Source organism: Sus scrofa, chromosome 15, assembly GCF_000003025.6.
Source record: "Sus scrofa isolate TJ Tabasco breed Duroc chromosome 15, Sscrofa11.1, whole genome shotgun sequence".
NCBI lineage: Eukaryota > Metazoa > Chordata > Mammalia > Artiodactyla > Suidae > Sus > Sus scrofa.
Window position 1 is genome coordinate 104,267,574 of NC_010457.5, and position 62,030 is coordinate 104,329,603.

At 42.1% G+C, this 62,030-nt stretch overlaps 1 long non-coding RNA gene across 2 annotated transcripts; it reads right to left on the reverse strand.

Moving 5' to 3' along the window:
* On the reverse strand, positions 3,035-57,663 carry LOC102162816. 2 transcript variants are annotated; one of them, XR_002339325.1, is made up of 3 exons: positions 57,523-57,663; positions 51,192-51,453; positions 3,035-4,044 (listed from the first exon to the last, which is right to left on the reverse strand). It is a non-coding gene; the product is annotated as an uncharacterized LOC102162816 (long non-coding RNA). The 2 variants fall into 2 exon arrangements; XR_308173.3 differs by lacking the exon at positions 3,035-4,044 and adding an exon at positions 7,459-10,131.

The following is a 62,030-nucleotide window of genomic DNA, read 5'->3' on the forward strand; positions in this document are numbered from 1 at the left end:
CGTATATATTTCTAATCTTTAACAGTTCAGGAAAAAAAAAGAGTTTAGGGTATCTTATTATTTTGATTAGCATTACTTTATCAGTGAAGCTATACCTTTTTCAGATGTTGATTGGCTATTTAAAGCTCTGTTATGTTTTTATGCTAATGAAATCTCATAAAAATGAATACTAAAGACATATCTAAAGGACAAAAATACAATAAAAGGCAGCAGGAAGCCCGAGGGAAATGTAGGGGGAAAGGATTTTGTGACTGCCCCCTGAGGCTGGCAGCAGAAAGACTCATGGTGGTGGGCACATATGACATACAGTCCATGTACATGGTCCTCAGGACCCCAGCCTAACCCACTGCTGTACACCCAGGACCACCGGGGAAGAGAGGGCAAAGCAGTGGTCGAACTCCTGGTTCTCCCACTAGCCATGTCTGATCTGCTGTGGCTGGATTAGTTGTTGGTTCACATGGGTCTACCAGATGGCACAAAAGAATCTGTCATTTGGAGATCTGCCTGGTGCTCATCTGCAGGGACACTGGAAGACATCTGCAAGGGACAGGAGTACTCCCTGTGTAACTCCAGTTACATGGAATCACAGAATGTAAGAACTGACACTCCCTGAATATCTTTCATATGTTGCCCCGTTGGCTTGAATGGAATGTTATCTTCATTTCACCTCCAAATTCAGAGTCCCAGGACAACTGAAAATTCTCTTCTCTAGGTTTACAGGTTCAAAACATTTTGTTTTGTTTTGTTTGTTTTTGCTTTTTTTTTTTTTAGGGCCGCACCTGCGGCATATGAAGTTCCCAGGCTAGGGGTCAAATTGAAGCTACAGCTGCTGGCATACGCCACAGCCACAGCAATGCAGGATCTGAGCTGTGTCTGCAACCTACCTCACTGCTCATGGCAACACCAGATCCTTAACCCACTGAGTGAGGCCAGGGATCGAACCTGCAGCCTCATGGTTACTAGTTGGATTTGTTTCTGCTGTGCCACAACAGGAACTCTCCAAAACATTTTTTAGTGAAAAGCATGGATCTAATCTTGCATCTTTTGCAGGTTCAGAAACTGAAACCCCAAAGAACTTAAAGCAAACAAGCAAACAAAAACTCCTTCCCAAAATTAACATGGCAGAACTAGAGCTAGAACTCATACGTCCATTTCCTGTCCGACCCTTGTCTGATCAGCACTGCCCAACTAGAGAGAGACACCACGCAGGCTGGCCACACAACTCCCAAAGTTGTCAGATGACACTGACCAGAGCCCATGAACTTCCACTTGCCAATACTGGAGATTTTTACCTCAAATGGTCTTTCACAAAGATCTGTTCTATGAAACATACATATTTTCTCAGAAAAGCAGTTTCCCATATGCTAGCTGTCCCCAGATCCATCTTCTCTCATGGTCCATTCCCCACCCCCACTCAGCTCCACTCACACCTACCCTCTTAGCATCACACTGATAGACAATAAGGAAGAAGAAAAATCCAGTTTAAGCTGAACAGACGAGTTTGGAAAGACCTTCCTCACAGAGAGGAGGGAAGGGTCTACCCATTTCTTAGTGGAGGATTCTATCTCATAAACTCCTGCTTTGTCAGTTTGCTTTGTCACTGGTTTTGTTTTTTAAACATAGAGTGTAGACCCCCCAGTAGCCCCTTCAAGACCCAGGTAGATGCTTCATCATGCACCAGTCAGGTATTAAAGATAACTCAAGAGAGGCTGCATTTTGTGATGACACACCTATCTTAGCAGAACTCTTCCTGGCTATGTAACCAGCACCAGGCCACATGCTAAAATCATGTAAGCAAATAAGGACAGAGTTGGAAGGCCAGAGATACCTAGCAGGTATTATAAAAGCATAGTTATGGATTAACAATCTATCCAACTCAATACATTAAAGTATATCACAAAAAAGCAGTCCCAGGAGTTCCCTAGTGGCCTAGAAGTTAAGGATCTGGTGTTATCATTGCCGTAGCTTGGGTCATTGTTGTGGAGTGGGTTCAATCCCTGGTTCAGGAACTACCATGTGCTGCAGGTGCAGCCAAAAAAGAAAAAAAAAAAAAAAAAAGCAATCCCAGCCTTTACCTTGACAAAAGAAAAATTTTAAAGAAGAAAACTGGATTTAGGAGTGGGTAAAAGAATAAACTCCTGCCAGGACAGGGAAGTGGTATGTGAAGCGCTGGCCATGACTACCTGAGAACATAAAGGACGGAAACAACTTCCTCGGCTCAAAAGATCCCTAAGAGCTATAATTCTCTCAGCTATTTTTCTGTATGTCCATCTTCAGAGGAGCCTGAGTTCCCAGAAGTGCCACCAGTTGAGCACTGGTTTAGGAAACTTCAAGGACATGCCTTCGGTGGGAGGGGAGAATAACACATGCCCCCCTGAGGATGCCCTTATTGTCACCCTCAGCATCCAGTGAAACCAGTGTTTTCCACTTCCATGGTGTCACCGTAGAGTCGTTTCTGTTACGGCCTTGCCTGCTGGTGCTCCTGTGAATTACCGTGGGGTTCTTGGGATTCTGTTCACACCTAAGAGGGTCTCATCATCCCATGTAAGAACTGGCACCTTCGTGGTTCTGTTTTCTTCCCAGGCCCACTGATGCCTCTGATGCCCTGGCACTGCCTGGTGTGGGCCATGTAATGATGGCTCAGGACATCCCCATGACAATGGCACCAAGAAAGAAAGACCGTCTGCACAAGTCAAGGTGGTATAACCAGTGTCTCAGATTCTCAAAATGGTTTTGTCTTTTTGTTTTTGGCCTTTTCTAGGGCCACTCCCGCGGCATATGGAGGTTCCCAGGCTAGGGGTCTAATCAGAGCTGTAGCCACCAGCCTTTGCCACAGCCACAGCGGGATCTGAGCAGCGTCTGCGACCTACACCCAGCTCACGGCAACGCTGGATCCTTTACCCACTGAGTGAGGCCAGGAATCGAACCCCAAACCTCATCGTTCCTAGTCAGATTCGTTAACCACTGAGTCACGACGGGAACTCCTCGAAATGTTTTCACAGTGGCAGCTGCTATTTTCCAAGGGCCCAAAGTTCCCAAACACAGGACCACATGTAGACCTCATAATAACCTTATTTATTTATATTAAACCTTATTTCAGAATCAATCTAGGGCAGCTACAAACCTTGTTAGGTCAGCATTTTAAGATGAAGACGTCGATGCTTACAGAGTTCTAGTAAATTGCCTGAGGTCACAGAACTAGCAGTAGCAAAGGTGGTCTTCAAACCCTGTGCTCTGCCCTACAAGAGACTCCACACATCACCCAGGGCATGTCATCCTGGCTGACAGGGACCCTGCTGCTGTCCACTTGCATTCCCTTCTGGCATTTACTCAAGAGGGGGTGAGACTCTTCATCAAATACATTTTGATTCTGTTTGACTTACGTTGTCTAATTTTGAAAAATAAATTTTAAAAGTAACTCAAATTTTAAAAATCCCTTGAATGTCCATAAAGTCCTGAACACAAGGTTTTATACACAGGATCCTGTTCAGTAAAGTTTATGCAAACTAAAGACAGCACAGCACAACTTGAGGAACAAAGGTGAAGTTTCCGCGCAGATGTCTGAGTACTGGAATCATTCTCCTTTAACCTTCCCATCAAACTCCTGGCTGGGGGTGAGTGGAAAATTCTAAAGAGCACCTGCTCCCCTGTGAGCATTAGACTAATTCACTATGAAGCCTCCAGAACGTTTGCGGATATGAGGATTAAAGGAGACAGAAGAGCCCCAGCTTCAGGGAAGGCGCAAGTTCACAGGTAAGTCTGCACATGATGGGATTCCATTACATGATGGTCATGTTTTCTGGACTGTCCCAGGTCAGGATACAAGGTTTGAGAAGTGCTATACCCACGGAGGCATTAGGACTCTAGTCTGAAATCTGTACTGTCCTAGGGGATTCTTGCAGTGATGGCTAACATCTCATTTGGTTTTCAGTGTGAGGGATGGGAGGTGACCAGAGCCAGAAATTTGGAACTGCACTGCATTGGTAATAGTGTTTGTCTGTTACCTCCCACAGGATGTGATACAACACTTGTCATTCATCGGGCCTGAAAAAAACCAAGAACAAGGAAACATGGAGGAGGCATGTCAATAGTTGATCAAATCACCGAAGGGCAATTCTTAAGTCCCTTTTCATCACAAAAGCTTTAAAAATACTGATGTGATTTTAATGACAATGCTGCTTCTGTAGAACCTGGGTGCAATCAAGTCATCTTAATTCTTCTCGTGGAAGTTGGTAAAGAGCTGGGCCACCTAGAACCTAGCAGAGAGGAGGCGAGGTTTAATGAAGGACCTTGATTCCTTGGCCAAAAAAATTACTACTGGTTCCACAGGCTATGGAAGACATTTGATATTTTACATAGGAAGGTGATAGGATCAAAATTTCCCTTTAGTGAATCTGGCAGTGCAGTTTAGATGGAAGTGGGAAAGAGTGACCACTGGAAACAAGGTCAAAAGTCATAACCGTATGCCAAGGGAGAGATGATGGCTGGTACCTTGGAGGAGAGAGGAAACTACAGATACAAGTCACTGACTAGGTGTGAAGAGAAAGAAGAATCAAAGAAAACCTTGACATGACAGATCAGCAGAAGATGAGTGTTCAGGGGGCTAGCAGACCCTTCAGAGGTACTGTCCACAGGCAGAAGGAAATTCTGGTGTTTTGACAAATGCTGCGGGTAAAGATTTGGGTCTGGGAGAAACCATGAGAGTGAATGAAGTCGCCAAAGGAGAGAATAATATCTGAAAATCAAATTTAAAATACATGTCTCCCCTGGTTCCTCACAGATTTCCAAACAAAAAGACAAATATGTTACAACTAGATTCTGAAGTAAAGGACCAATGCTTTACTTCAGAATTGGTCCTATGATTTATTAATGAAAATGATAGCCACTGAACTCATGGCAGAAGCTGGGGGGAGAAGAGCTGGAGAGAGAGAGAGAAAGAGGCCTGAAAACAGTCTTTAGCAACAACTTTTGCTGGAGTTATTATTAAATTCTCAGACTTCCATCACATAGAGAACTAAAATTAGATGAGCCCAATAACTCTGGGATACTCACCCTGGGCATTCACGGGTATGAATTCAAGGGCTGTCCATACGAACGTGTTTTTTGATACCAAGTCAACTTAAAGTTTATGTTGATGGAGTGTCACTAAATGCTTCTGTACATCTTTCCGATTGCCCTGATATTTTCTGCACCATCTCCAGCTTCTTGAAAGCAAGCAAGCTGCTTTTCTAATACCCATGATTAATTACACATTTCTGAAGTTTTTACTTCCCACTTCGGTAAAAATTAGAAAAAAAAGGTTTTTTTCCTCCATTCCTTCCCTCCCACTTCCCTTCACATACAATCATTTATTCTTCACAGCTGAGGTCCCTGTGGGTTTTAATGAGGCCTCTTTCAATGGGTGCTGGTAGTGGTGTGGGGTTTAATATTTCTAGTAAATAGATGGAAGACAAATGGCTGGCTGGGTGTGACCGCTGAAGTACAAGTTTCCATACACTGGTAAAGCCGTCCCTGCCCTGAGCGGTTTCATTGCAGAAGTGGATTCACCCTTAGGTAAGAATATCTCATTCTTTATTCTTACCTGATGACTGACTTGTTGCTCAAGTCAATAATAATTTCTGGTTCTTGAGAACACACCAGTAGAAGCTGCCAGGGAAATGAGGCCAAGCCCATGGAAGGTTTTTTTAATTGCACGTAATTGCTCATATATCGTGTATATAATAATAAGCACCTATAAAAACTCTGCCAAATTAAAATGATTTTTTTTTTTTGTAATCAAGACAAGAAACCAGGGAGTTTTCCCATCATGGCTCAGTGGTTAACGAACCCGACTAAAATCCACAAGGATGCGGGTTCAATCCCTGGCCTCACTCAGTGGGTTAAGGATCTGGTGTTGCCGTGAGCTGTGGTGTAGGTCGCAGACATGGCTCGGATCCTGCGTTGCTGTGGCTGTGGTGTAGGCTGGCAGCTATAGCTCCATTTTGACCCCTAGCCTAGGAATCTCCATAGGCCACGGGTACAGCCCTAAAAAGACAAAAGACAAGAAAGTCAGAAAGACAGGAAGGAAGGAAGGAAGGAAGGAAAGAAGGAAGGAAGGAAGGAAGGAAGAAAGAAAGAAAGACAGACAGACCAAATGTTACTCCTATGACCTGGAAGAAAAGAACATCAACACTTTTAATGCACTACTTTCGGTTTTGAATATATTTAAATTAAGAATCTCTAGAAATAAAACCCTCATCTGCTTTGCTTAGCAGGGGAAACACGTTTTGGAGAATGGGAATCTTTTTATTGTGGGGCCAAAGGCAGAAGATAAAGAAGTGGACATATACCTGTCAAGCAAGGATGCAGCATTTACACAGGCGGGTACCTTTCTAGTCATGATTTTGGGGTCACAACTGATGGTTTCTTTCCTTTTTTTTTTTTTGTCTTTTCTAGGGCCGGCATATGGAGGTTCTCAGGCTAGGGGTCCAATGGGAGCTACAGCTGCCGGCCGCCGCCACAGCCACACAACACCAGATCCGAGTGGCATCTTCGACCTACACCACAGCTCATGGCAAAGCCGGATCCTTGACCCACTGAGCAAGGCCAGGGATTGAACCTGCAACCTCACGGTTCCCAGTCAGATTCGTTAACCACTGAGCCACGACAGGAACTCTGACAACTGATGATTAATAATGAGGTGCTGTCATCTTCTTGATTTTTAGCTGCAGAACCCAGCTATAAGAGCTAATGCTTAGGCAAACATTGAGCATGAAGATAAAGGCAAAGCCCAGCACTGATTTGTATCAGTCTCTCCAAAAGTCCTCCTTCCCTTCTTCTCAAATCATAGCTGCTTCCTACTTCATAAAAAAGTAATAATAATATGGGAGTTCCCATCATGGCACAGCAGAAACAAATCTGACTAGGAACCATGAGGTTGCAGGTTCGATCCCTGGCCTTGCTCAGTGGGTTAAGGATCCGGCGTTGCCGTGAGCTGTGGTGTAGGTCGCAGATGTGGCTTGGATCTGGTATTGCTGTGGCTGTGGCGTGGGCCAGCAGCTGTAGCTCCCATTGGACCCCTAGCCTGGGAACCTCCATATGCCAGGGGTTCGGCCCTAAAAAGCAAATAAAATAAAATAAAACAAAAAGTAACAATAATACAAATAGAGGCCATGAGGTACGAACTGCCCCAATCCCCCCTCCCTCTCCACCGCCCCCCCTACACAGTTGCAGATGGAGAGGGGTCCTCCCTCCTTTCCTGGGTCAGTGTTTACACGGGCTCCTCTGTTCCGCTCAGTCTCCACAGTTATCCTTTCTATGATCCATACCTTCACTTTCCATCTCTTTACTGCCTCATTCCAATAAACTCAAGTCTGTCCCATCCTTAAAAGTGACCCTCTTTTGCTTCTGCTTCCTCCTCTAGCTGTTCCTTCTTTCTCCTTCCCACTGGAAACAAGTGCAGGGTTTTTTTTTTTTTTTTTCTACTTTTTCATTTTTTTAAGTTTTATTGAAGTATAGTTGATTTACAATTTGTGATAATTTCTGCTTATGGAGACAAGTTTTTATAGTAATTTCCTACCCTCTCTATTTCCTTACTCCCCATTTACGGCTCAACTTACTGCTTCTGCCAAGGTCAAGAATGACCCACTAGTTCTCCAGTCTAAGAGACACTCCTCAGCGCTTTCTGGACGTCGCCGCCACCTTCCATGCTGCAGACCACTTGGTCCTTGCAACTCTGCTTACCCGGGTTCTCTGACATTAATCTCTTGAGTTTCTCCTTATGCCTCTTTGCTCCTTCTTTAATTTCTCTCTGGATCCTCCATCTGTGCCTGTCCTGTTATTTCTTCTGGAAACTCAGACTCCTTAGAAAATAAAGGAGCCTTTCTCCCAGATTAAAAAGACCTTTCTCCCAGAGAAACTATGTCCTTTATAAGGAATTCCATCAGCTTCAAGAAACAACAAGCAACCCCCAAATCTTAATGGACTGGCACAACCAAGGCTGATTTCCTGATTGGGCAAATTCCAATACCAATGTTCTCCTAGGGAGCTCTCCTCCAAGCATGATTCAGGGATCCCCCTTCTACCATCACGTGGCTCAACAGTCTCAAAGTCTTCAGCTTCCAGCTGCGTAGATGGGAAATCAGGATGAGTGAGCGAGCTTGGTCATGTGCTGTCACCTAGAGACAGGAGAGGCTTCCTGCCTCCATTCCATTGGCCCATTGGCCAGAGCTTGGTCATATGATTTCACCCAGAGCTGGGAGAAGCTGAGAAACACAGTTAGCTACCTACTCAGAAAGGAAGTGAATTAGATACTGGGAAATGCTAGGGTCTCCCAGACTCCTTGATGCCTAGATTAAGAACTGCTTTAAACATCAGAATTCCCTTGAATCCCATAGCTCATTGCTCTTCTCTTTCTTTAAGGTCTCATTGATGCTGCATCTTTACCCTTTCCATGCTGATAATTTAGCTCTGCCTGCTTTAGCTCTGACCTTTCCCCTAAGGTCTGACTTCCATATCTGTATTTCATTTGGTTGGGCCATGAACACTTCAAAGTCAACAAGATCAAAACTCAGCTAATCATCCTGCTCCTTAAATTAAATTCTTATTCTGTTTTTGACCTTAAATAATGACCTTATCATTCACCCACTCATGTAAGGCAGAAAACTAAGTGGCATGCTCAATCTCTCATCCTCACTCTGCAGAAAATCCTCCCAATTACCTCTTCAATGTTTTTTTTTAAACTATTCAACATATTTCTATCATGTTTTACTCTTGAAAAATTTTTTGAAAAGTTTGTCATTTAGAAAAATGAACACTTACATGCTCTTCCCTTAGATTCACCAATTATAATTTTCCCACATTTTCACTCTCTCTCTCTCTCTCTACCCTGCCTCTCCACCCCCTAACCCTACCCTCCTCCATCAGTGTTCATTCTTCTAAATGGCTGACATTTTTCAAAGTAAAAAATTTAAATAGTAAAACATCATAAGGAAATAAAATGTCAAATACACACATGTATTCCTACAGCATTTTCCTCCATAATTACAAAACAATCATTCTTGGGTACTTTAACACTGATATAGCACTATTTCTTTCATACTGAGTCATATTCAAATTTCTACAATTGACTCAATAATGTCCTGGGATTCTGTCTTTTTCTCGTCCAGCACTGAATTCAGGATCATACACTACATGTCTCTTTTATTCTAAACAGTCTCATTTTTTTCATGGCATAGATATTTTTGAAGAGCCAGGAGAGTTGTTCAGCAGAATATCCCTTTTTTGGGTTTGAAAGTTGTTCCCTCCTATTGGATGCAGGATAAGCATTTTTTTTTGCAGGAACATCAGGAATGTATTTTGAGCACATCACATCCAGAAGCTCGTGACCCTAGTGTGGCCCATTACCAGTGTTACATTTGGTCATTTGGTTAACCTGGTACTGCCAGGTTTACCCTATGCAAAGGTACATTTTCGCTTTTGTAATGAATAAGCTATTCATGGAGTGCTAGTTTGAGACTGAATGACTATTCTGTTCCCCCAAAATTTTTCATCCATTGGTTTTAATATCACTGATGAGTCCTGCCTGGTGATTTCTTCTAAATTTACTATACATTTTACATTTACCTCTTAACATTCTTCTGTAAAGAGCTTTAAAATTCTTGCATCAACAAGGAATTTTTTAAAAATTAATGTGTCAAAAGCCATTCCAGCCATGATGATTTTTGATATTCAAATCTTCACAAATTTGGCCAAATTCAAGCTGGTTCCTGTAGCCTTTTGACATAAATCCATCAGCTTTTGTGCACTTTCTTACTTTCTCTCTCAATAAGACATTTCAGGCTTACTTTGTCCTTTCTTGGCCCCAAACCTGGAACTGATCTTTTCTCCAAGGAGCCCTGGTTACTTTTAATGGGAAATGGTATTTAGAAAGCAGATCTGGTTTTAGGTGTGTTCATTGCTACTGGGGCATCTTTGCTCTTAGGCTCTTTCAGTGGACAGTGACGAAATACATATTTTTAAAAGAAAAGAGTTCACATTCTTTTAATATTGTAGTTCCAATCCAACACCACAGGAGTCTTCCTCACTCTCCCCATTTCATACACGGTGAGAACTCTGGTTCCCAACAAAATACATGTATTCATTTGCTCAATCCTGCAAACACACACAAAATAGTTTCAGAATCACTATACTCAATACTACCAACCACAAACTTCCTAAGTAAAATTTAAGCTTTCTTTTTATTCTAACAATCTCTCCTAGTGAGAGTGTATGGCCTGAATATCGATTTCGAAGTCTACTTGGATTAATGTTTTCTGGTAACAGCTTCAGTTTTATATACAGTGAAATTCATTTGTTTCTGTTTATATATTCAATTTTAGAGAAATTTCCTGTCCCCATTTATGTAATCTTTATTATGTAACACATCCTCGTAACTACTAATGACTGAATACAATGCCTTGGTTGTTGCTATTTTACTAGCAGGGTGTTTAGACTTAACTTCAGATTTTATGAAGATTTCTTCAAGGAATTCAGAAGAGTTCTCACAAATATAATTAGCAATTTGCTCTTCCCTGGTGTCCTTGCACACCTAAGAGTATGACATACCATCTCCTGCCAACCTGCCTGCCATGATTATAGGGTGTGACCCCTTGGGATATGAGCAACAAGTTGGGACTCATCGTGTTATCTTCATGTCTATTCCTCGTACCCCAGCCATGGTGCCTGGGTGCTGCTGGTGCTCACGTCACCCTAGGCAGAAATGACTCAGCAAAGACTATTCTTTTGAGCAGTGGTTTTAATCCTTGGTGAAATTACAATTACCTGGAGAGATCTTTGAATGCTGACAGTTATCTCCCTTCCCAGACCAATTAGATCAAAATCCCTGGGGATGGGATTTTGTCAATCAAGTATTTTTTTGTTTTTTCTTTCCTTTCATGAATTGCTTCATAAGGAACAGCTTCTCAGGCTTGCAAACTCTGGGCACAAGATTCTTGAAATGCCACCCAATCCAAATATCTATTGATAACAATCCATGGATGGGTTCTTTATTCCCAAAAAATGTATTAAGAATTAACTGTGCATCCCTGAACCTTTAGAAAGCATTTAAAGTCTTAGTTACAGCTAAAGACTATCCTTGGTCTTTCTCTGCCCCAATTTTACAGTAAGTCTATGGTTCTAGTATCTTCCTTATCCCACACAGCTCTCTGGATATCTGATCCAGGACCCTTCTTGCATCACCCAGATGATTCTCAGTTCCTAGTCTACTTGTTATTGTGCTTCCACCATCACTCACTGCAAAGAATGCCTCCAGTTCTTCCAGTGGCGCCTCTTGTCCAGAGGCTCACCAGCTCTACCTTCTGCCTGTCTATTCCCAGAAAGACCCAGCCATACTATTCTGTGCTGGTGGGCTGTATTCTACACAGCAAGGCAGCAGAAATTATTTCTTGACTGATGTCTGAGTAAACATGGATCCTGTACTGAGTGGGCACAGGATAAAGAGACAGAGGCGCCCTTCTTTTTTTTTTTTTTTTGGTCTTTTTGCCTTTCTAGGGCTGCTCCCGCAGCATATGGAGGTTCCCAGGCTAGGGGTCTAATCAGAGCCATAGCCACCAGCCCATGCCAGAGCCACAGCAACTCGGGATCCGAGCTGCGTCTGCAACCTACACCACAGCTCACGGCAACACCAGATCCTTAACCCACTGAGCAAGGCCAGGATCGAACCTGCAACCTCATGGTTCCTAGTTGGATTCGTTAACCACTGCGCCACGATGGGAATTCCAAGAAAGGAGCCCTTCTTTAAACTTCCTCCCACCTGCTGCTGCTGCTGCAGAGCAGAGCTACCATCACCATCACCTCACCTGCCTCAGAGGGGCCACCACCAGCCTCAGACCTAGGTTTATCTTTGTGGCACATGGGCAGCTGCTCAGCCCTGCTCACCTGACTCAGGATCATTTTTATTTTTATTATTTCCCTCTGGATGGGGTGGAGCTCCCTGACTGTCCTTCCCGCCAGATGGCTGACAGGAGGCTTCAGTGCTAACAACTGAGAGAAAGGAATCTCAGTGACACTTTGCAGGACTCTAGGTGCTGCTGAGCTGAGGATCACAATGACGAGAGTTCATTGTGATTCGCTTAGTTACGTTTTACAATGGGAAAAGCAATACCAATTGATTCCTTCAACTGAGGCTTTGCAGGCATTTATAGTATTTTCTCTAGTCTTTCTCCCAAAATAAATAAATTCCTCTAGTCTTTCCCACTAAAAAAGAAATGTATTTTGATTCATTTAATAATAATAAGGAATTTTCTTTTTCATAATAAGCTCTTGCTTATTATGTGTCTTCTGTGTAACCTTCTGAAGATCTGTAACCAAGTCCTGGCTCACTGGTGGGTGAGGTGGCTTGTCCCATAGGCATTCCAAAGAACATTCGACCACTCTGTGGAAAGGGTTGCAGGAGCCATCAGAGGCAAACTGAGCAAGGCTGCTCTCCTGGCAAGGGTGGCATCCATGGCAGCAAGCAAGTGTCAGAGAGTCACGTACTCACACAGCCTTGGGGTCTCCTACATCCAAGTCTTATTAGCTCTCCAGTCCTACTGCCTCCAAGAGGGCTCTTAAAGGGCACTCCAGGTTAACGGCCAAAGGACTGTCCCCATCAGCCCTAATTAATGAGGGCCAGTGGTATGTGGCACAGAGTTGGCCATTCTTCCTTTTGTGCTCTGTACCCAAGTCAGCAGTCATGGCTGCGTGCTACTTCAATATTTTTACTGCTTTCACCTTAAAGCCCTTCCTATTTCTCAACAGCAAAGGAGTTAAGCATAAGTGGAACAGGCGGTTTGATTAGTGAATAGAATTTATTGAGGCACAGGTATAAGAAAGAACATTTAGATCTTACCCATGGGAGTTTATTGTTTCTTAAATGAGAGAACACCTTATAGTACAGGAAAACTTTAATGTATTTAGGAGACTAAAAACATTGCAGAAAATTGTGCTTTCTATATGGCTGTGGGACAGGAGAGACACTACCCTGAATACCTTTGGAAATCTTTGAATTGTGTAATACATCCATGTACGACCTGTTCAAAAAAAGGTATTTTAAAAATAAATATGTAATTATTACTGATGCACAGATAGTAAAAGAATGTTGGTATAATGTGGTGGGATCAGATCATAAATGTTTCTTCTTTAAGCAGACCAGACATGTTCCTATGGAGCCAAGCTTCAAGTTAGTGTGTCTAGAGGTCATGAAACACTACACACACACACACACACACACCATTTTCCAGCAAAGAACGTAATTAAAAAGGCATGAGTTGGAGTTCCCGTCGTGGCTCAGTGGTTAACGAATCCGATTAGGAACCATGAGGTTGCGAGTTCAATCCCTGGATTTGCTCAGTGGGTTAAGGATCTGGCGTTGCCACAAGCTGTGGTGGAGGTCGCAGACTTGGCTCAGATCCCGTGTTGCTGTGGCTCTGACATAGGCCGGCAGCTACAGCACTGATTAGACCCCTAGCCTGGGAACCTCCACATGCCGCAGGAGTGGCCCTAGACAAAGGCAAAAAGACCAAAAAAAAAAAAAAAAAAAGGCATGAGGCATATGTTCAGTTTTAGTCGTCCAATCAAAATTAGATAGGCTGTGATCTTAAGAGCTTCATAAAGGAGGTGGTAATAAGTGACTTATTGAAAGATGGGTTGGGTTCAGTAAACTGAAGGAAAACCACCAGGTTTCTATTATGGAGTCACAAGTGATGTTTTCTCGGAAGGTGGCTTCTGCTATTTTTATGGGTAGATTTAAAATGGAAAATGATCACAGAAGATTCTGGGATTTGAACTTCATAGTCTGGATGTAGGAGAATTAAGACTTAGACAAAGGCGTAGCTAAGAGGAGAAGAGAAGCCTAGAAATGACGTGAGAGAAGAAATAAATGACAAGTTTGAACGAGGATTGGTATTGGATGAAGAATATGAGAAATGAAGGCTTAAAACAAAATTTTTCAGAACAGTTAATCATTGATGCTAATAATACAAATAAAGGCTCTAATCAAAGGTAATAATAAAGGGACCAAAAAAATCTCAAACTCTAAGAGGAAATCTGCCAGAGGCCAGCTCCGGCGGCCAGGCAGTGTACACTTTCCCAAAGAAGATGGATGGACGTTGGCTTTTGCATCGGAGACAGCCTCTTTGTCCCTTCTTTCAGGGCGCTGGACTGCTCAAATTTTATTGGCATAAGTGGTTGATTGTATAGACAGTTTTTGCTACAAATTACATCACAGCGTTAAAAGTACACTGGTTAACTATTACATGGTATAGCAGCTATACACCATGTTTTAAGATCTTTGTTTTAACTAAACTTAGTGGGTACGATTTAGGGGCAATCAGGTACAATACATCATGTTTTAAGATCTCTATCTTAACTAAACTTAGTGAGTACTTTGAAGAAGCCATAGACACCAGAATTTGGCATTCACAAACCTTGTTTATAGATTGGTGCTTATCTTCAAAGCGTTATGGCAGGGAGACAGTGTAAGTAAATATAAACCAACTTAACTAAACTAACTATCACTTAAAAGCTTTTAAAATCAAAGACAAAACTCACAGCTAGGTTTTTTGGATAATATATGTCTAACTTTTATGAACCTCATTAAGATCCTAACTCTAAAGTTTACTATATAACTAGTTAACAGATAAACCCTATTTTTAACTAAGTTGGATTTAAATATGGGAAAGTCCTTCAGGATAAAATTCTTATTATATTATTGTTGTAACTTTGTTAAATCACAAATCACCACAGGAAAATAAGAATGGAAAATAAGAATAATAAGTAAATAATCAGGAAAGACTGAGGAAAACAATAACAAATAAAACAGCAGGAAAGACTAGGTCACCCGAGAAACAATCCATGTTCTCCAGTGCAAACATGGAAATTGTTTTCCCAGGAAAGCCCCAATTCTTCCCCATCAACATCAAAATGAGAGCTGTGTAACCTGAGGCCTGCCCTTGGCTTGTACCATACAGGCAGGCTTTTTACCCTGACCAGGAGCCCACCTTCGGCATGCACCGTTCAGGTGAGCTTTTATCCTGACCAGAAGCCCACCTTCAGCTTGTACCGTTCAGGTGAGCTCCCTTCCTTAGTTAGGAATCTGCCTTCAGGTTTTGTTTTGTTTTTTTTTTTTTGCCATCAGGCAAGGTCCTTGTTTCAAGTCCCTGCATTTCCTCGGCCCCCAGCAGAAATCCAAGGAAATACTATTGATAACCAGTCTTAAAAACTGAGAGCTGTGTACAAATACAACTACAAAAAGTGGTCTATTGTGAAGATAAACAGAAAAGGAACTTCTTAAACATAAAGATAGATTCATAGTTGTGTCACTTATTAAGAAGCAGCAAGAAGTTTATAACTTCCTACTATTTCCTGGGAGTAATTCTATTCTTTGTCTCCCAACTTGTAGGTCAAGAGGATGACAAAGTTTTTGGGAACATTCCAGAACCTGAACTCGCAATCTCAAACCATTCAAAGCTGTGATTCTATTTTTTTTTTTTTTCCTCTTTGGGGCCAATCCATTTTATCCTAGAGGTGGGGTTCACATATAAATAATTGGAAGACGCCACCCACTACTTGAGAAGTATAAGGTGTGGAAAGTCATTACACACAATCCAAATTCAGTGACTCACTAACTTGCAGTATTGAATGTCTGCAGAGACCCATGTCCACCCACAGGCTCCCAGACAACATGACTGCTGCACCTTCTTATCAAGACTCGCCACCCCACTATAAGAGAGTTGAGTCACTGCACATAAAGGACAAGGGAACATTACTGCAGGGAAAGAGAGAAAGGCTGAAAGCAAGATGAATGTATGAACAGAAGCCATAGCATTTGCAGATCTCCTTATTTCGGGGAACCCTGGGAATACGGATAGATTAGGATTTGGGTGGGATGATGCTGGTCCAAGCCTAATTCATCCCCAGGCATTTGGAACCTAGTTATACACAGATGCTCCCATTTGCTGAAGGATATTCTTCCAGCACCTTCAGCACTGGTATATAGCCTGGAGTCTATAAGGAAGCAGAAAAACACCACCAAGAATTTAAAATAACCATCACAAAGCTCCAGCACTAAATCCCAGGAAATTTCAACCTGTAGGAGAGGATCTTTGGTTCTCACTCAGAGCTTTATCAGGACTAATTTACAAGCATGGGTGGTTTCCCACTCCACCTTGGACTAGAAGCAAATCCCTGCTCAGATATCACCTTCTCTAGGAAATCTCCCTATCTGAGCCTAGATTCCCTACAGATTTAGTTCATTCAGCATCACAATCAGTGTGCTTTCCACAAGCCAAGTGCTTTCTCTTTCCCAGGACTTTGTGCAGACTTCTAGCCTTGAACATCTCATTCTGAATCAAATGGCTGGTCATAAGCTGGTCTCCCTGCCAGACCACTGGCTTTCTGGTGGGGGAAGGGTCCTGTCTTTGCATTTCTATTCTCCTAGTAAATAGCACACACAATATACATAAAAGATGTTCAATAAGTATGTGCGGAAATGCAGCGTGTGACAGCACACCATAAAGGAGTCGGTGGTTAGGCAGGCAGAGGGTCATAGACACCTGCTTTCCGTGGGTGATCGTTCATTCCACAGAGAAGGAGTTCAAAGTGCTTTAAAAGAGTCTACTGGAGAGCACCAAGTTAAGTCAATGTGGAAGAAGATCAAGAGCTACATCATTAAAAATAACAAAAGAAACTAAGAACATTTAGTCGAAAAAGAGAAGAGCAGAGGTGTGAGTGTGGGCTATAGAAAAACAGGAAGTTCCCCAGAGGAGAAAGGCTGCACCAGCAGATGCTGAACACAGAACGAAACACAGCAACTGGTCAGCCAGGATGGAATCCCATCCTGCCCTCTCCCTGCAGGCAGGATCTAAGCTGGGGCTCACTGGACTATGGATTTCCTCCTTTCCCTTGTCACCCTCTGGTGGCTACTGTTGCATATCAGAGCTTCTGACACTGATGCTCTGCAAGCCCACCTTCAGTTAGTGACTGTGATCTTTTGATGAATGGCCTAGCTTCCCACGGAAAACTTTGAGAACTCACTCATCCTTCCTCTCTTCCTCTCACCACTGCCCTCATCCCAGGCAAGGCCAGTAGGGGTCATGGCATGACACCCTTGGTGTCTGGAAGGAGGGCAGAGATTTGTCCCAGGCACATCCCACCTCTGCATATGTTAAGGATGTGCGTATCCTCACACTTCCCAGCAGCTCCTCTCCTGTCCAGAGCCTGGGCCCCATCCTTGATCCTCATCCAGGCCGGCTTTGCAGTGTCTTGTGTTCAAAATCACATTGAGCCCCTCCCACAGCCCCTTTCACTCTGTATAATCCTTTGACAATAGGTATGAAGGTTCACTCTGTATAATCCTTTGACAATAGGTATCGCTGGCCTATTTGGCTTTCCTCCTTGTATTTCCCCATGTTTCTGATTATTCTAAAAGGTGCAGAACTTGTCTTTTCTCTACCTGCTCATTTCCTTGAGGAAGTCTCCACCTGTTACCTTTGCTTACTAATGAGCCCTCAAATAGAAACCCACATCCCATTCCATTTATAGATGGAATCTTCATGATCCACCTGCCCATGGTTTTGTGACACACATTTTTAAATTCTCAAAATCCACATGTATTCTTTTTCCTTTAAAAAAAAAATTTTAAGGCCTAAGAGATTGGATATAGTTCCTTGTGCTATATAGTAGGACCTCACTGCTTATCCATTCTAAATGTAATAGTCTGCATCTACTAATCCTAAACTCACAGTCCATCTCATTCCCTGCCAGAGGCCAGCTCCGACGGCCAGGGAGTATGTACATCCCGATCAGAGATGGACAGCATTGGCGAAAGAACAGAGACAGCCTCTTTGGCCCTTCTTTCAGGGCGCTGGACTGCTCAAATTTTATCGGCATGAGTGGTTGATTATATAGACAGTTTTTCACTACAGATTACATCATAGTGTTAAAAGTACACTGGTTAACTATTAGGCTTTGTTTTTTGATCTCATGGTACAGTAGCAATATGTCATGTTTTAAAATCTTTAGTCTAACTAAATTTAGTGAGTACAATTCAAGGACAAACAGGCACAGCATATCATGTGGGAAAGAGGAGACCCAGCACAAACCATCTCATGGCCAGCTAATTCCCACAAGCTGAAGAAGTTACAAACACAAAAAATCCTGTCTTTAGACTGGTGCCTATCTTCAAAGTGTCCTTGGCAGGGAGACAGTGTGAGAAAATACAAATCAACTTAGCTAGCTACTGTTAAAAGTTTCTAAACTCAAGGACAAAACTCACAAGTGGGTTTCTTTTCATCAAGAATAATACATGTCTCACTTCTATGAACCTCATTAAGATCCTAACTCTAAAGTTTACTGTATTAACTGGTTAGTAGATAAACACTATGTTTTTAATTAAGTTGGATTTAAATAGGGGAAAGTCCTTCAGGATGAAATTCTTATTATATTATTATTGTAATTTTGTTAAATCACAAATCACCACAGGAAAATAAGAATGGAAAATAAGAATAATAAGTAAATAATCAGTTAAGACTGAGGAAAACTGAATAACAAATAAAACAGCAGGAAAGACTAGGTCACCCAAGAAACAATCCATGTTCTCCAACGCAAACATGGAAATTGTTTTCCCAAGAAAGCCCCAATTCTTTTCCATCAATATCAAAATGAGCTGTGTAACCTGAGGCCTGCCCTCGGCTTGTACCATTCAGGCAGGTTTTTATCCTGTCCAGAGGCCCACCTTCGGCTTGTACCATTCAGGTGAGCTTTTATCCTGTCCAGAGGCCCACCTTCGGCTTGTACCGTTCAGGTGAGCTCCCTTCCTTGGTTAGGAACCTGCCTTCAGGTTTTTCTGCCATCAGGCAAGGTCCTTTTTTTGAGTCCTAGCATCGCCTCGGGTCCCCGCAATTCCTTCCCCCTTGGCAACCACAGGTCTGTTCTCTATGTCTGTAAGTCTGTTTTTGTTTTGTTGATAGGTTCATTTGTGCTATATTTTAGTTTCTACATATAAGTGATATCATATTTGGTATTTGTCTTCCTCTTTCTGCTTTACTTCAATTATGAGAATCTCTAGTTGCATCCACATTGCTGCAAATGGCATTATTTTGTTCTTTTTTTTTAATTTCCCCAATACATTTTTTTTTTCCTACTATACAGCATGGTGACCCAGTTACACATACATGTACACATTCTTTTTTCTCACATTATCAGGCTCCATCATAAGCGACTAGACATAGTTCCAAGTGTTACACAGCAGGAGCTCATTGCTAATCCATTCCAAAGGCAATAGTTTATATCTATTAACCCCAAGCTCCCCAACCACCCTACTCTCCCCTCCCCACTCCAGCAACCACAAGTCTATTCTCCAAGTCCATGATTTTCTTTTCTATGGAAAGGTTTATTTGTGCCATACATTAGATTCCAGATATAAGTGATATCATATGGTATTTGTCTTTCTCTTTCTGACATACTTCACTCAGGATGAGAGTCTCTAGTTCCATCCATGCTGCTACAAATGGCATTATTTCCTTCTTTTTATGGCTGAGTAGTATTCCATTGTATACAGGTACCGCATCTTCTTAATCCATTCATCTGTCATTGGACATTTAGGTTTCTTCCATGTCTTGGCTATTGTGAATAGTGCTGCTGTGAACATATCGGTACATTCATCTTTTTGAATTATAGTTTTGTCTGGATATATTCCCAGGAGTGGGATTGATGGATTACATGGTAATTTTATTTTTAGTTTTCTGAGGAACCTCCATACAGTTTCCTATAGTGGTCGTACCAACTTACATTCCCACCAACTATGAAAGAAGGTTCCCTTTTCTCTACACTCTCTCCATCATTTGTTATTTGTAGACTTATTAATGATGGCCATTCTGACTGGTATGAGGTGGTACCTCTTTGTAGTTTTGATTTGCATTTCTCTAATTAAATTATAGTTAATGTACAATGTTGTGCCAGTTTCTGCTGTACAGCAAACTGACTCAGTCATACATATGTAAACTTTTTATTTTTATTTTTTTTTTAATTTATTTATTTTTTTTTTTTATTTTTTGTCTTTTTGCCATTTCATGGGCCGCTTTCGCGGCATATGGAGGTTCCCAGGCTAGGGGTCTAATCGGAGCCATAGCCACCAGCCTACGCCAGAGCCACAGCAACGCAGGATCCGAGCCGCGTCTGCGACCTACACCACAGCTCATGGCAACGCCGGATCGTTAACCCACTGAGCAAGCGCAGGGATCGAACCCGCAACCTCATGGTTCCTAGTCGGATTCGTTAACCACTGCACCACCACGGGAACTCCCTAAACTTTTTAAAAATATTATTTTCCATCATGGTCCCAGGAGATTGGATATAGTTCACTGTGCTCTACAATAGGAAAAGTTGAATGTCTTTTTATGTGCCCACTGGCCATCTGTGTGTCTTCTTTGGAAAAATGTCTATTTAGGTCTTCTGCCCATTTTTCAATTGGGTTTTTTGGTTGTTGCTGTGTTGAGTTGTACGAGTTGTTTGTATATTTTGGAGATTAAGCCCTTGTCAACTGCATTACTTGCAAGTATTTTCTCCCATTCCATAGGTTGTCTTCTTGGGTTTTTTGTTGTTTTGTTGGGGGTTTTTTTGTTTGTTTTTTTCAATGGTTTCCTTTGCTATGCAAAAGCTTGTAAGTTTGACTAGGCCCCATTTGTTTATTTTTGTTTTTATTTCTACTTTCTTGGAAGACTGATCTAATAAAACAATTTGTGAGATTTATATCAGGAGTTTTATGGTGTCATGTCTTATGTTTAAGTGTTTAAGTCACTTTATGTTTGTGCATGGTGTGAGGGTGTGTTCTAATTTCACTGGTTTACATGCAGCTGTCCAACTTTCCGGCACCACTTGCCAAATCAAAATACATGTATTCTAATTTAAATAACAAATATATGCCATAACACTTTGGAGAAAAAGGTGCTGTACTGAGATCCAGCAAACAATGGTTTGTCTCAACTCACAAAAGGTTGGAAATGACTCAGCCCATTTGGCAGAGCTGTTCCTTCCATTCTTTTCTTTACCTGGGATCAGACCTGATGATTCAGGGGAGTCATTCTATACCATCAATACCAAAATACTGTACGGCTGGGTTGTTATCAGAAATTTCGGGCTTCTTGATCCTTCATATTTTAAGTATGCAGAAAAAATGGAAAAGATCTCAGGGGATATTAAAGAAGTTGGAATCTCCAGCCTATAGGAAAAAAAAAATTTGGAGTGTTCATAACACTCCGAATATTTTCAGCATGTCAGGGAATTCAAAAAAAAAAAAAAAAACTAACCTTATGATGTATCTCTTTCTACCAAATACAGAGGATTATAAGTGGTTTAATTCCAGAAATATATCTAGAATTATGTAAAATTCATGTGATTTAAAATTAGGTAGCTGGTCACCAAAGTAGGTGGTCAGGAAACATGTGAGATTCCTCACTGTGGTTGCCATGGAGAATAGAGAAACACATTTCAGTACAGCTGGCATTCCCCCAGCCTGAACAGGGAATTTGGTTAGTGCCACTGAAGGTGGCAGAAATCCAGGTTTCATTTTAATCCACTTTCCACCCTGGAACACTTTTCAGGTGATAGAACATGCTTTGCACAAACAAAGCACTTATGTGTTCCAACCTGCACGTCCAAGGTCAAGACTGCAACTTCAATTTTCCATCCAATACAGCCTTCCAGGGGTTGGGTTTTCCCTGAGGAACATTTGTAACAGAGACCTGGATGACAGCTACAGCAGCCAGATGCAACCTGCCTCCAGTTCCAAAAGACAGGAGCTGATCATCAGAAAGCCCCCAAACAGATGGAAACACAGTCTTTCAATTCTCAAAATTATTATATCTTAAATACTTAGTTTATTGCCTATATGTTCTTTCACACTGGCTCTGTAATATTCTATAGGCTAATCTGTATCATGGATGCACTCATTCCCTGCGGGTCTTGTGAATTTTGACATCTTCACCTTCTAGTTCAGGGAGTTAATAAACATGTACAAATCAATTAAAAAAACAATTCACAAGCAAGAATTTGATCCAAAGAATCTGATAAGATGCTGGCAGAAATGTACGGAAAACTCTTCATACTCTAGCAGGGGAAAAGGTGCAGAGGAATTTAACCAGCAGAATTATTGAAGAAGAGAGGAACTGTCACTATTTCCATGAAATCCTCAGCTGGATATCCAAAGATGTTTTATTATCAGGTAAATTTTCAGAAATGTTTGTTAGTCTGGAAAAAAATTTCCAAGGGCTTATAATAAAAGATCTATTGATACTAAATTTTAGAAAATTATTTTAAAACTCCTGATATTTTGGTACTGGTGTGGCAGATACGTTGTTGTTTTCTTTTTTTCTGCCATGGTCATGGTGCTATTGGCTGATGAACACTTACTGAAAGCAAAGATGTTCCGCAAGGAAAACTGATCTTAAAAACACCACAGTTCTAATGTAAAGATCATTTTTGAGGACAATCTTAAGTCAAAATCCCATTTAACAGCTCTTATGATCTTTTGTGTAATCCTTAACCATTACTTCTGAAGCCTTCTCTGACCTGCAGCACCTGCTCTGCACTACACATTTTTGATTCATACCAGATTACAATTACATGATGGTGAAATTACCGATTTCCCTTTAGGGTTCCTCACTCCAGGATGCAAGCTTAACCCTGGTCTTAATCATCTCTTTATTCCTCTGCTTAGCACAAGGCATAATTATCTGGCTGGAACTATGGATGCATGAATGGATGGGTGGATGACTGATGGACTGATGACTGATGGACAGTTATAAATACATTGTTATATAAATGAGGTGAAACAATTTTTGTGGGTACTATATCTTCCTTTGTAATTTCTTTGAAATTGCTCCACTAGTTCTAGAAAAGTAAGACTGATCGTATGGTCCTTACAAAGACACAATATAATAATTAGAAAACTACAAAGAAGGGACCAACATTTCTGCCAATGATTTGTCATTGTTGTCTGTAGATTTCCCAAAGAATACATTTCACCTCGGTGGTGTGGAAATGAGCAGAAGCTAATAATAAATCTTTTAAAACTGGTACCATAGAAATGTAGCAAAAACCAATTCCTGAAAGACAATGTTAAACAATGGGATTTTAGAACAATTTTTTTGCATTTTACAGTATTGCACTAGATTATTGGGGAAAAGATGGAAATACTTGAACATTTCTACAGGGAATGTTCATGGTCTCCTTGTCTAAGACATCAGAGTCCACGAGATGCTTATCATGCTTCTAGCAACCACCTTCCCACAGCTGGTCCTGGGAAAGTGAGCAACTCCAACATGTTAAATTGCCCCAAACTGGGTCATGTGTTTACTTCGGCAATTCCATTTTGCCACTGGATGATGTGGAATCATAATCCTTACTTTGTAAACAGAGACTTCTTCCAGAAATTAATTAACCACATGCAAAATTGTGATTGAAGGCAACCAGGAAAGACAATGGCTAGTTTAGTTGTTTTTTTAAAAAATTATTAATATGTATATTTGTTTACATGCCCAAAGTTGCCTAACTCTGATCTGCTCTTCCACCACACCCTGCCTCCCAGAACTTTCTTACCTTACCCTCACAAAATTCACCTGATCACAATTCAATTTGCTTGCTCAACAGCTTCCCCTGTGCTCTTGAGAGATGAGAACCTGAGACTATAGATTAATAAACTGCACCTGATAAAAATCTGATAAACTCACCTGATAAAATCTGTATTTTAATGAAGGATTTCTAGAGTGGTGCCTAAATCTCCATGTTCCCCCCTAGTTTAGGAAGATGCGACACCACTCAGAGCCTCACTGAAAAATGTCTGGATGAGGGGATATCAAGTATCCTTTATTTCCAACCACATAGGTGGCTGCTGAGCACAACTTCTTTCAAAGAAAAGTTGTTAAAATATATATTTTAGTGGTTAATATTCTTCTCAATACAATTACCTTTATTGCTCTTATTTGTTATTATATAAATAATATGTGCTTATGGTTATTATAAAAATTTTAAATGATATATTAATATCCTTTTATACATTTCTCTATGCATATGTACTTTACATGCTTGGGATTACTTTGTAAATGCTATATTTAGTTGTAGACATGTTTAAAATGTTTTTCCTTTTTTGTTTTGCTTTGTTCCATTGGGGAGGGGAATGTTGCCTCCTCCCTGCCCCCCGACTCCTCCCAGTAACCAACGAGGTGGAAGGCAGAGTGGTGGAAATCACTGCCACAGAAAAGAATAAAGAGAAAAAGAATGAAAAGAACTGAGGAGGGTCTAAGAGACCCCTTCGATAACATTAACTGTACCAATATCAGCATCACAGGGGTTCCTGAAGGAAAAGAGAGAAAGAAAGGACCAGAGAAAATATTTGAAGAGATTATAGCCAAAAACTTCCCTAATATGGGAAAGGAAACACTCAAGCTGAGGAAGCACAGAGAATCACATACAGGATAAACCCAAGGAGAAACACAGACACATACTAATCAAACTGACAGTAATTAAACACAAAGAAAAATATTAAAAGCCACAAGGGAAAAGCAACAAAGCATATAAGGGAATCCCCACAAGGATAACAGCTGATTTTTAAGCAGAAACTCTGCAAGCTAGAAGGGAATGGCAAGATATATTTAAGGTGATGAAGAGGAGGAACCTAGAACCAAGAATACTCTACCCAGTAAGATTTTCATTCACATTCGATGGAGCAATCACAAGCTTTTCAGACAAGCAAAAGCTAAGAGAATTCAGCAGCTCCAAACCAGCTCTACAACAATTACTAAGAACTTCTCTAAGCAGAAAAGAAAAAGCCACAATTAGAAACAAGAAAATTGCTAATGAGAAAGCTCACTGGTAAAGGCAAAGACAATATAAAAGGAGGAAATCACCCCTTGACAGATATGATATTAAAACTAGCAACCATGAGAAGAGGAGAGGACAACTGCAGAACATCAAAAATGCATTTGGGAATTCCAGTCATGGCTCAGCAGAAATGAATATGACTAGCATCCATGAAGATGCAGGTTCAATTCCTGGCCTCCCTCAGTGGGTTAAGGATCCAGCATTGCTGTGAGCTGTGGTATAGGTTGCAGATGCAGCTCAGATCCTGAGTTGCTGTGGCTGTTGTGTATGCCAGCAGCTAAAGCTCCAATTTGACCCCTCACCTGGGAACCCCCACATGCTGAGGATGTGGCCCTAAAAAGATTAAAAAAAAAAAAAGAGAGAGAGAGAGAATTTGAAATTAAGATTTTAAAAAAGGAGAGAATTTGAACTTAAGAGACCAGCAACCAAAAATAATTCTGAGCATATATAGATGGTTACATCAAAATCAGCTGGGAACCACAAACCAAGAAACTGCAATGGACGCACACATTATAAAAAAAAAAGGCAATCCAAACACAACACTAAAGATAGTGAATCACAAGAGATGATAACAAAAGAGGAAGGAAAGAAAAAAGACCTAAAATAACAAATCCAAAACAATTAAGAAAATGGCAATAACTACATATTTATCTGTAATTACACTGAACATAAATGGATTAAATTGTCCAATCAAAAGACACAGACTGGCTGAATCAATACAAAAACAAGACCCATACATATGCTGTTTACAAGGGATCCACTTCAGACCTAAGGACAAATACAGGCTGAAAGTAAGGGGATGGAAGAAGGTGCTATATGCAAACAGAAATCAAAGTAAAGGGGGAGTAGCAATACTCACATCAGACAAAATAGACTTTAAAATAAAGAAGGCCACAAGAGACAAAGTAGGACACACTACACAATCAAAGGAGCAATCCCAGAAGAATATATAACAATTGCAAGTATATATGCACCCAACATAGGAGTACCACAATATATAAGGCAACTGCTAACAGCCATAGATGGAGAAATGGGTAGCCATACAATAGCAGGGGACTTTAACACACTCCTTACATCTATAGACAGATTATCAAGAAAGAAAATCAACAAGGAAACACAGACCTTAAACGATACCCTAGAACAGATAAGACTTAACTGATATCTATAGACCATTCCATCCCAAAGCAGCAGAATACACATTCTTCTCAAGTGCACATGGAACTTTCTCCAGGAGAGATCACATTTTGGGCCATATATTAAGCCTTGATAAAAAAAAAATTTTTTTCTTTTTAGGGCCACACTTCCAGCATACAAAAAGTTCCCAGGCTAGGGGTCGAATAGCCACAGCAACACAGGATCCAAGCTACACCTGCAACCTAAACCACAGCTCAAGGCAATGCTGGATCCTTAACCCCTGAGGCCAGGGGTTGAACCTGCACCCTCATGGATACTGATTGGGTTTGCTACCGCTGAACCACAATGGGAACTCTTCAAGCCTTGGTAAATTTTTTAAAATTGAAATTATTTCAAACATTTTCTCTGACCACAATGCTAGCAGACTAGAAATCATCTACAAGGGGGAAAAAAAAAAAAAAAAAAAAAAACAGCAAAAAGCACCAAACTCACGGAAGCTAAGCAATATGCTACTAACCAATGGAGCACTGAAGAAACCAAAGAGAAAATCAAATGATACTTAAGAGACAAATGACAATGAAGATATGACAATCCAAAATCTATGAGACATAGCAAAAACAGTTTTGAGAAGGAAGTTTATAGCAATACAATCTTATCTCATGAAACAAGAAAAATCTCAAATAAACAACCCAACTTTACACCTAAAACATTTAGAGAAGGAAGAACAGACAAAGCCTAAAATTAGTAGAAGAAAAGAAATCATAAAGATCAGAGCAGAAATAAATGAAGTAGAGACAAAGAAAACAACAGAGAAGATCAATAAACCAAAAGTTAGTTCTTTAAAAAAAAAAATCAACAAAATTGATAAACTTTTAGCCAGACTTATCAAGAAAAAGAGACAAGCTTCAAATCAACTTTTTTGCCTCAGGGGTTCAGAGAGCAGAAAAGTCCAGACAAAGGCCCCGGTAGAAACTGGAAAAAGACAAGTGCAACCGAGTTCCACTCTGAAAGGGTTTGGGAAGAGATTTCAATGATTTTGGTCAACGGAACTTGAACAGCAAAGCCAAGAGTAACCGACTCAACACTGGTAACTCTGTAACTATTACGGTTACAAGAATGTCTTCTTTGAGTGCACCTAGACAGCAAACACCATAGTTATCTAATCTTATTTAGTATTTAAAACCACCCTTCAAGGTAGGTATTAGGGTGATGATATCATCCAAACCAAGATACTGTGAAGAGCAAAGGCAGGCTTTAATATTAATGCAGAGATAAGAAGTATAAATAAGAGATTGTCCTGAGCGAAGCAGGTGTGTTGTCACCTAGTATCTCCAGGTCACAGAGATCCCCGAGGCATGGGCAGTGTAAGTCTGCTGAGAAGCAGCAGAGCTATTCAGTCCCAGGGATTTCTGACTCCAGAACCCGTATCTCTTCACACCACGCTGCCTTGCTCTTGCCTAGTCTGGGATGAGTTCTTATGCTCACTGCTCTGGGCGGTGGTTTTCATAGCCTTGCTAAGCACTCAGCAAATCTTAAAGGGAACCTTAAACAGATAAAGCAAAGAAAAGCGGAGCTGGAGTTCCCATTATGGCTCAGCGGTAACGAACCCAACTAGTATCTATAAGGATGCAGGTTCAATCCCTGGCCTCGCTTAGTGGGTTAAGGATCCAGCATTGCTGTAAGCTGTGGTGTAGGTTGGAGACGTGGCTCAGATCTGGCGTTTCTGTGGCTGTGGCATAGGACTGCAGCTGTAGCTCCAATTCTACCTCTAGCCTGGGAACTTCCATATGTCGCAGGTGCAGCTCTAAAAAAGAAAGGAAGGAAGAAAGGGAGGAAGAAAAAAGCAGAGCCGTCTTCGGGGCAAATGGGGCTCACATTCTGTCTGGCTTCCCTCCAGCCTCCTCCCTAGTCTCCTGGATGGCTTCCTAAGCCCCATCATTTTTACAAGGAACACCAGGGCCTTGCCATCACCTAGATGTGGAGTCAAACCACATGGAAGATATCTGAGGAGGGAAGAAGAGTATAGTGGTTGATCACAGATGAAAAAGTCTGTTGAGGGAATTCCCACTGTGGCTCAGTGGAAATGAATCCAACCAATATCTGTGAGGATGTAGGTTCAATTCCTGGCCTCACTCAGTGGGTTGGGGATCCAGCTCTGATTCAACCCCTAGCCTGGGAAATTCCATATGCTGCTGATGCAGCCCTACAAAGCAAAAAAAAAAGTGTTGAGTTTAGTAACTCCTGACCGTTTAATTCTCTGTCACTCTTTTTTTTTTGCACCTGCAGAATGCCTACCAGACCCTCCTGAAACAACTTGAGCCCATCATTAGCCAAAATCCTAATGGCACCTGAAAGGGGCCAGTGAGTTCAGGTGTGGGAAGCCTGCAGGCCTCCAGTGGACTGTTTGGCAGAAGTGCCTGTTTCATGGGGAACTGCATCCATTACAGCTTCCTTCTCCTCCCTGCCCAGTGCTGCCCAGTCTTCAGGAGCAGACAGATCTTAGGAATCTTGTTAAAATGCAGATTCTGATTCAACAGGTCTTGGGTGGGGCCTTGGGGCCTGCATTTCTACCGAGCTCCTAGGTAATGCCTATGCTGCTGAAGCACTCTTATTTCAAGTAGCAAGAGCACAGGTGACAGATACAGATCAGCAGCACACCTCGCAATCAGATTTTATAGAACACTAACCTCTGGTTCACCTGGGTACTTTTTCACACCTGAAGAAGCAGTTCAGAGGTGTTAAATGCTGTGCATATTTGAATGAAGTGTGTGTTGGTTATTAGCAAAGGAAGGTAAGTTAGCAAAGGAAGGTAGAGCTTACAGCATTCGATTCACTTCTAGGAATTTACACAGAAAAGCAATACGTTTACAGGAAGCTCTTGCATGAGAAGCTGCCAAGTTAAAGTATGTCTTGAAAAACATCTTCAACTAATTTACCAAACACATTCCCCATGCACATTTTCAACTTTCAGGGGAAAACTGGATAGGTATTCCCTGGGTGGCACTTCTGGCTCTTTTCCGGGAATAAATTTTCATGTTAGAAAATGACCTAGATTTTAAAATTGGGGTAGCAGAGGTTTTGCCAAGCCACATGCGTGCTTAATGAGTGCTATTTGAAAGTGACTTTGATGTTTCATGGGAAGCCCTCAGGGGGCAGTGATGAATGGGACACACTGGCAGCAACACAAGTGACCTCTTTTTCACTCTGTCTCTTTGAACTTAGAAATATTCTCTACATGGTCTAACCATAGTCCATAGCTGTAGCACCACCCTAGGCCCAGGAATGGGGACACAAAGAGCATTTAAACTTCCATCACGGATTTTTTTACCTTCATTGCTTTTACACTAGTTCTTTAAACAGATTCACCAAAACAGTGACTTTATTTCCTTACCATGCTTATTGTTCGCTGGGAAAATTATATTCCCAATAATAAGGAAAAGAATGACAGCCAGAAAATGGGTATTTTCCCATGTTTTGCTTCTTTTGTCCAGTTTTACATTAGCGATTTGGAAATATTCCTCTTTTGCAGGCTAATGAAGTTTTATTCAAAGCATTAGTCTCTCCACCGCAGGTTATTTTAGGTAAGGGGTATCTAACACTGTCCTAAAATTGTTTCCTTTTGAAAGAGAAAAGAAGCTTTGAAAATGTGCTTCATTGTTCACATTTTTAATATTAAGTTTATGATTATTTTGCTTTCACTAGAAGGTTTTCATCAGGAAGAGAAATGCTGTATTATCCTGAAGGGACAGTGGAAATTTTTGAGATGAGTCCTGTAATTTCCTGTATGAAATGACTCATTACACCTAAAGCTATCATGGACTTACAAGTTTGTTGATGGTCTCACACATAATGTCGACAGCTTGGGATAGAGGCATTTTTACATGGCTTTTAGTGCTGTCCAGCATAAAAGCACTTAGCACTTATGCCTTTTAGCCTTAGTAATTATGCAATATTTGGTGCTTCCTACTATATCTTGTCCTCCAGAAATCTCGCCTTACTTACATCCTGCCTCCTGAGGCTCTCGTCTCTTGTCAATGGAGGCTTCATGATAGAAGCTGTAAGCCAAGCCACAGATGACCAAAACAGCACCATACAAATAAAGTTGAACAATGTACCACATCAGACAAGGGAGACTGTCCAAGTAGGTAACAAGGATATCCCAATGGAAACAACAAAAGCTACCCCTGCTCTTACCAGATAAGTATATATGGGCACATTTTGGGGGCTCACTGGGAGGGTAGTATGATTTCCTGGTGATGTCCATAAAGACACAATTCAACCTGGAAGTAGGCTGGGTCTTGCCTGAGTGGGGAGGCCACCCTCAGTGTCAATCACCCCAAGAAAAGACGTGAACATAGGAAATCAGAACTGCAGGAGTTCAGCCTCTGTTGGTCTCACATGTCAAGACCATGGAAGGCACAGGCTTTCCTGGCTGGTGGGTATACAAGATGGGAACCATCATGAGAATGGTAGCTCAGGAGCTAAGAAGAAAGGCATCCATGTATTGGTCCAAAAAAACTGCAGAGAAGTAGGCTGAGTTCTAAACAAGATCAATGAAAGTACCTCCTTTTACCTCCTGTTGTTTATCTGTCTTATATGAACTGCCTTCCGCTGGGGCATGGAAAATCAACCTTAGTCCTCCGTCCAGTGTAAGATCAAAAGGGGGAGGGGGGTTGGAGTTCCCGTCGTGGCTCAGTGGTTAACGAATCCGACTAGGAACCATGAGGTTGCGGGTTAGATCCCTGGCCTTGCTCAGTGGGTTAAGGATCCGGTGTTGCCGTGAGCTGTGGTATAGGTCGCAGACACGGCTCGGATCCCGAGTTGCTGTGGCTCTGGTGTAGGCCAGTGGCTGCAGCTCCAATTAGACCCCTAGCCTGGGAATCTCCATATGCAGGAGCAGCCCTAGAAAAGGCAAAAAAAAAAAGGGGGGGGGGGGAGTGGTGTCCCTTGGGCCCATGTAGTGATGTTGGATCAGACACAGACCCAAAAGGAAGGTGAGTCTTGGGTAAAAGCCAAGGCCATGTGGCCCATGCGGGGCCAGTCCTGCAGTTTTGAATATTTTTCCTTTAATAAGGAAGGTGAAATTTACTCATAGAAATAGGTAGAAATGTGCAGCTATCCTGACGCTCAGGTGGAGAATGCCATAAGAGACAGCAGCTGACAGAAGTAGGGAGCAGGCCAGCAGCAACAGAGACAAAGGATTCTGAGCTTAAAAACAAGCTAGAGTGGGACCCACCCAGGGTGGGGCTCAGGCTCAAGGTGGGGCAAATCCTTGTTCTTAGATTTGTCAAGGCCCAAAGACAAGACCTGCCCATCTGTCATGGGGTCTTAGAAACATGGACAGAGCTGGAAAGAGCATGGAGCCAGCTCCGTGAAAAAATAATATCTAACTATACCACATCTTGTAATTTCCAACACCTTCTCAGACATATACAGAATCGGATGACTTACAGAAGCTTTAAGGTGGGCGCAGAACCAGCCTTAAAGCTGACTCAGCATGTAGCAAGTAACATGTCTTCTTACATTTTTCTCCTGGAAACTGGATGGTTCCAATGCTTGGGGGTGGGGCTGAGAGCCATTTGAGAGTAAAAGGATTTGGAGGATTTGGGAGCAGAGACAAGATAATTCACCACAAGCTTTCGTAATTCTCTTTTTTCCTCACATGGACTTTCTTCATTCTACTGAAGCAAAGGCCAAACTCAGTGAAACCAAAACTCTAATAGCAATTACCAGCATCCAAAAATAAGTTGATGAGGAAGCAATAAAATCTAGATCTTGACAAACTTCCATCATCAACTCAAAATACTTGTTTCCATACTTTGCTCATTCAATTAATATTTATTGAGTGCTTACCATGTTCCAAATATTGTTCTAAGAACTAGAAAAACAGCAGTGAACAGATTTAAAAAAAAAAAAAAACTCAGCCTAGCCTTATATTCTTACACTCTGCTTCTCTCAACTTTCAAATATTCTGTTTTGCCACCTCTTTTTCCTTCCTTACCTCCTGCCTCAAAGAAATTCCAACTCTCACTATTCATTTTATCTCATTTTCAGCTCTTACTTTTTACTCTTATTTTAACAATTGATTCTTGTATTTGTGTTTATCGTTAAGTCCATTTGGCAAATAGACTCATTTAAAGCTCATTTAGGAAATAAAAAGGTGAAAGTAAATTCATTACTTATCTCTAACATGAGTCTCCCACATTTTTCTTAGCAGATGAAAGACCCTCCTAATAACAGTCCTTGCCGCAGGACTAAAAGTTCCAAGCTTCTGATCATAGTTTGTTCTTTCTTGCGACAACCCTCATCCAGCAGCTCACCCACAGTCACCTCATCAGAACAAAAGTCACTCCAATCACCCAGGAAATTACAGGAGCCCTGTGTCAGGAACCAGGGGCAAAAACCAATATCTAGTTTTTCCTATTATTTCATAGGGGAGGTACTGCAATACGATGTAATTATACTACTCCTCATAAATTTTGTTTCTCTTTGTGCGCTTTAATGATTGATTTTTTTATGTATGTCTACTATGAATCTTTTCTGTAAACAGATTCATTTAAGGTTCATGGACTTCCGGTTTCTTATTTTATTCAGTGGGAAGTAATTTGTTAATATCGTTATTTATTTACTATTACTTATACTCATTATTTATTCTGATGCTTGAATTCTCCCAATGACTGATTCTAGGACTTGGGCAGGAAAAGTAAGTTTGTACCCTTAACAACATCTCTCAATTCCCACCACCCCAGTCCCTAGTAACCATCCTTCCGAGTATGAGGTCTTACGAGTTTGCCTTTTTTAGGTTCTACATATAAGATTATGCAATATATGTCAGTGCCTGGTTTATCTCAGCATAGTATCTTCCATATTCATCCACTTTGTACAAACGTCCCAATTTCCTTCTTTTTTAAGACTGAATAATTTCATTGAATACACAGAACACATTTTCTTTATCTACTTATACGCCAATATTTATGTTTTTTCCATCTTGGCTACTGTAAATAATGCCCCAATGGGCCTGGGAGTGCAGCTAGCTCTTCAAGATAGTGATTTCAACTCCTTTGGATAAATACCCAGGAATGGAATTGCTAGATCATATGGTAGTTCTTTTCTATGTTTAATTATCTGAAGAATCTCCATATAGTTTTTGATAGTGGCTGCACCAATTTACATTCCCAACAACAGTGCATAAGGGTCTCCTTTTCTCCGTATTCTCATCAACACTTAATTGTCTTTTGACTTTTTGAGAGTAGCAATTCTAAGAGGTGTGAAGTGATCTCACTGTGGTTTTGATTTGCACTTCCACAAAGTTCAGTGATAGTGACCATCTTTTCATATACTTGCTGGCCATTTATATGTCCGTTCTGGAAAAACATCCTTTGCTCATTTTTCAACGGGGTTATTTATATATTGTTATTTAGTTCTATGAGTTCTATGGGTTCTTTACACATTTTGGATATTAATTCATTATCATACATATGATTTACAAATACTTTCTCCCATTATGTAGGTTGCTTTTTCATTTCGTTGAGTATTTCCTTTGTTACGCAAAAACCTTTTAGTTTGCTGCAGTCCCACTTACTTACTTTTGCTTTTGCTACCTGTGCTTTTGGTGTCAATTCCAAAAAAAATCATGGCCAAGACCACTGGTAAGAAGATTTTCCCCTATGTTTTCTTCTGGGGGTTTTACACTGTCAGGCCTTACATGTATATAATTCATAGCCTGCTTTTTTTTCATTTGATATGTTTTTATCATTTCTATTTGCCACATGATTACCTCATCTTCATAACCATTAATTTTAACGACTACATAATATCAAGATTGATTAAGGTGAAATTTTGCAACTTTAATTCTATAAGGAGATGGACTAGTATTAGGTACTTATAAACGCTAAAAATTCTATTAGATTACATATCAAAAAATTTATAATCAGTGACATTAGCAGCATGAGGTCATGAGTTGTTCCTTTTTCTCTCCCCATTGATTTACAACTAATCGGACACCCATAACCAAGAAAAAGCACCCCTGCAAGGCATATGAAGGCCCCTGAGAGGTCCATCCATCATATGTGCATCCAAAAGTGAGTGGATTGGACCCAGGAGGAGGTGGCAAGGAGGGAGTTAGAGGCAGAGCCTCTAGTGGCAGAACCAGTGATGGCAGAGAAGGCAGCAGCTAATGTACACTCGACTTTTCTGGCAAAGGAGGTGGAGGGTGAGGGTGGGGAGTCAGGGTCTGCCCAGCCACGTGTGCTGAGTGGAGGGACAGTTACTCTCTTTCAGGTGAGACCGAAGTCCCTGGGGAGACGAAAAGGAAAGGGAAGTAGGCAGAGAACTGAAGGAAAGTGTCTCCTGCTGTCTGCCCCAGGATGCCCATGAATCTCTGGGGCCCCACTGCTGGAGGCCCTCCAGATCAGGCATGGTTACACCCAAAGCCCCAAGTGCTAACTGGCCCCGCCATCACCTTTTGCCTTTAAAAATAAATAAATACACTTCCCAATCTTAGCAATTAGTTAGCACTGGTAAGAGAAAGCAAAAACTTGTGCTACAGGATCACCTTCTGGAAATCAAAAGGAAGGCTCTTAACCACCAGTCCATTGAACTGTAAGAATCAAAATAAGCAAAGTCTTGTTGGAATTTGCTATCTCAAATGCAGTGACAGACACAATTTTCATCAAATATCATGAAAAATCATGGTAATATGGTATCACAAAAATGAAATGACAATTTTCTAGCAACAGAACCAAAGACATGGTAAAGAATTCTTTTTACAAAAAAAATGTTTACAAAATCTGATAAAGAATTTTTTAATTTTTTTTTTTTTTGGTCTCTTTTTAGGGCTACACCCACGGCATATAGAGGTTCCCAGGCTAGGGGTCAAATCAGAGCTGTAGCCACTGGCCTTTGCCACAGCCACAGCAATGCCAGATCCAAGCCACGTCTATAACCTACACTACAGCTCACAGCAAAGCCAGATCCTTAACCCACTGATCGAGGCCAGGGATTAAACCTGCATCCTCATGGTTACTAGTCAGATTCAGTTCCACTAAGCCACAACAGGAATGCCAAAGAATTTTCAATATCTGTTATGAAGAAATTTAATGAGCTACAAGAAGACTCAGGAAGACAATACAATGATCTCAGGAATCAGAGTAGTGAACAGAAGGACTACTTTACTGAAGAGGTTGAAAATCTGAAAAAGAAACAAATTCTGGAGCTAAAGAACTCAATAAATGAGTGATGCATTACAATACATTGGAAATAGAGCAGATCATACAGGAGAAAGAATTAGTGAGCTCAAAGATAGAAATACAGATGATTCAGGAGTTCCCGTCGTGGCGCAGTGGTTAACGAATCCCGACTAGGAACCATGAGGTTGCGGGTTCAGTCCCTGCCCTTGCTCAGTGGGTTAACGATCCGGCGTTGCCGTGAGCTGTGGTGTAGGTTGCAGACGCGGCTTGGATCCCACGTTGCTGTGGCTCTGGCGTAGGCCAGTGGCTACAGCTCCGATTCAACCCCTAGCCTGGGAACCTCCATATGCCACGGGAGCGGCCCAAAAAAATAGCAAAAAGACAAAAAAAAAAAAAAAAAAGAAATACAGATGATTCAAGTGGAAGAGAAGAAAGAACCAACATTTTTAAAAAGTGAATAAAACTTACGAGAACTATCTGACTACATTAGAGAAGCCAAAATAAGAATAATGGGCATTCCAGAAGAAGAAGAAAGGGACAAGAGAGCAAAGGACACGTTTAGAGTAAAAATAGTTGAGAACTTCCCAAACTTAGGGAAGAAACTGAATACACAAATTTATAAAGCTAATAGAACACCTTATTATTGCTACAAAAAAAAAAAAAGACCTTCTCCAAGAGACATATTAAAATTATCAAAAGTCACTGATAAAGGAAGAATTTTAAAGGCAGCCAGGGAAGAAAAGACAGTAACCTACAAAGGTATCCCTATTAGGCTGTCAGAAGATTTCTTGGCAGAAATTCTATAGGCCAAAGAGAGTGGAATGAAATATTCAAAATGGTGAAAGATAAAACTTGCCAGCCAAAAATACTGTCTGGCAAAGTTATCCTTCAGATAAAGTCTTTCCCAAACAAAAGCTAAGAGAATTCACCACCACTAGACCTGCCCTACAAGAAATGTTGAAAAGAGCTCAAGTTGAAACAGAAAAAGGAAAGTACACAGAATTCTGATTAAGGTGATAAATAGTCAGAATTAGAATACTGTAACTCTTTTTTATAACAATATATTAGACTCTTACCTATAGTACAAAGGTTGAAGGAAAATAGCATTAAAAATAACTATAGCTACTACTGCTTGGTCATGAAATCACAGCATAAAGACAGCTAATTTGTGACAACAAAAATACAAAAGGAGAAGAGTAAAAGAATGGAATCTTTATGGGAGAATAAAAGTAAAATTCTATCACAGAAAAAGAAGGATTTTACTTATGAGGTGTTTTATGTAAACCTCACAGTAAAAGGTGTTTTACATAGGAGGTGTTTTATGTAAAAAGAACTATTTTATGTAAAAGAACTATTTGACTTGTGAAGTATTTTGTGTAAACCTCACAGTAAAAGGTGTTTTACTTATGAGGTGTTTTATGTAAACCACGAAGCAAAAATCTAGGCCAAAGACACGAAATATTAAAAAGAGGGATGGGAGTTTCCATAGCGGCTTAATGGGTTACAAACCCAAATAGTATCTATGAGGATGCAAGTTCGATCCCTGGCCTCGCTCAGTGCGTTAAGATCATGTTTCTGTCATTGTGAGCTGTGGTGTAGGTCACAGACAAGGCTCAGATCCCATATGGCTGGGGCTGTGGCTTAGGTTGGCAGCTGCAGCTCCAATTTAACCCCTCGCTTGGGAACTTCCATATGCCGCAGGTGTGGCCCCTAAAAAAAAAAAAAAAAAAAAAATGTTTACATAAAAAAATTAAAAGGGGGAGGCTGAGCAAATCATCATGGAAAACCACCAACTTAAAAGGTAAACAGAAACAGATGGAAAAAGAAACAGTGGAGAGACAAAATAATCAGAAGGCAAATAAAATGACAGTAGTAAATCCTTACATATCAAATCACTCTAATTGTTCAGTGAATTGAACTCACCAATCAAAAGGCATACAGTGGCTGGGTGAATAAAAAAAGACCCAATTGTATGCTACCCATTTATTTCAGCCCTAAAGACACATAGGCTTCAAGTGAAAGGATGGGAGGTGATTATTTCAACCAAATGGAAGCACAAAAGAAGACATATCAGACAAAATACTTCATACCAAAAAGGGTAACAAGAGACAAAGGAGGTCATTATATAATGATAAAGGAGTCAATACATTAAGAAGATACAACAATTGTAAGTATATACACTCCAAACACCCAAGTCCAAAATTTGTTTTTACAAGCAAATCCAGGCATTTTCCTGGAACATCAAAAAATCACTTCTTGCATCTACAAGTAGAATACTGATAGCTGGATACACTTGGACTCCAGAGGGAGTGGTCACTTAAAAGGAACTACATCTTTATTTATTTACTTTTTAGCTACCCCACAGCATGTGGAAGTTCCCAGGCCAGAGATTGAACCTGAGCCACAGCAGTGACCCAAGCCATTGCAGTGAAAACTGTCGGTCCACTGTGCCGCAAGAGAACTCCTAGGACCTTCGCCTTTAGATGGTGCTTGGAAATTTTTAGCACAGCATTAAAAAAATGAGATTCGTTTTCTAAGTTTTAGATTTGATGGAGTCTTGGACTCAAGGTCTTGGGCTTTATACCATAGGGAGCTGAAATTTTCTCCTGAAGGAGTCCTGGACACCCATGGTCCAAAGCCATACAAAATGCCAGATTAAAAAGTACTGATGTGTCAGAGGAGCTCCCTGTCTCTGCTGGCACCAACATGAAACCCAATAGCAATCAGTTCCTTCTAGGTAAGTATCTAAGGTCAGTCTTCCCTTCATTTGTCTGGTAAATGGTTTTGTTGTTTGTTTGTTTGTTTGTTTGTTTTTAATGAATGAGTGAGCCAATCTACCTACCTCTCAGGACAAAAATCATATGGAGGAATTTACAGAGAATAAAACCTTGAGAGGAGTTCCTGTCGTGGCACAGTGGTTAACGAATCTGACTAGGACCCGTGAGGTTGAGGGTTTGATTCCTGGCCCTGCTCATCGGGTCAACGATCCAGCGTTGCCGTGAGCTGTGGTGTAGTTCACAGATGCAGCTCAGATCTGGTGTGGCTATGGCTGTGGTGTAGGCTGGCGGCCACAGCTCTGATTCAACCCCTAGCCTGAGAACCTCCGTATACCTCGGGTGTGACCCTAGAAAAGACAAAAAAAAAGAGAGAGAGAGAAGCTGGAGGAAATATACTATTTGTGTAACTCTCAAAAAAAAAAAAAAAAAAAAAAAAAAAAAAAACCCTGAGAGACAGAGAAGAAAAACACAGAAGAAAAAACACAGAAGGGGAAACCACACTGAGAAGATGCCAGGTGTAAAGGAGTGTCCACAGCTGCCATCTGCTATAATAAGGCCTCAGATGGTGTTTCTAGCACCAGGACATTCATTTCAGAAGTCCTTAGGTTGGGTTTGCTGTTTTGTTTTGTTTTGGTTTTTTAATAAAAAAAAAAAAAAAAGCAGAAATCATACTGATGCCCTTTGCAGGGTCTTTGGAGGTTTTGCCTATCTCCCAAGTCTTTGCGTCACCTGCCAACACCAGAGGACTTGGCACTTGGCAAGCCTGGCTCAAAGGAGTGCATTTGAGCCAATGCTTAAATGAAACAAAAAGATAAGTCTGATTCCTTTCACAGCCCCTCACAGTTCCCTTGCCCTTCATGTAGCAATAGATGACAGGAGGAGCCAGGGTTAGCCAAGGTAGAGGGAGAGGGCCTGCCAATGCAGTCTGCATCTGCTCTGCTCACTGCCTGGGGCTAACAACAGCCCTTGCATAAGACCTAAAAGGTTTCCAGATGGCCTCCGGCTTTACTCAGCCCCTTTAACCCAAGAAGAATATCAAAGGGATCCTTCCTCAAGGGTCTCACACAAACATGTACCAAAATTTCTAAATTGGTATTACCAAATATAAAAATTAAAGAAATCCATATGTCTACTAGAAGAATAAAGCAAAGCATTTTAAAGCAAGGGTGTAGTACTTTATCACTAGATGCTCTTATTTAATATTAGATTAAATCATATAAAATTGTTGATGTTTGACTATTTTTGACATAAAAATGCTACTTTCACGTGGCTCAATCTAACAGGTGAGGAAATACTGGAGTGCTTTATCCAGGAAAACACTAACCAAGGCCAATTTGCCTCCAGAACCACAATGATGTAAGAAGCAGGACTAGCTCACCAGGTGCCAAAGACTCCTCAACATTCCCACTAATGGGTCTCATAGAAATCTCTTTTTTCTCAAATGCAGCCAAATGTCCCTTAAGAGCCCCTAAAAACTGTTAAAACTCGGGTATTTTAATAGCCCTCTTTGAGCTTAAGAGAACGTAATTGTTTTGCAACTAGAAAAGGTTATGTAAGTGGACCATACCACTGTGAAGAGCAAGGGCCAGTATGAGGACAATTGGGGACCTACGCTATTCTCCCTGACCCTACATACTGTGTAGCTTTGGAAGGCAGACACTTTACTCCCTTCCCTGAAACAGGGTCTTGAATGGTAGAGAAACAAATGAACTCTTTAACTCCCAATTAATCAGTACATCTCCAGAAAGAAAATAGTCAAAAACAAAGAAACTCCTTATACATATTTAAAAATCAATTCCAATTACTACACAGTCACACACGCACACACACAAACACACGTAGACACACACATATATTGATAACATCCCAGAGGTTTGAATAAACCACTAAGTCTTTGAATTTTAGTAAACAATATGGAAATTGGTTTTAAGTAAGCATTGTTGATTTTTCTGTAGTCTCTTGAGAACAAAATTCTTCTCTAGAAAGTTTTAACTGATACACATACAAGTAGAGCTTTTCTTTTTATGCTTTTTTTTTTTTTTTTTTTAGGGCCACACCTGAGGCATATCGAAGTTCCCAGGCTTGGGGTCAAATCGGAGCTGTAGCTGTCGGCCACAGCCACAGCCACGACAGATCCGAGTTGTGTCTATTACCTACACCACAGCTCACAGCAACACCAGATCCTTAACCCATTGAGTGAGAGGCCAGAGATCAAACCCGCAACCTCATGGTTCCTAGTCGGATTCATTTCCATTGCACCACTACAGGGAACTCCTGTTTATGCTTCTTAAAGAAGCTTTTCATTGTCTCACTGTAGGGTAGCTGACAAAGAACTGTAAATAACAGGAGTTCCCATCGTGGCTCAGTGGTTACTGAATCCGACTAGGAACATGAGGTTATGGGTTTGATCCCTGGCCTCGAGTAGTGGGTTAAGGATCCGGCGTTACCGTGAGCTGTGGTGTGGGTCACAGACGCAGCTTGGCTCTGCCATTGCTGTGGCTCTGGCGTAGGCCAGCGGCTACAGCTCCGATTTGACCCCTCACCTGGGAACCTCTATATGCTGTGGGAGTGGCCCTAGAAAAGGCAAAAAGACCAAAAAAAAAAAAAAATATATTGTAAAGAACGATGACAGGGAATCCTAAAACTCACTGACAAATTCCCAGTCACTGATGTAAAAATAAGCTCATTTTTCCTTTGGATCTTTATCCCCAAACCCTGATGTAGAATGTTGGGAGCTATACTGGCATATACATGGAAATCCTTTTGCACAAACTAGAGGTAAAAAGAAGAATTTCTCCATAAAATCTAGAGTCAAATCCCCACCCCAGGCCTTCCAGGATTTGGAATGTTCCCTTGTGAGCAATGCCCTAAGCTCTCTTTCCTTAGGCTAGTAGGAGGAAAAGTCATGGGGGCAAAGAGGAACCAGAGAGGAAGAGAGAGGACACCAACTTCCTCCCAGGAAAGGAGACCCAGCCCTGCCTTTGAGAGCCCTTACCTCTCCAGCCTCCCTTTGAGACCAACCCCAACCTTCTCATTCTTCCATCCCATGGACAGAAAAGCATCCAAGAGAGGGGTGAGAGAACATCTCAACTTGAACTTGTCACTGGGAAAGCCCTTCTCATTGAAATGTCCACATAATGAAAGGAGTGACCAATAAAATAGCCTCTTCCCTTGGCCTATTTTGATGGCAACACTTTCCTTTTGGAGGGTAATGGAGGCAAGAGAGACTGGGAATTACCCTTAAGGCTAAGGGAACAGTCATTCCCTCTTTCTGAACCTTTAGCTATGTTTATCACAGCTTTCTTGGGCTGGCTTATCTCTGCCCTCAATTAATTAATTACACAATGCCCCCCATGAGGACCTCAGCGCCCAAAAGATCCCACCCTATGCTTGGACCACATGATGCAGTAGCTCACCTGCACTGGTAAAAATCTATTTTATTTCTTTTTTTTTTTTTGTCTTTTTGCTATTTCTTGGGCCGCTCCTGCAGCATATGGAGGTTCCCAGGCTAGGGGTTGAATCGAAGCTGTAGCCACCAGCCTACGCCAGAGCCACAGCAACGCGGGATCCGAGCCGCGTCTGCAACCTACACCACAGCTCATGGCAACGCCGGATCGTTAACCCACTGAGCAAGGGCAAGGACCGAACCCGCAACCTCATAGTTCCTAGTCGGATTCGTTAACCACTGAGCCACGACGGGAACTCCTATTTCTTTTTTTAAAAATTACTCAATGAATTTTATTACATTTATAGTTGTTCAACAATCATCACAACCCAATTTTATAGGATTTCCATCACAAGCCACCAGCGCATCTTCCCATGCTCCAACCTGTCTCATTTGGAAACCAGAAGTTTTTCAAAATCTATGAGTCAGTATCTATTCTGCAAACAAGTTCATTGTGTCGTTATTTTAGATTCCACATGTAAGTGACAGCATTTGATGTTGGTGTCTCATTGTATGGCTGACTTCATGTAGCATGATAATTTTTAGGTCCATCCATGTTGCTGCAAATGCCATTATCTCTTTCCTTTTAATGGCTGAGTAATATTCCATTGTGTATATGTACCATATCTTCTTTATCCACTCCTCTGTTGCTGGATATTTAGGTTGTTTCCAAGTCTTGGCTATTGCAAATAGTGCTGCAATGAACACTGGAGTACATTTACCTTTTCAAGTCACGATGTTCTCAGGATAGATGCCCAGGAGTGGGATTGCTGGATCAAATGGTAATTCTGTTTTTAGTTTTCTGAGGAATCTCCACACTGTTTTCCACAATGGTTGCACCAAATTACATTCCCACCAAGAGTGTAATAGGGTTCTAACTTTTCTCCACACCCTCTCCAGCATTTAATGGTTGTAGACTTTTTGATGATGGCCATTCTGGCCAATGTAAGGCGGTACCTCAAAGTCTTGATTTTCATTTCTCTAATAATTAGTGATGTTGAACATCTTTTCATGTGTTTTTTGGCCATCTATATTTCTTCTTTGGAGAACTGTCTGTTTAGATCTTCTGCCCATTTTTTGATGGGGTTGTTTGTTTGTTTGGTATTGAGCTGCAGAAGGTATTTATAAATTTTGGAGATTAATCCCTTGTCAGTAGCTTCATTTGCAAATATTTTCTCCCATTCTGTGGGTTGTCTTTTCAGTTTGTTTAGGGTTTCCTTTGCTGTGCAGAAACCTTTAAGTTTAATTAAGTCCCATTTGTTTATTTTTGTTTTTATGGTCATTACTCTAGGAGGTAGGTCTGAGAAGATATTGCTGTGGTTTATGTCAGAGAGTGTTTGGCCTGTGTTTTCCTCTAAGAGTTTTATAGTATTTGGTTTTACATTTAGGTCTTTAATCCATTTTGAGTTTATTTTTGTGTATGGTGTTAGGAAGCATTCTAATTTCATTTTTTTACATGTGCCTGTCCAGTTTTCCCAGCACCACTTACTGAAGGGACTGTCTTTTCTCCACTTGCCTCCTTTGTCATAGATTAGCGGACTGTAGGTGTGTGGGTTTAATTCTGTGCTTTCTATCCTGTTCCAGTGATCTATATTTCTGTCCTTGTGCCAGTACCCTATGGTTTTGATGACAGTAGCTTTGTAGTATAGTCTGAAGTCAGGGAGCCTGATTCCTCCAGCTCCATTTTTCTTTCTCAGGATGGCTTTGGCTATTCTGGGTCTTCTGTGCTTCCAAACAAACTTTAAGATATTTTGTTTGAGTTCTGTGAAAAATGTTCTTGGTACTTTGATAGGGATTGCACTGAATCTATAGATTGCCTTTGATAATATAGTCATTTTGATAATATTGATTCTTCCAATTTAAGAGCATGGTATCTCTTTCCATCTGTTTGTGTCATCTTTGATTTCTTTCATCAGCATCTTATCATTTTCAGAATACAGGTCTTTTGTCTCTTTAGGTAGGCTTATTCCTAAGTATTTCATTCTTTTTGATGTGATGGTAAATGGGATTGTATCCCTACTCATTGATTTCTGCTCTGATCTTTATGATTTCTTTCCTCCTGCTAACTTTAACTCTTGTCTGTTCTTCTCTCTCTAGTTGCTTTAGATGTAAAGTTGGGTTGTTTATTTGAGCTTTTTCTTGTTTCCTGAGGTAAGCTTGTATTGCTATAAACTTCCCTCTTAGAACAGCTTTTGCTGCATCCCATGGGTTTTGGAGTGTTGTATCTTTGTTGACATTTGCTTCTAGTTATTTTTTAATTTCCTCTTTGATTTCTTCAGTGATCCATTGGTTATTAAGTAGCCTGTTGTTTAGTCTCTACATGTTTGTGTTTTTTGCAGTTTCTTCCTTGTTTTTGATTTCCAGTCATATAGTGTGTGGTCGGAAAAGATGCTTGATATGATTTCAATTTTGTTAAAGTTACCGAGGCTTGATTTGTGGCCCAGAATGTGATCAATCCTAGAGAATGTTCTGTGTACACTTGAGAAGAATGTGTATTCTGCTGCTTTGGGATGGAATGTCCTATAAATATATATTAAGTCTATCTGGCCTAATGCTTCACTCAGGGTCTGTGTTTCCTTGTAGATTTTCTGTCTGGATTATCTGTCCATTGTAGTAAGTGGGGTGTTAAAGTCCCCACTATTGTTATGTTATTGTCAATTTCTCCTTTTAAGGCTGCTAGCAATTGCCTTATATATTGAGGTGATCCTATGTTGGGTGCGTATATATTTACAATTGTTATATCTTCCTCTTGGATTTATCCTTTGAACATTATGTAATGTCCTTCCTTGTCTCATAATATTCTTTAAGATCTATTTTGTCTGATAAGAGTATTGCTACTCCAGCTTTCTTTTGACTCCCATCTGCATGGAATATTTTGTTCCATCCTCTCACTTTCAATTTGTATGTGTCCCTAGAAGTGAAGTGGGTCCCTTGAAGACAGCAAATATATCAATCTTCTTTTCATATCCATTCAGCCAGTCTTTGTCTTTTGGTTGGAGCATTTAGTCCATTTACATGTAAGGTAATTATTGATATGTATGTTCTTATTGCCATTTTATTAACTGTTTTGGATTTGTTTTTGTTCTCTTTTTTCATCCCTTCTTCTCTTGTTCTCTCCTCTTGTGGTTTGATGACTATCTTTAGTGCTGTATTTGAGTTGATTTTTCTTATTTGTGGATGCATCAGTTGAAGATTTTTGGTTTGCAGTTACCCTGAATTGCAAGTGCATCTCCAGTGTCCTGCATTTGTACCCTCCTCTTCTCACGATTTCTGATTTTGGTAGCATATTTGTGTGTGGATGATTTCCTTCCTTTACTGTATATATGTCTTTACTGGTGAGCCTTGTCATTTGTGGCATTTTTGTTTCTAGTTGTGGCCTTTTCTTTTCTGCCTAGAGAAATCCTTTAGTATTTGTTGTAAAGTTGGTTTAGTGTTGCTGAATTCTCTCAGCTTTTGCTTATCTAGTGAAACTTTTGATTTCTCCTTCAAATCTGAATGAGAGCCTTCCTGGGTAAAGTAATCTTGGTTGAAGGTTTTTTCCTTTCATCAGGTGAAGTATATCATGCCACTTCCTTCTGGCCTGCAGAGTTTCTGCTGAAAAATCTGCTGACAACCTTATCAGGCTTCCCTTGTCTGTTATTTGTTTCTTTTCCCTAGCTGCTTTCAATATTTTCTCTGTCTTTTAATTTTGGTCAGTTTTATTAATATGTGTATCACGCTGTTTCTCCTTGGGTTTATTTTATATGGTACATACTGTGCTTCCTGGATTTGAGTGAGTGGTTCCTTTCCCATGTTAGGCAAGTTTTCGGCTGTCATCTCTTTGAATATTTTTTCTGTCCCTTTCTCTCTCTCTTCTCCTTCTGGCACCCTTATAATATAGATGTTGGTGCATTTAACATTGCCCCAGAGTTCTCTAAGACTCTCTTCATTTCTTTTCAACCTTTTTTCTCTTTTCTGTTCTGCATCAGTGATTGCCACTAGCCTGTCCTCCACCTCACTTATTCGTTCTTCTGCCCCATGTATTCTGCTGTTGGTTGCTTCTAATGACTTTACTTCAGTTATTGTATTTTGCATCTTTGCTTGCTTAAGTTTTAAATCATGTATTTTTTTGCTCAGTGTTTCCTGTAAATTATCAACCTTTGCCTCCAGTTTATTTCCAATGTCTTGCATCATCTTCAGCATCATCAGTCTAAAGTCTTTTTCCTGGAGGCTGCGAATCTCCAGATCATTTAGCAGTCTTTCTGGGGATTTTTTTCTTGCTCCCTTATCTGCATCATAGTTCTCTGCCTTTTCATTTTTATAGGTTTTTGGTGTGGTGACCTTTTTATAGAGTTGTAGCCTCTTTTACTTCTGATGTCTGCCCCCCTTGTTGCTGAAGCTGGTACAGGGGGCTTGCTGTAGACTTCCTGATGGGAGTGACTGGCACCTGCCCAATGGTAGGTGGGGCTGATTGCTATCCCTCTGGTGGGTGGGGCTTTGTCTCTGGGTGAGATTAGAGGCGGCTATGTGCCTGGGGTGGGGGGCTGTCTTTAGGCAGCCAGTTTACTGATGGGTGAGGCTGTGATCCCACCTGGATTATTGTTTGGCCTGTGGCTTCTCAGCACTGATGGGTGGGGCCGGATTTTCTCAAAATGGCCAGCTCCAGAGAAACGCACACTGATGAATATTCCTGAGAGCTTTGCTTCCAAAGTCCTTCCCCAACAACAAGTCACAGTCACCCTCAGTTTTCCCAAGAGATCCTCCAAGAACTGCAGTCAGGTCTGACCCAGAAATCTATGGAGCCTCTGCTTTGCCCTGGGACCCAGTGCACATGAAAGCCTGTGTGCACCTTTCAAGAATGGGGTCTCCATTTCCCCCAGTCCCATGGAGCTCCTGTGCACAAGCCCCAGTGGCCTTCAATGCCAGATGCTCCAGGGGCTCTTTCTCCCAATGCAAGATCCCCAGGAGTGGAGACCTGACGTGAGGCTCAGAACTCTCACTCTTGTAGGTGAGTCTGTGATACAGTTACCTTCCAGTCTGTGGGCTTCCCACCCAGCGGGTATGGGGTTGCTTATATCACATAATCACCCCTCCTACTTCTTGACGTGGCCTCCCCTTTGTCTTCTGGAGTAGGATGTCTTTTTGAAAGTTTCCATTCCATTTGCTTATTCAGCATTTGGTTGTAATTTTGTTGTTTTTATGAGAGAAGGTGAGCTCCAGTCCTTCTAGTTCACCATCTTAATCCCATCTCTGATCTGCACTGGTAAAAATCTAAAAATAAGACTCCAAGGATTTGTTTTATAATCAGCCTGTCTAGATTATATCTTGGGCCATTCTCAGGATTGTAGAATGTCTACAGAGAAAACCAGCAGTGGAGGCAGCTCACCTTCTCTGAGAGAACAGGTGAACAAGCAGGTGATGTTCAATGAATTCCTTTCACCTTATTAAGCCTCTAGACCAGCAGCAAAGAGAAGGAATGCCTGTTAACCCCTAAAACAAGAGGGAGGTTTCATTCTATAACAGCTGCTCACCCTGTTAGAGAAGGAGGAACTATCTACATCACCACCAGGACCTTCCTACACATCAAGCAAGAAGCTGGTTAAGTTCTACTCACAATACTTTGTTACCAAGGGCCTTCCCTCCTGAAGCCATCCCTACCACTGAGAGGCTTATCTCAACAAAAAAGTGAAATCCACCCCTAAAGACAGCAAAACCAGGGCATCTCTGCTAGGCAAACTCAAGATGCTAAAGCAGAAAGCTGGTCCTGTATCCTTATCATTTCTCCCTCCGATTCTATCCCAACTCCATATGATACACAGGGGGATCTTCTGCACTTGGTCAGTACCTCCAATGTGCAGTCACAGATCCCCTACCTCAGGTCAAACTCAAAGATGTCATAGTACATGAAACTTAACCCATTCTACAATAATGTAATCATCTGTTTCTTGGGTGAATAATTTGATTTGTCACCTCATCCGATTTTCCAGGACATATATTCATAGCATCAAAATGATCTATTCAGAAAATGCATAGTTCTGTGTAAAATGATTACCAGGATTTCTAGGCTACATAAAATCCTACAGAAATCCGGGAGTTCCCGTCGTGGCGCAGTGGTTAACGAATCTAACTAGGAACCATGAGGTTGCAGGTTCAGTCCCTGGCCTTGCTCAGTGGGTTAACGATCCAGCGTTGCCATGAGCTGTGGTGTAGGCCGGTGGTGCAGACGTGGCTCGGATCCCGCGTTGCTGTGGCTCTGTTGTAGGCCGGTGGCTACAGCTCTGATTCGACCCCTAGCCTGGGAACCTCCACATGCCGCAGGAGTGGCCCAAGAAATAGCAAAAAAAAAGACAAAAAAAAAAAAAAATCCTACAGAAATCTATATACATGTGACAAGTTTGGTCTGTCAAACTCTTCAGGCATATGAAGGTGACCCATAATTCTTGAATTCTACCTCCTTCAGAGGGCTCACAAGAGAGACAACCAGGAAGCTATTCCAGGTCCTAAAAATAAGTATATAAGTGGTAGAAGAATCTCCTTTCCTACGGTGGTGACCTTTTGAAATCCTGGGACAATCTATTTGGCTGATTGCAGCTTGGGAGAGGGTCACCTTGTGCAGTTTCAGAACCATGCATGGAAGAGGCCATGATGATGCATCACAATTCTCTTTCATTGTTTTTTTTTCTTTATGTGCATTTTCAACCATGACATAAAAAGGTTACAAGAAACCTCTTGACCCAGCACAGCATACACTGTTGTCTCTCAGTTTCCCCCTCTTCCTCACCCACTATCATACCCATCTAGGCCATATGACAGAGTAGGGAGGCTCATTGGAGAGTTGGGGCCCAACCTGTCCTGAAGCCCTTGCCTTTTCCTCTGTGGAGCATTTGTATCTTCTTGATAGTCTTGACCCCCTGGGACTCTTTGTTCATAGATGCAGATGGTCTGGGATTCATTACCTATCATAGATTTTGGGTTTTTCCCCTAGTCCAGCACTCAAAAGTATAAATAACTAAATTATATAGCTGCTACATGCCAACCAAGAGAAAGGGAAAAGCTCTCCGAGGAAATAAGAAGCTTTGTGCAATAGAGTCAATGGCCACCTATAATATCGTTCAATGAAGACCTGCAGAAAACAAGACTGTAGAAATCACCATGTAAGCTGGAGACAGGGAAAAATCAGGCTTACCAGCAAACATGACCACCCTGCAGACAAAATAGTAATTCCATATCTAAAGAGGAGTGTGTCTATAGAAGAGGTGAGTCATGATCAATTATAGTAAACTGGTCTCGAAGAGGTAAGATTGTTGATATAGCCTTGTTGAAGCTAAATCACAATAGTACTTGGCAAAAGTTCAGAAGTGTGACTGAACTGAGTCCAATCCCTGCTCCATCACTTACTGGCTGTGAGGCCCAGGGAAGGTAGTTACCTAACTTCTCTGAGGCCCGGTTTCTTCATCTAAAATGGTGGCACTGGCTGTGCCTGCTTCATAGAATTGTCTTGAGGATTAAAGGATGCAATCCACGCAAAGTGCTGGCAGGTGCCTGCACATGATCAATTGACAATAAACCTCAGCTGCTGGTGCTACCTATGTTGTCAACACTAATAAGCAAGCTCATCCCAGACAAGAGTTTAATAATTCATTTATTCATTCAATAAATACTTACATCAAGCACCTGTTACATGGGAGTTCAGCCACAAACATGACCCATATGGCCCCTGTTTTTGACTGAGGTGGAGGCATCAAGATTCTCTGACTAGAGTGAAAGAGCACTCGAATATTTCTGCCCAATACCAAAGGCCCACCGAAAAGTGTTTTGATGAGTTTGATTTTCTCTGTACATTAGGCTACAGGGAGAGTGCACTGGTCCAACACTGTCTGCACAGTACGGTTTCTCCTTTCAAATTAATGTAAAGACCCTGCATTTGAAAGCAATCTTGAGGGAGTGTGAACAGTCTTCTACAGACCAATCAACTCTGGAGCTCTGATCCAGTTAGGATCTGGTGGGTTAAGCAACACATCCCAGGCTATAATAAATGCCACCATCCAGGGTCCTGTTTTACCCCGTGTCTCATCACCCTATGAAGCCTCCCAGCCCTGGACAGTCTGCCCACTGGGCCAGCATCTGCCTGCTTTCACATGCAGACAGCTAAGGTAAGAGCTCTGAGCCTGGACCCTGAGCAACTCCAGCTGAGCCTCAGCTCCACCACATCAAGCCACCTGAAGGCAGGGCACTCAGATGCAGGGCCCCCATTCCCCAGGGTGGTTGGGGCAGTGGACAAGGCAGTGTAGGAATCACAGTGGCAGGCCCTCTCCCACCTCCCTGGAGCACTCTGGCTTTCCCAGAGGGAGTAAGAGGGCCTGTGTACCTCCAGCTGCAGGGGATACCTGACTGCTGGAGAGGACAGAGCTGCTGCATGGTCACTGCTGCAGGACCCAACTGAACTAGTGTAGGTGGAGTAGTGAGCCACTCAGGGACATCATGTGAAGGCCTGTGAAGCCTTCCTGGGCCAAAATAACTCTTCTATCTGCCTGCTAATTCCCAGCATTAGTCACTCACTGCTTGAGGGATATCTTAGGTGTATTGTGTGAGTTAAGGTATGACTGATCTGTTAGGTAACAAATTAGCTACGGAATACATGACTGGAGAGAAAGTTCTGTAACTTACAGAAGCCTTTAATGGCTTCCCTTGTTCTGATGATAAAACACAAATTCTCAATGTGACCTCCAAAGCTTTGCACGGTCTGCCCTGCCAGCCTTGTCCAAGGATCCTGGTGCCACAATCACTGCACTAGGGCCGCATGGCTTTCTTCAGCTCCTTGAATGGACCCAGCTTTTCCCTTCCTCAAAGTCTTTGCACATGCCATTCGAATGAGTCAGGGTAATGAGATATATATATTTTTTTCTTTCTACAGCTGCACATGCAGCATATGGAAGTTCCTGGGCTAGGGGTCAGATCAGAGCTGTAGTTATAGCCTAAGCCACAGCCACAGAGATGCTGGGTCTGAGCCGCAACTGCAACCTATGCTGCAGCTTGTGGCAATGTCAGATCCCACTGGGCAAGGCTAGGGATAGAACCCATATTTTCAAGGACACAATGCCAGGTTCTTAACCCACTGAGCCACAACAGGATCTCCAGGGTGATGAGATAAGTAGATAGACAGAAAGATAGATAGATAAGACACTTACACATATGCATGCATAAACACACATACACATTAAATATACATATTAATATATACACACATCCATGTATAAATATATATGCACAAAAAGGTATTCATTTTAAGGAACTGGCTCATTAAAAGTTCAAAAACTGCAGGGCAGGCCAGCAGGCTAGAAAAACTCAGGGAGTATTTCTGTGTTACAGTTTTAACACAAAATAATTTCTTCATCGGGAAGCCTGCTTTTGCTCTTAAGGTCTTCAGCTGATTTTGAGACTCACTTAGTGTCCATCTCCTTTACTTGAAGTCAGCTAATTGCAGATGTTCAGAATACCTTTACGGCAATATCTAGACCAGTGTTTGAACAAACAGTTGGGCCCCAGAGCTGAGCCAAGCTGACACATCAATTTAACCAACACTCTGCCCCTCTGCCTGGGATTTCCCCTCCCTCCCTCACCAGACTGGCACCTTCTTGCCTCCTAGATGTCGATATAAGTATCACTTCCTCGGGAAGCCAGCTCGTCCCCTTCACCTTACGTAGGTGCCCATAGATGTCTGTCTCACAGCACCTTCTACTTTTCCTCATTGCCCTGCCCCATTTTTAAGCTTACCTTTGAGTCTGCTTATTTCCTCATTACATCTTCCCACCTCAATCCAAGCTCCATCAGGGCGGGGTCACGTGGGCTCTGGTTACCACTGCAGGCTGCTCTAGGTAGGAGGGCATCTTCAAGTACCTTAGAAAAAGCCCCCCTTCCTCCAGGAGGATGGGCTTCTCTCACAGGTCAGGGCCTGGGCAGCAAACTGGGATTCTACTGCCTGAAAGCCGCTGTGCAGAAGTCAAGCGGTGCAGCCAGGCAGAATCAGAGTCAGTGCCTGCAAGAGAAGACAGGATGAATGAGTGGCCTGACAGGCTTGAACAGGGCCCATGTTCTGGGATGCTTAGATTTTTGACTTGAGAACAAGATATGTAAAACACGGGGAGCTTGGGGGTGAGGAAGAGGCTTCAGGATTGTGTCTGGGAAGGGGCATGAGATGCAGCCAGCAGGAGGGCCTTAGTGGGGGTAGACAGAAGACTAAAGGATACGAGAAATATATCAAAGAGCAACACTCCTGGCAGGAGGAAGGAAGGACAGAGTGGGGGTCTCAATGGCAGCTGGCAATCAGAAAGGACACAGAAACATACGCCATCAGAATCAGGATAGGTGCCAGGGGACATCCAACCCAGATGACCTCCTCGAGGCAGACACTGCCCCTCATGGGGATACACTGGAGTTTCCAAGAAGGGGAACACCTACTTTGTAAAGTCACTGACTCATTATTATAGTACTCTAAACTTATACTTTGGGAAAAGCTTTTAAAAACCTTTTTTTTTTTTTTTTTTTTTTTTTTAATTTGAAACACAGAGAATAGGAATTCCCTGGTGGCTCAGTGGGTTAAAGATCCAGCATTGTCACTGCTGCGGCTCCATTCACTGACATGGCATGGATTTGATCCCTCACCTGGGAACTTCCCCATGCCTCAGATGTGGCCAAAAAAACAGAATACATCTTTGACATGGGCTGATTAGGAGTGTCACCCGATGGAGTTCCCATTATGGCTTAGCAGAAACAAATCTAACTAGTATCCATGAGGTTACAGGTTCAATCCCTGGCCTCGCCCAGTGGGTTAAGAATCCAGCGTTGCCATGAGCTGTGGTGTAGATCACAGGCGCGGCTCAGATCCTGCATTGCTGTGGCTGTGGTGTAAGCCAGCAGCTGTAGCTCCTATTCAACCCCAAGCATGGGAAACTCCATATGCTGCAGGTGTGGCCCTAAAAAGACAAATAAAAAGGAGTGTCACCCAAAAAGCAAGACGGTTCTAAATCCTCCTTATCCTTTAAGATCTCAGTTTGTGTTGTAGGTAATACCTGAAGCTTTGGCCAGCTTGGCCAGCCCCACCTATACAATGCCCTCGAGCAGCTGCACTCCAGCCCTCAGCCATCTCTCACTGTTTGGCAAGCCTGGCCAGCTTCTGAATCACTGCCTGGCCTAGCCTCCTCCAGAACAGAGCTTTGTCAGGGCCAAAAGAGTTCCCTGAACAAATAGAAATCAAGCTCTGCAACAGAGTTCGAGGCTACCCTGGAACCAGTCCTGAAGGACAGTTGAAAATGCCATCATCTTAAAAAGAATGATTCCAAGTTAGAAGAGGCCAGAGGCTGCTGGCCAGAACTGGCACATATGTAATTAATGGTGTATTTATTTCACATTGGCTGAGTCCCTGCATGGGTCAATCACTGGGCCAGGCTGGAGGATACAGCAGGGAATAAGATAAAGGCTCCTCTCTGTGCTTCCCCAGCAGACTGCCAACTCCAGGCTCCAGGGATGGAAGAAAGGGGGATCCCTTAAAATGCTTACGTAAATCAGATAGGTCACTGTGCCCACTGTGTGCTGGCTGTCCCATGGTAGGTTTGTTAAAAATACTCCCTTTTAGAGTTCCCGTTGTGGCTCTGTGGTAACAAACCCAACTAGTATCCATGAGGACATGGGTTTGATCCCTGGTCTCGCTCAGTGGGTTAAGGATCCAGCGTTGCTATGGCTATGGTGTAGGTGGGCAGCTGATTCAACCCCTAGCCTGGGAACCTCTATGTGCCGAAGGTGCAGCCCTAAAAAGACAAAAAAAAACAAAAACAAAAACAAAAAAAAAAAACCTCCCTTTTAATTTTGTCTCCTTCACCCCCAGGACCTAGACAAGGCAGGAATGTTTTCCCAGGTTTTCTTTGTTCTTCACTATAACAAATGCTGAGGCAGCAGCTCACGCAGGGTGAGTGGCCTGGCTTCAACTTTGACAAGGAATAGTCCAGCCACGCCAGAGCTGATTCCGATGGCCTGTGTGAACTCGTTCGCAGACCTGATACGAGGTCCCTCCTTCCTAACCATGAATTATCTGCAACTCCTTCAGTGATGCCTAATATACAGAGGGGCTGGCTGTATGTTAACTTAAAATTAAATTCACACATTCAACAAATAGAATGCTTTCAATTGAAAAAACTTACTCATTTTGAATTTTCAAATAGAAAGCTGTAAGATTTTTATATTTATCAAAAGGCATACACCTTTGAAAGGACTGAGAAATGGTGCTTCCCATCTGAGCCCTGAATGGGTTACAGACAGACTTGGCTCCCTTGAGCTGTGTAGTAATCTTCAGCCACAGGCAACCGCCTCCACTTAGCCCAGGTGTGCTGCACAACACGATCGTTTTCTTAGTGGCATGACCCTCACTGTCCAATGTCATAGATATAAACCACTGTGGCTACAGAGCCCTTGAAATGAGGCCAGTCCAGACAGGGAGGCTGGGAGGGCAAAATACACACTGGATTTTGAAAACATGTCACCAAAAAAGAATGTAAAATTATTAAAATTTTATATATATTAGATTTGGAATGATAATATTTTGGCTATGTTGGGTTAAGTAAAATACATTCATAAAATGAATGTCATCTGTTCTACTTAATGTGGTTACTAGAAAAATGTTAATTATATATGTGACTTCCATCTGTGGCTTACATGACATCTGTATTGGACGGCACTGTTCTGGACAATCCCTACGAAAGACTTAGAGGCATTGGTAATTGGAAGAGATTTAGCAGCTGTAGGGGGGCAGGGAAGGAAATCAAGGCTTTTATTGCCTAAAAATAAACTTTTACAAGATTCAGAATTGAGAGTGCATACCAAGAAAGAGAGGAGGGGAGAAGAGAGGAGAGGAAGGGGAATGGGAGGAAGGGGGCGGGGGGAGGACATCAACGTAAAAGGACCTCTGTCTCAGTCCATTTGGGCTGCCAAAACAAATTACCAAAGGCTGAGTGGCTTAAACAATAAACTTTTTTTTTTTTTTTTTGTCATTTTGCCTTTTTCTGGGGCCGCTCCCACGGCATATGGAGGTTCCCAGGCTAGGGGTATTAGACCCCTAATCGGAGCTATAGCCACCGGCCTACACCAGAGCCACAGCAACTCGGGATCAGAGCCACATCTGCAACCTACACCACAGCTCACGGCAACGCCAAATCCTTAACCCACTGAGCAAGGCCAGGGATCGAACCCGCAACCTCATGGTTCCTAGTCGGATTCGTTAACCACTGCACCACGACAGGAACTCCAAGCAATAAACATTTATTCCTCACAATTCTGGAGGTGGGGAAGTCCAAGATCAAGACGGCAGCCGATTCGGTGTTTGGCAAGAGCCTGCTTCCTAGTTCATTAGATGGCTGTCTTCTTGCTGTGTCCTCACATGGCAGAAGGGGAAAGCGAGCTCTCTGGGGTCCCTTTTATAAGGGCACTAATTCCATTGATGAGGGCTTCACCCTTGTGACTTAACCACCTCCCAGAAGCTCCACCACCAAATACCATCACCTTGGGATTGGGATCTCAACACATAAATTGGTTGGGGTGGGGGGTGGGAGGGTGAGATGGGAATGGGGGGGCATAAACATTCAGTCTATAACAACCTCTAACCTTAGCTATCCCTTGACCTATCAGTGGCTCAGCTTCCCATGTGTCAAATAGAGAAAACATGGTACCTACCTAGTAGAGGCCTTGCATTAAATGAGCTGAGCTGTAAAAGAGTTCAACACAGTCTGACAAGTACTAACAGCTAAATAAGTGCCAGCTATGGTTATTATCATGACTAGTATTATTACTCTCCCATCAAGTCTTTATGTCTCCAGCCTTGTGTTTTCTAATTTTTCCAGCCCAAAATACCATATGGGGAAGTGAACAAAAAAAGGTGGAAAGAAACAATAATACATTTTAAGATGCATGTGAGGAGTTCCCATTGTGGCACATTGGAAACACATCCCACTAGTATCCACAAGGATGAGGGTTTGATCCCTGGCCTTGATCAGTGGGTTGGGGATCCTGCATTGCTGTGAGCTGTGGTGCAAGTTGGAGTCATGGCTCGGATCCTGCGTTGCTGTGGCTGTGGCGTAGGCCAGCAGCTACAGCTCCAATTAGACTCCTAGCCTGGGAACTTCCATATGCCTCGGGTATGGCCCTAAAAAGACAAAAAAAAAAAAAAAGCATGTGAAAACATTTAATACAATTCTAGAAACATAAGGCATCTGGTGACCAAACAATAATTGTATTGCAGTATTTGTGGTTGAAACTGTTAGCCTCACGCCGCTTCAGGAGCTAAGGCAAAAGAGGGAGCAGAGAGCAGGCTGAGCTGAATACTCATTCACATATTTTTTTAACAAATTTTTACAGAGCACCTAAAAAGTCGTGGCCAACCACTTTGGCAATGGGAAAAATAAGAGATCCCACCTCATGGAGCTTATCATTTAAATACATGTGCACTTATAATGAAAGCAACCAAAAGCAGAAAACCATATACAACCCAAATGTAGTTATATAGACAGAGAGGAAGAAGAGATGGTATGTAGCTATAATGGGTTAAGTTTAGGACAAGTGGCCTTAAAGCAAAAGGAATTCCAGCTACAGGAAAATGCAAAAGCAAAGGCATGAGGGTCAGAAAAAGCACCAGGTATGTAGCAGAATATAGATAAATTGGTTCCACTGGCCGGTAGACTATGAAGGGGGAAATCTGGTGATAAACCTAGAAAACCAGTCTGGATCAAATCGCAGAGATTCTTAAAATATAAGTTAAAGGTTCAGATTTTATTCTGTCAACAGTGCAGACCTTTCAGGGTTTTTTTTTTATCAAGGTAATAGTCTACTCAGGAATATCTGCTCTGGCAGATTGGATAACATGAAATAATATGCATGGGAGATAAGAGCTGGAAAGCTACTGTAATCATTAAGAATAACAAAGGCCTGAGCAAGTGCTGCTGGTGATGCAAAGATATCAGAGCAACAGTCCCTGCCATCTGATAGGATGGGATGATAAGGATGGGGTGAGCAGGGGAGAAAGAGTCCAAGATAAATCCAGTGTTGTACTCAAGTTTTTGAGAAAAGGCAGTGTCGCCTCTACTGAACAAGACTAGACAACAGAGGAGGAGGAGCTGCTTTCAAAGGGAAGGTGGTGAATTTGATTTCGATTTATAGCCTGGTAGTCAGCCAAGGGATTTATCCAACAGGCAATTAATTCAGGATTGGCAAGGAGTCTGAGTCACAGATTTCTGAGTCAGTACAAATTAGTAATTGGAGCTCGGGTCTGGATAAAACTCACCAGATGCAGAGGGGAAATGCAGAAGGGGAAGGGAGGGGGAAGAGAAGAAAGAAAAGGGAAAGGAGAACCAGAGTAAGGAGTTGGGGGTTCAGGGGAGAGGCTGACCTGAGAGGTGGGACCAGGGGGGCAGGAAGCACTGAACACTTTGGAAAGAAGTGGGAGTGCTAAAGTTTGGGCACACGCTCAGAGCAGGAGCACACTAACGCCTGCCACGGGAAAGGAGGTGACCATTAGACAGCAAGCTTTTAAACGCCCCGAAAACTCCCCTACTTTATGCCCCTGACACACCTACTTAAAACCCCTCTCCTTTCCTGGCCTGAAAAGCACAAGTTCATAACACTGACGTGGATGAAGGCACCCCAAATTCCTGGAAGCCTCTATTAACGCGCCCCCAAATTAAGGGGGTTCAAGAGCTCAACTCCAGTGAGGAGCCCATGGACTCTGGCCGGCGGGCTTCTTGTTCGATGTCACTGGACAGGGACTGGAGGCCACCGAGGCTTCTGAGAAACATGAAGGAGGGGAGGTCACAGGAAAAGGAGCCCCGGGAATGTCGGGTGACCTTTAGAAAACGCGCTCAGGCTCCAACGATTTGTGGCCTGGGAGGCATTCGGTGATATGTGGCTGACCCAGCCCGGGTCTGGGGGCTCTGGCCATTCTGACCAGCCTCTCCCAGAGCCCAAAGACCCATCTCACCATAAACCCAAGCCCGCAAAGAAAGAATTTGGGAGGGCCCCGCCGAGGAGCGAAGCGCCTGGTGACCTCGGAGAACCGAACGTTACCTACCGGCTCAACTGACACTTTCCACTGCCCGCGCGGCACAAACGCTTGGCTTTTTCTGATTAAGGTCAACGGAGAATGCGGCTGCGCGCTCCCACCAGGCCCAGGCACTGCAGAGCGGCTGGGCCCCCGAGACCCCGGCGTCGGTGGGCGTCACCCGGCCGGGGAGGGGCGGGCGTCCCGACGCACATGCGCAGAGACCAGGACATCCCAACGACCGCCCCGCCGGGCACGTGGACCCTGTGAAGGTTGGGCTGTTGCCCCCGGGCTCTAGGCGCCAAGAGAACCAGGACTCGGACCCCGCTGGCACGGACCAGGGGACAATGACCAGCACTTCAGCAGCCATCCTCAGGTCTCCCTTCAGGACATCCTTGTAAAGAGCGCTCCGGGGGCATCTTGAGGATCCATGACAAGACGACAGTGGCAGCCTTTATCTTTGCCCTGGAGCAAAGAGAATTTAAGCAAAACATGGTTAGGCCAGTCTAGCAGTTTTCTGCTGCAGATTCAGTGGTTCTTGAAAAGCGTCTTAGTAAGAAACAGAATCTGAAAACAGTACCTGACAAGGACGGAAGGAAACCGTTATTTAAAGAGAGAAGTGCTTCAAATTGCTTCAGATACTTTGATGCTTCTTAAAGCCCACTTAAGCTTTTCAAAAATTCAGAGTAAATCTCACTAAACAATTCATCTGTGCGGCATCAATGCAAGTACAGATGGATGTATATTCTGCTTTCAAGAAATGGATGTTTCTTCATCTAGTGCCTGTGTGGTGCAGGTAGGTACCTGTGTGGTGCAGGTAGGTACCTTTCCTTCCCAAGGGTAGGAAAGATAAGCTTCCTTTCCTGAAACAGCAAGGACAGAAACGTGCCAGTGTTCATTTGAGGGTTTTATGACCGCTGGCCTGGCCTCCCTAGGAAGGCTGGGCAAAGTATTTCACTATTGCAGGGGGGCTGCCTTGGTTTTCAGTGTGTTGACTTGCTATGCTCTGGACAGAACAAGGTGGTGGGCTGGACCCAGTAAATAAGTAAAGAAAAACTTGGAATAGCCTGAGACTTGAGAGGAGCTGCCCAGAATGGTGAGTATATAGCTGGAGTACACTAAGTGAGCTAATTTGCTACTTCAATTGTTAGCTTTATTTTTTTAGCTCAAGACACTGAATCATCCATGTGACAGATCTGTGTGCTTACTGCTTTGTAGAAGCAGTATTCTTTCCATAGCAGCAGGTATTTTACCTGCAGAGCAAAATTCTGATCTTTATGTGTCAGCTACACTCGCTATACATATCTCCAGAAAAGAAAACTGCCAGTGATTGTCAGCTACAAAAGGAGAAAAACTGAGTCTCAGCGGCTGGAACTTTGCAAACGTGTTATGCCTGTTTTAAATGTTAAGGAGCCCATTGAATTAAGCTGAGATGACTAACAAAGAAAAAGGCCCTCTCTGAATGATTTTTCTTTATCATGCGCCTTTGAAGGTATAAAGAAAAAATTTAAAGCCAAGGAAAAAGTCTTTCAAACTAATTATGTTATGAAGATACCATCTTATGCTTTTGGTTTATCTTAACAGACAGGTACTGTAAAAAATTGGGAAATTCTATTCCTTGCAATAAATACAAATTGACTATTTAGAAAAATTTTGACCCTACCAAATATTAGTGAATTCTAGTTATCCATATGTGAATGTTCCCCTATTTAGATAAAAGGAAGAATTAAGTAGTCTAGTTAAAGGAAGAATTTGATAGTCTAAATATAAATTCTGTTTTACTTGGTGTATTTAGCCTTTTATTACATACTGAATCCTTCCTAAATTCCCATATCCCTCCAGTGGAGAATGTTTTTAAAAATTACATCCTACTTTTTTGGGTTTTGTAAACTGAAAGACCATTTTTTAACTTAAGATACTTTTATGCTTGTATGACGTTGTTTTTACTTTATTTTAGCTTTCCTACAGGAAAAAAAAAAAAAAAAACACCTTAATTCTGACCTTGGAAACAAGCTCACATGGGGAAATAAATCACTAGATTTTGAGGCCATTTCTTTGGTTTATGCGGTATTTTTAATAATGATTATGCATAAATGTGATTCACCTGAAGAGTAATCTCTGCCCTTCATAATATTTTCTTTGTTTCAATTTTGATAAAAGTCTACTTCTCTCTTAAACTCAAGAATTTTAACCTCTGAACTGGTTAAAAGGGGGGAAGGCCATCAGCTGATATTTCCTACCGCGGTAGAAATGTGACTTCGAAGATTCCCTGGAATTTGGGTTATCATCTCAGAGCTGATGACTCAAGTTGGCAGCTCCAGTCTAGACAACTCCTCCGACCTCTGGGTTCCTACATCCAACTGACATGTGCACTTGAAAGCCAAGCAACTCAAACTGAACAGACCCAGGACAAGACTCTTGGCTCCCTTTTCCCCATCTCCAGTGTTAATTCTCTCAGCAAATGGTCCCAGCCTTCACCCAACTGCTCAAGCCAGTTAGGATCCTTGAATCCTCTCTTTCCTTTACCTCTGCCATGTCTCATCCATCAACTGATCCAGCTGGTTCTACCTCCAGAATTCATATCAAGTCTGTCCCTTTCTTTCCATCTCTGACACTACCACCTTACATCCTAGGCCAAGTCCCCATCAACCCCTAGCAGGGTACAGAGATCTAGTCTCCATGCTACCTCTTATCAGCAGCGACTCACTCCCTATTCAATGGAGTGATCTAATAATATAAATCATGTTACACCCCAGCTCACAACTTTCCAACAGCATCCCTTCCAACCTAGAAACCTGCAAACCCCTTGCCCTGGCCCTGCCATCTCTCCGACCTTCCCTCCTACTCTCCACATTCACCCACACCAGCCTTCTGTCTGCTTTTCAACATGCCAACCTAATTTCTTCCTTGAGGCCATTTGAGGCTGTTTTCCCATGCCTTTTCTCAGTGGGTTTGCCTTTAGGTCTCAGCTCAAATGCACTCCAGGCTGACTACCCAAAACTAAACTAGTCTTTTAAGTTAGTCTGTATCACTTTACCCTCTTTATCACATGGCTTACTGTTTCCTGGTGTTAACTTATTTATCTAGTTTGTTACCCTACCACATTAGAAGTACATGGCATAGAATTCTCATTGTGGCTCAGCGGTAACGAAGCCTACTAGTATACATGAAGACTTGGGTTCAATCCCTGCCCTCGCTCAGTGGGCTAAAGATCTGGCATTGCCATGAGCTGCAGTGTAGGTCACAGACACAGCTCAGATCTGGTATTGCCGTGGCTGCAGTATAGGCCATCTACTGCAGCTCCAATTCGACCCCTAGCCTGGGAACTTCCATATGTTGTGGGTGCAGCCCTGAAAAAAAGGAAAGAAATACATGGCATTTTAACTAGTACTTTAAGGCTCCCACAGAATTTACACACACACACACGACCTCTCACATCCAATCCATCATTAAATCTGGCCCCTTCTTTTTTTTAATTTATTTTTTACTGAAGTACAATTGATTTACAGTGTTGTGCCAATTGCTGGTGTGCAGCAAATGACCCAGTCGTACATATACATATATACATATATGTGTGTGTATGTATACATTAGTTTTCTTATTACCTCCATCATGGTCCCAAGTTGGCCCAAGAGATTGGATATGGTTCCCTGTGCTGTGCAGTAGGACCTCATTACTTATTCATTCTAAATGTAATAGTTTGCATCTACTAACCCCAAACTCTCCAGTTCATTCCACTTCCTCCCCCTTCCTCCTAAGCACCACGAGTCTGTTCTGTATGTCTGTAAATCTGTTTCTGTTTTGTAGATAGGTTCATTTGTGAAATCTGGCCCCTTCTTACCACTCTCCCCACTGTCACCCTAGGCCAAACCTCATCATCTCTTAACTCTGCCATTGTCATACTTCTAATTATCTCTCACATCCTGCCCTTACTCCTGACCTTCATTCTCTGTAAAGCAGCCAAGCAGCCTTTTTAAACCTTAGACCCTGTCACCCCCTCCTTAAAACCCTCCAGTGGCTTCTCATCATATTTAGATGACTCAGCAAAACCCTTACCATGCCTACAAGGCTTCCCAACATGCTCTGGTCCAGACTCTGGTCACTGGCCACTCCTTTGGCCTCATTTCCTACCATGTTTGCATCTGGAGCAACGCTGCCACTACTACCTGTGTGACATTGGACAAGTTGTCTAATATCTCTGTGCCTCAGTTTCTGCATCTCTAAAGTGAAGATAATTATAACACTGTACCAAGACACTATAGGCTTAAGGGAGTCCTGAGAACGTCTCCAGCGCATAGCAAGCTTAGGTGCATATTTTTTGGTTTTAGGTAGTTTGATGTCCTGAACCCTTAAATTTGAAGAAACAAATGAGTATAAAAAAGATTAAAAGAATATACCTGAAGGTTGTTATAATTAGGTTTAAGGACACATTTTTATGAAGTCTTTATAGTGAAGTTATGTTCACAGTGAAATCTCCCTGATCTTTTTCCTTTAATGCAAGAAAAACCTGAGAAAGTTTCATGAGTTTTAATAACATT